This window comes from Coffea arabica, chromosome 1c, assembly GCF_036785885.1.
Source record: "Coffea arabica cultivar ET-39 chromosome 1c, Coffea Arabica ET-39 HiFi, whole genome shotgun sequence".
NCBI classification, from domain to species: Eukaryota; Viridiplantae; Streptophyta; class Magnoliopsida; order Gentianales; family Rubiaceae; genus Coffea; species Coffea arabica.
In genome coordinates, this window is record NC_092310.1 from 2,390,473 (window position 1) to 2,462,561 (window position 72,089).

General features: G+C 34.6%; 5 protein-coding genes, 1 long non-coding RNA gene and 1 pseudogene across 41 annotated transcripts in view; 5 read left to right on the forward strand and 2 right to left on the reverse strand.

Moving 5' to 3' along the window:
- Positions 1–7,750: 7,750 nt before the first annotated feature.
- Positions 7,751–9,198, reverse strand: LOC140038268 (protein FAR1-RELATED SEQUENCE 4-like). The gene is made up of 2 exons (XM_072083399.1): positions 8,759–9,198; positions 7,751–7,793 (listed from the first exon to the last, which is right to left on the reverse strand). Exons 1-2 carry the CDS (start codon positions 9,196–9,198, stop codon positions 7,751–7,753), a joined length of 483 nt encoding a protein of 160 aa, XP_071939500.1.
- A 4,982-nt stretch (positions 9,199–14,180) lies between these two features.
- LOC113694262 (7-deoxyloganetin glucosyltransferase-like) lies at positions 14,181–15,992 on the forward strand. The gene is made up of 2 exons (XM_027213198.2): positions 14,181–14,759; positions 14,980–15,992. Exons 1-2 carry the CDS (start codon positions 14,243–14,245, stop codon positions 15,906–15,908), a joined length of 1,446 nt encoding a protein of 481 aa, XP_027068999.2. The 5' UTR covers positions 14,181–14,242; the 3' UTR covers positions 15,909–15,992.
- Positions 15,993–24,175: 8,183 nt separating this feature from the next.
- LOC113694342 (uncharacterized) lies at positions 24,176–34,170 on the forward strand. 36 transcript variants are annotated; one of them, XM_072082261.1, is made up of 7 exons: positions 24,176–24,323; positions 24,431–25,446; positions 25,740–25,786; positions 25,919–26,008; positions 28,469–28,643; positions 28,756–28,961; positions 30,567–32,198. In XM_072082261.1, exons 2-6 carry the CDS (start codon positions 25,406–25,408, stop codon positions 28,820–28,822), a joined length of 420 nt encoding a protein of 139 aa, XP_071938362.1. In that variant the 5' UTR covers positions 24,176–24,323; positions 24,431–25,405; the 3' UTR covers positions 28,823–28,961; positions 30,567–32,198. The 36 variants fall into 36 exon arrangements, 14 of the variants coding, with proteins under 14 accessions (XP_071938362.1, XP_071938485.1, XP_071938643.1 ...); XM_072082384.1 differs by having other exon boundaries at positions 24,180–24,323; positions 24,599–25,446; XM_072082542.1 differs by having other exon boundaries at positions 24,183–24,323; positions 25,289–25,446.
- A 9,804-nt stretch (positions 34,171–43,974) lies between these two features.
- On the forward strand, positions 43,975–51,050 carry LOC113738023 (nuatigenin 3-beta-glucosyltransferase-like). The gene is made up of 2 exons (XM_027265210.2): positions 43,975–45,049; positions 50,661–51,050. The coding sequence occupies exons 1-2, from the start codon at positions 43,975–43,977 to the stop codon at positions 51,044–51,046; spliced, it is 1,461 nt and encodes a 486-aa protein (XP_027121011.2). The 3' UTR covers positions 51,047–51,050.
- Positions 51,051–60,467: 9,417 nt separating this feature from the next.
- Positions 60,468–62,334, reverse strand: LOC140006124 (uncharacterized). Its single transcript, XR_011813757.1, has 3 exons — positions 62,169–62,334; positions 61,101–61,254; positions 60,468–60,921 (listed from the first exon to the last, which is right to left on the reverse strand). It is a non-coding gene; the product is annotated as an uncharacterized lncRNA (long non-coding RNA).
- A 4,279-nt stretch (positions 62,335–66,613) lies between these two features.
- On the forward strand, positions 66,614–67,808 carry LOC113738099 (nuatigenin 3-beta-glucosyltransferase-like; annotated as a pseudogene).
- A 2,644-nt stretch (positions 67,809–70,452) lies between these two features.
- The window catches only part of LOC113738173 (putative pentatricopeptide repeat-containing protein At3g13770, mitochondrial), a 2,817-nt gene continuing 1,180 nt past the window's right edge, over positions 70,453–72,089 (forward strand). The window contains exon 1 of the mRNA XM_027265432.2: positions 70,453–72,089. This exon is cut by the window's right edge and continues 1,180 nt beyond it. Within this exon, the coding sequence (XP_027121233.2) occupies positions 70,453–72,089 (1,637 nt within the window).

Sequence of the window (72,089 nt, forward strand, 5' to 3'; positions counted from 1 at the left end):
ACATCAGCTAAAACAACTATGTGGCAGCCCAAGTTCCAAAGCTGGCACCCAATTAGCACTGTGAAAGTGGAACTTTACTTCAACCTGCTACTACATCTCGGACAGCAGAGAGAGTTGAACGCACAATAGCTACCGTAGTCATAGAGGTTTGGTGAAATGCAGCTTGGTTCCTAGCCCTCCATAGATGATAAGTTGCAACACTAAAAACCAGCCTCTTCACCTGATCACGGAATGAATTAGTTTGCCAATGAGTGTAGATCCAATCCAGTTCACTATGCCATGGTAGCACCCTGAATCATTTTCGGGACGGAAGAAAACATTCGAATGAGACTGTGGAGGTCATGGCTTAATAACCCACATTTTTGTGCACATGCAAGCCACAACTACGTAATCACTTATGCGGTTACAGACACTGGTTACAAAGTCACAAAGTTAGCCGGCAAATATACATATATATATATATATATATATATATATATATATATATATATATGTATGTATATATAAAAGGCAACCATCAAGTAAACCTTTCAAACTTAACATTAATAATGATAGATGTCTTTTTCCTAATTTTTATTTGGCCACATCCGCTCCTTATATTATAATAATTTTTACTTTAACAAATAATTTTTACTTTCAATTTTCGGAGTTATTATTGTTGGGAAATTACTTCCATGTAGTGCACTGTAGCATGAATTATTGGAAAAGACATAATTGGTATAACTTTTTAACTTGCTAAATCGGTAGTATCTCTGATTCTCTCTGTACATCTCCAAAAAAAAAAAAGGGGAGAGAGAGATAGTCTATTGATGTGATGAATTTTATGCTTGAAAATGCACAATTTGATTTGACATGATCTTTCGAAGGGGAAAAGAAATACCAGTCAGGGGCGGATTTAAGGTGGGGGCACTACGGGCCCTTAAATCCCTATAATATTTATACAATTTTAACGTAATTTTGAGTGTGCCCCCCACTCCCCAAATTCCCTTTCCTCCTCTGTCCCCAATCGAAGGTGAAAAGAAATACCGGTCAGGGGCAGATTTAAGGTGGGGGCATTGGGGGCCCTTAAATCCCTATAATATTTATACAATTTTAATGTAATTTTGAGTGTACTCCCCACTCCCCAAATTCCGTTTCCTCTTCTGTCCCCAATTCTCCCCCCCCCACAACTGACGGCCTCTCCTTCATCATTTATTTCTTTTGTCCCCACTTCCCAATTTCCCTTTTCTCCATCATTTATTGCTCCTTTGGTTTCCCATTTTCCCCCCAACAGAGCCACAATCGAGAGCCACTTTTTCTCCCACAGCCAAGCTTGTTACTCTTTCTCTTGATCACTTCATTAGTTCATCCAATTTAGAGATTGCACCATAATCAATTGATCTTCTGGGACCTGGGTCTGTAACTCTGCCACTAATTTTCAGCTCTTTCCACTAACTTTAGGAGACCATCTGACCATCAAAATCAGGTTCTAAACAATTACTTATTATTATTATTATTATTTTGAATTTGTTTGCAAATATATTTCTAGAGCGTGAGACTATTACTATTTTAAAGAAATTTGAAAACTGATTAGTTAATGTAATAACTAATAAATGGGTTATTTGATAAATATTTTAATTTGTGAAATGGTGCTTTTATGGATTTATAATTTATGTTTTATTTTCCTTGATTAGTTTCTTATATTGGAGTTAATGTAATGATGAATAGAGGGCCATTTGACATATATTTTAACTTTTAAATTATTCTAGTATGGATCCTTTTGTCTAATTAAGTTGATTAGGTTCATATGTTGTGACTAATGATTTGTTATAGTAATGAACAAATAAGTCATTTAATAAATAACTTTAACTTGTGAAATAGTTCTTGGATAGATTTTATTGTACATTTAATATTTTAATCGGATCAGTATCTTATATATTGATTTTAATTTCTTAGTTATGGAGAGATATTTCAAGAGGAAATCAATGGAAAAAGAGCCATCTAATAAGGAAAAAGCCAAGGATAATGAAAGTGCAAAAAATGACAATAAAAGAAGTTGCACGGGGATTAACTTAGATGAATTACCTGTTGATCCAGCCCAAAGAAAAAAAATTGGGGATTATCATCCAAACCTTCAAGATGAAATTCGGAGATATTACTTACAAAAGGGACCATGTCAACCTCGTGAGCATGTTTTTCCAAAAAGAAAGATAGGAAAAAAGATCCGTGATTTGTTCGGGGCTGGTTTGATGATTACAAGAATTGGTTAAAATATAGTATTGAAAAAAATGCCACTTATTGCTTATGCTATTATCTATATAGACCAGATGTGGGCGAACAATTTGGTGGTGATAGTTTCATTAAGGAAGGATTCACAAATTGGAAAAAAAAAAAAAAGGATAGATTTGAGGTTCATGTTGGTGGTCCTAATAGTGCACACAATCTGAGTTGGAGTAAACGTCAAAGTTTATTAAATCAAAATCAGCACATCCAAGTGGCATTTTTTAAGCAATCAGAGAAAATGAAGGCTAAGTATCGGACTCGTTTATTAGCCTCAATAGATTGTGCTAGATTTCTCCTACACCAAGGTTTGGCTTTTCGTGGTCATGATGAACCTGATATCTTTGAAAATCAAGGAAATTTTTTGAACTTTTGCACTTCCTTGCGGGTCATAATGATGATATAAAAAAGGTTGTTCTTGAAAATGCCCCTCAAAATCTCAAACTCAATGCTCCAGATATTCAAAAGGATATTTCAAATGCTTTGGCAAGTGAGACTGCAAGCATTATTGTAAATGACATTGGACATGGACTGTTTGTCATTTTATGTGATGAATCTCGTGATGCATCAACAAAGGAGCAATTAGCAGTTTTTATTCGTTACATGGATTCACATGGGTATGTGATTGAGCGCTTTCTTGGCATTCTACATGTAAGAGATACTACTGCTCTTTCACTTAAGAAAGCAATTGATGTTTTATTTTCAAAGCATGGTTTGAGCATATCACAAATCCGTGGTCAAGGTTATGATGGGGCTAGTAACATGCGAGGTGAATATAATGATTTAAAAACTTTGATCATGAAGGAAAATGGTTCTGCATATTATATTCATTGTTTTGCACATCAGCTGCAATTGTCACTTGTAGGGGTTGCAAAGAAACATGCCCAAATCTCTTCTATGTATAATACATTGTCTACCTTAGTGCATGTTCTTGAAGGTTCATCTAAAAGACAAGAAATTCTTAGAGAACAACACCTTAAGAAAGTCATTGATGATCTAATGACTGGAGAACTTGTGAGCGGTCGGGGCTCAAATTAAGAAACTAGCCTTCAAAGAGCTTATGATACACGTTGGGGTTCACATTTGGCTCGTTGTTAAAGTTGGTTCTTATGTATGATTCTGTAATAGATCTTCTTTTGATAATTGAAAATGATGGTCTGGTGGAGCAAAGAGGTCAAGCATATGCACTTCTTAATTCTTTGCAATCCTTTGAATTTGCATTTATTTTACACTTGATAAAGAAAATAATGGGAATAACAAATGCATTATCTGAAGCATTACAAAGGAAGGATCAAGATATTGTGAATGCTATGGGTCTGGTCAAAGTTTCCAAGCAACAATTACAAGCTACTAGGAAAGATGGATGGGATTTTTTTACTTGATGAAGTTTGTTTGTGTTGTGAAAAACATGAGATCATCATTCCAAAAATGGATGAAATATTCATTACTAGTGGGAGATCTCGAAGAAAAGTTCAGCAAATTACAAACCTTCACCACTATTGAGTTGAGCTATTTTGTGTTGTGATAGATTTACAACTCCAAGAACTCAACAATCGTTTCAATGAAGTCAATATGGAGTTGCTTCTTTGTATGGCATGCTTGAACCCAAGTGATTCCTTTGCAGCATTTGATAAGAAAAAGTTGATTCGTCTTGTAGAACATTATCCTTGTGAGTTTACTAAGTTGGATATTCTTGCACTTGACACTGAATTGGATACTTATATTAATGACTTGAAATCAGCTAAGGAATTTCTCGATTTAAGAAAAATTTCTGATCTAGCTCAAAGGTTGGTGGAGACTAAGAGAGATATTGTATATCCATTGGTTTATATGCTCTTAAAGTTGACTTTGATTTTGCCTGTTGCTACAGCTACAGTAGAAAGGGCTTTTTCAGCTATGAATATAGTGAAGAATCGGTTACCAAATAGAATGAGAGACACTTGGATGAATGATTGTTTAGTTACTTATATTGAGAAAAATATACTTCGTGAAGTTCAAAATGAGAAAGTCGTAAACCGTTACCAAAATATGAAAACTCGTCGTGAGCAATTGTAAATAATTTAGTTTGTTTTTTAAATAAAATTATTATTATATTAATAATTTTGAGTTTGTCATTTTATGTTTTTCATAGAATATACGTATCATTTGTACTTGTTAGTGAATATATATTTTTTGCTTAAAAAAGTAGAAAAAGAGTAGATAAAAAATTTTAGTGTTATTTTTTCCCCCACTAAGATTTTTTTTGGCTCCGCCACTGATACCGGTACAAACAATTCTTCATTTCTTGATCAATGGAAAACATAAAATGAAAACATAAAATTAATCTTTGAAAGCATAGAATTATATGCTTTATAAAATATAAAGGTCAATTTCTATTGATTAGGTTCAGCGGCTGCTGTGCTAAGTACAAATAATTAAACAAATCTTGAATGCAATCCTCAACATGATAGACTAATCTATTCTATACATCTTATTTAATTGGACGAATTAACGCATACAACGAATCCATTACTCAAACTTATTTTACTAGCTTCATGTTATATTCAATTATTATCTATAGTTTTTGATGAGCACAGCGTTGAACAAATCGTTGTCCTCATGGTTATAATGCTGAATTGCTGATCTGTTGAGTGCTTGAAGGCATTGTTCCAAAAAAAGAAAGAAAAAAGAAAAAAGGACCATCGGATTGTGTGTAACTTATTGACTCATTTGCACCCATTCACCGATCAATTCAACTCCTGCAGATTCTGCAGAATGGTTGATGGGGTTTAGAAATGTGTGGATATCAAATGGATTCGTGCGTTTCGAATAGGCAAGACCATCCTTCTGATCACAACCTGGTGATGGTCTTGCCTCGTCTTGGGACAGAAGCAAATATTGGAATGAGATTTTGGACATGGTGGCGGCATCCCACATGTTTGTGCACATGCGGTATCTATACGTTTTCTAACTTTCACTAGTTCTTAATAGTTATCAGCGTTAATGGGTATTTCAATTCCATCATGAAAATTTGGACGCTTCTACTATGCACAGATAGAATCTTCTGCTTATGATGCACAGAACCAATAGAAAGTTGACAACTTAACAGGGAACCAACTTAATTGATTTTGGCACATCAACGAGGACAGATAACCAGTGTATACAAAAGTGTATGGTAAAGTATCTACAATATATGAAGGATTGTCTTGTTAAATACAAGAATACAATGGACATCAATGTAATGCTAAATTCAAGGAACTAAAAACCAAGACACCTAATACAAGTTGTCAAACTTTGATTGATCTAGGGTTACAATGAAGATCCATGGTGGCGGTGGTAGAAGGAGAATGGAAAAAGAAAGCAATGGCACTGCAATGTTGACATATTTGTTAAAGGGAATCATCCATCAAATGCAGATCATGTGCAATGAAGAAAGCATGAACTCCTAGGAAAGCAAAGAAAAGAAGCAATCTCAGCAAAAGAGGAAACATTTGTAGATAAAATGTAAGTTTCGTAAAAATCGGTAAGGATAAAATAGTTGATATTTGATAGAATGGATGAAGTAGTTCATATCTGGTGATAGAATAAGGTATTTATCTCTAATTTTTTTGGGAGCTACGGTGAACAATAAATACCAAATGAAAATATACTTATAATTTTATCCCAAATTTTAGTTGTTATGGAGACTTAGGTCCATCTATCACCCACTTGTAGAAATGTTAATTAATGAGAGGATTAATGATTATCATTAATTTAGTACAGTTGTCTAGGCTATATATTAAAAATAGCAAGCTGTGATAGATTATATTTTTGAAATTTTAGGAAATTGAAAGATGAACCGAGCGATGATTGGATAAGTAGAGCAAGCTCAAGGCCAAGAATGTTCACTATTAATTCTTCTTGGTATAAGGGTGGTGAAACTGATGTTGTTGGAACCAACCCAGAACCTTTTTGTTATGGAAGTCACACCATAACAATGGACACAGAAGTCAAAGTCAAAGAATCACACAATGGCCCCTTGAGATTGCAAGTAAGTTACAGTACCAACACCTCAACACGTATGTCCAAGAATGTATTGGAAAATTTGAATGATGAACAAAGAAATGTTGTACGGAAAATTGGATTTGGTTCTTTGTTGAATCTTGAAGCTCTTGAAGTGGACATAGATCTATTATCGTGTCTGGTGGTTAATTTTGATTGTGAAAGGTGCACTCTAAATGTTCATGGATGAAACATCAGAGTAATGCCAGAGGATGTAGAACACGTGATGGGGCTGTCATCAAAAGGTGTCAACATCGCTGCATTGCAGAACGGCTGGTACATAGGCCCATTGCTTGAAGAGCAACTAGGTATCAAAGTAAAAGATGAAGAAATAATGTTTACTGAGCTTAAAATGAATTTGTTATTTTCACAAAGTCATAATGTTGATTTTAAGGTGAATTTTGCATTACTCGTAATTGAAAAAGTATTGGCTCCAAGCAAGGCATGCCCATTGAGCAGGACCTTGATACCATTTCTACACGAGGTAGAATTGTTGAACCAAATGAACTGGGCCAAGTATGTTTTAGATGAATTAGTAGCTGGGATTAGACGAAGCAAAATGAATAAAGCTATTTCTGTTGATGGATGTGTTCTTTTTTTAATGGCAAGAACTCGATTAAATGAAAATTACTCTTGCATGAAACAGCACAATAGCATTAGATGGAACACTAATATGATTTTTTTCATAACTATGTGCAGGTGTTCTATATAGAGCATTTTACAATATATGGCAATCCCCATATTCATATAAATATTCGAGCGATACCGAGACTGCATTTCTGGGGAGAAGATAAACTGAAGAGGAAGATCCATAAATTGAAACAGCCGGGGGTCTTTAATGGAGCCAATGTAAGTGTCAAGATAGTAGTTAATATAAAATTTTAATACCTATTTTTGATTGTCGTTATTGTTATATAGGTTGAAATGATTGTTGAAGATTCGGTTTTGATTTCCAAGGCGTCTATGGAGGATAAAAGAAACTCACTTATGGATAAGAGGATGACTGATTTAGAAGAATCCTATAAAAAGTTGAAAGATAGATGTAAAGTGGTCGGTGAGTCAGTGATTGCCTTGTCACGATTATTGGAGTATGTGCAAGGAGTAATTGTTAGTGAAATAAGAAGGCTAATAGAGAAATTTGATAATGAAAAGTCTTGTGATTATAGAAACAAGACGAAATTAAATATTCCGAATTGTCGAATACCCCCCACGATGATTGAACATTTTTCTGGTGATGCTCAAAGTAATAGGGTACCAATGCCATTATGTGAAGATGACAAGGAGGCATCAATAGATGTAACTTCTTTGATTAAGCAGGCAAGTGTTGAGATAATAGCTAATGAACTAGCTACAGATATGAAGAAGAGAAAGGATAGCTCATTCTCTACCAAAAAATGCATTAGAAAACCTTTTGGGACTTCTAAAAGCTAACTCAGAGGTATCATCTAATAGGTTGGCAAAACTTAGACTTTTATGTATTGCTCACCAATGTCTTGTATCCAAGCACAAAAGTCCTGGAGCAATGGACAAGAGAACATTAATGAAGAAGAATGTTGGTCAGAAGCAAAAACATTAGGTATTATCATTTGTTGGAGCATTATTTGCATTAATGAGTTGTGATTTTTCTAAATCATCATATTGACTAATAATTACATTTTTTATAATGACTTGAACATGAGGAAGCCCATTAATAGATGCCTAGGCCTCACTCTTGATCAGCCAATTGAAATTGTAAGTCAATATTTAAAGACGTTGACAACATGAGAGCTTTCTGCCTCACTAAACTAACCCAATTAGTTTAACCATGACCCTAAACATATGGCAACATGGTAATCCTAGTGTCTCCTTTTGTTCACACGAACACTGCATAACTTGTGACTCCCGATTGTATAGGACTCTCCATCGTCTATTTGAATAGGCATGAGCAATGAAGTGGATGCACTGGACTCCATCATCCATCACGTTGTACATAAAATACACATCTTGACTCTTCATCTCTTTCCTAACCTTTATAAATATGTGTCTTGTAGAGATTTTTGTAGCATGCCGCTTTAAGTAATGCATATTAGTAGTGGGTAAGAGGGAGGTGTGCTCTGTCTCCGCGTCCAACCTCGTCTCCTCACGTTAAAGCCATGCCATTGCTAGGTCAAATGCCCTAACTGACTCAAATAGTCTTTGCTCTTTGTGTAGGTATATCTTTAAAACATCGTTCATCTTCTCTGAATGTTGTGTGCTCCTCATGCTATCAAAAAAGTTTCCTCGAAGATATGCGAATACCCATCTTTCTCTTTTCCTGTAGATGTACTTAATCCAATCGTGATTCTGGAGGTTGCATAAGGTGACTAAAAACTGGTCAATGGAGCAATTTCTATACATGCAATTTTTGGACCCTTCCCTAAACTCCCCATTAGCAATATTTGAGATGAGATTTTACTGTATGTGCCATGAACAAAAGCGATACTTTGCATTCGGGAAGCACCTTTTGATTGCTTTCCTTATCTGAGGTGCCCCATCCAACACAATGGATAATGGTTGTTTGCTATCCATTGCCTCAAGAAAGTTGTTAAGGATCCATTCATAAGTTTTGACTTTCTCATCAGGAACAGTAGAGCATGCAAAAACAGACGTGCAAAAATGATTATTAATGCCACACATCACAACCACTGGATGCGTATATCTATTTGTGGTGAAGGTACTATAAAAAACTATGACATCACCATAATATTTGTAGTCTTCCCTAGATCGAGAATCTGACCAAAACAATCTCCCCAAACGGCCATCATAGGTAACAGTAAAGTTAAAGTACACTTCAGGGTCAACATCCTTCTTTACAAATAGATATGCAATTGCATCATCTGCATCCCTATTTGCAATTTCCTCCATTCGACCAGCATTTATTCTATTATATAGATCCTTCATAGTAAATGGGACGTTTTGATATCCACCACATTGTAGAACAAATAGTTTCATAATTTGGCTAGTCTTCATGCCCACACGATGTAGTATGTGTGCTAGCATCGGAGACGTTGCGGTGACATTTCAAGAATATCGTGGTACTTGGGCATGCTAATTTGTGGGTGTGGAGCCTCACAAATTCGCTAACAACATATTTATCTTCCTCGGGTGCGTATCTTTTCTTGAAAGTTGCTTGACAGTCAACTCTAGTATCTAGCCGAGGTTCCTTTCATCTGTCCTCTCTATTCATGCGTTTTGGATCTCTCTGACCCTCTCGACTGCATACCCATTGCCTATAACACACCCTTCTATTGTCATCTTCAAATTCATAGCCCTTTTGAACACTAAAACCCGTTGCCCTAGCAAATAATAGATAAAAAGTCTCTGCTTCTTCCATGGTGTCAAACGTCATGGACATCACATCATTATCATCCAGGGTTGCATGGTTGATGGATACATTGCCTCCTTGTTGATTGCCATTCTTACCCAGCTGCTCTCCTCAGATAGACAAGTCATTACCTTCAATGTGGTAGTATTCTGATGGTGGCACAAGGTTGGTATCCAATATCAAAAAATTTTGCTAATAATACTCAACGGGTCTCTTTCCTTTGGGATCATCCGCCTCCATTGCCTTTGGAACGTTGATCTCAAACCCTAAACTAGAATAAAAATAGCGATATTTTAGCCTGTGATGTCTTCTTCGTTGGAACACATGCATGCTCAATGTTAGTCAGAAAACAAATTTTCTGGTCATCCAAATAACCAATGGGCATTTTTTTTCCTTACTTTTTTGGCCCATTACCATATTGCTTCAACTCTCCAAAGCCCAAGTAAGCCCAATATTATTTTATATATCACAGAAAATAATTAAATAATATACCTACTACTAGAATTTATTCAATGTACTTAGTCAACTTCAAATTCTAAATTCTCTAGCTCATGTTACAAACAAGAACTAGAGAATGCACACAAAAAAAAATTAAAATAAACTAAGTATGCTACTATTTTATATATCGTGCAAAAGTGGACTTAACTTAACCCATTACTCCAGTTTTCAAAATATACTACTGACTTCTTGTAATTGGCTTCAAATACTAAATTAAAAAAAAAAACTCAACACTATGTTACATAAAACAAGGTATGGATGCACAAAAAAAAAAAAAGACATTTGCTTGTTACCTTTCTTTAGACTGTTCCACGGTACATCTGCTGATTCCTTTGCCAATCCTTCACTACAGGCGTTGATCTCACATTCATAGTCCCCTCCCCCCAACACTTGTCTTCTTCCTAGTAACAACTACAATTTATAACGGGGATTCAATGTCACTGCACCTAGTTGTTGGGCTTTTTTCACTCCCTTATTAACTCATGGTCTTTAAAAATTTATTTGCTACCAGCTTTAATATAGACAAGTAACCAATTCTAGCATGAAATCCCTACTTTTCCCATTTTGGGACAATCATTTATTTCGGACTTTCCTTTACACATAAATTTTCATCTTTTTGCCCTCTGACCGAATTTATTTATCATCCATTCACATTTACTTTATTCTGCATATTTTGGAATGGAGATAGGAAGACTTTAAACTTTTTGAACATTACACAGCACAATTTTATTTATTACACCATTTACTACCTGCTTTATAATCGGCTTAATTATCTCCATACCCACCCCTCATCCCTATTTGAGAAATTCATTCATAATGCCTTTTGAACTTGATATTACATTTCACCATTGTGCTTTTTGCCAAAATTTATTGCACTTCTAGCTTACATTTACTCATATTCATATATGCTTTTGGATTGTGCAAAGCTATATATTTCTAGAATTTTGTGCGATTACATTGATTTCAATTTTCAAAATTTGAATGATTAACACAAATATGAGCACCACCTCATAGTTTTCCAAGATGCTTAACATACAATGAAACCACGTTAATTTTTTTTTCTAGACATAATAAATTTTATTTCACATCTACTTCTACTCTATACTAAGAGAAAGGGGTGGATCCAAGAGAGTCAATGGGGAATTTGGAAGGGGGCTGAACGAACCACCACCGAACCAGACGAGTGCCTTTATACTCATTAGTGAAATTATAATTAGCATTATACTTCTATAAGTAGCAATATTAAATTGGACACCAAAAACTCTCTAATTATAATTGGCATTGTACTCCTATAATTATGGTTGTACAAGATATATGACAATCACAGTTCATCTCATAGCTTTGAAATCAGAATTCATATTGTAGATGAGTAATCACAAATATAATTGAAAATTTTATTTTAAAAACAAAACTAAATTTGTCGGTGCCTAATTATAAATATAATTGACATAAAGGACTTGAATATATGTTTGAGAGAGAACATAAATTGTCCTTTTCAATATGAGCAAAAATTGTAATTGACATAGTGAACTTGAAATTGAAAGAGAGATTGGATATGTTCAATACATGTGTTAAGATAAGATGTTGTCACTCAATCAGAAGTTGAGATTAAAATTGATGATAATTAATGAATATAAGTTTAATTTTGTTTACAATAAAGATCAAACAATTGTAATAGTCTTAATTAAATTAGAATCGAAAAACTGCTATTGCAAAGTGTAAATTAAACTCCAGATTGATTTTCAATACTGGCTTAAAAGTCATTATGTCAACTATATAATTATGTTTGTGAATCAAATTCACTATGTTAATTATGATTGTGATTAATTATCCACAACCACAAATTTTGATTTCTTCAAATAATGTGTTAATTATGTTTACAATTACTCATCTCAAATTTTGATTCCTATTGAAGCGAAAGGGGTCAATTATGTATATATTCACTCATTTGCATCAACTAACTAGAGGAAACTTTAAATTTAGAGGAAACTATTCACTCAATTCCTACTGACAACCAAATTTGATACAATTTAGAAGAAACTATTCACCGGACTCCTAAATTATTTTCTTTACACCCTTTTGTCTCCTTAATAATATATTGTTTTCAAGCAGTTAGTTGCCTGTTTTTCAACCTCATCAAATTTGCATTGTTATCAAGATATTTGGAAAAAAAAAAAAAGAGAAGATATCAAAGGTATAGTTTCAAAACAAAAAAATAAAATAAAAAGATATCAAGGGTTCATTCTTCAACTTTATGATGTAGAGTTTATCTGCCTTCATTGAGATAAATAAAAAATTGACCTGAAAAATAACATGCTCCAATGATATTGGAGGTGATAATCCTTTTAGTTGGTCCAAAACTTGAATTGTGTTGAATGCGTACAGTCAATATTAACAGGTATCAAAGTCTGAATACGCCACTTATTATATTTGTTTATATCAGAGTAGTTTTGTTTTATTATCCAACCCACATGTCCGGATCAGTGTCCAAAGCAGGTCCATTTTTCACTTCAACAAATCTTTTTAAATAATAAGGTTGAAGAGATGGTATCTTATTTTACAACTGCAAGAAACTTTCAGAGTCAATTGCCTTTTCCATGTAAGCCAATTGTAGCTTTCAAGATTCCACGTTATTTTGTTCCAATTCATATAAAATATGTATGAATTTTTACCATAATTTATTGTAAGACAATTTTAGCTTTCGAATTTCCAAGTTATTTTCTTCCAGTTCATATGATAAAGTAGTTATGATTTGATAATAGTATTTATAGATAATACACCCAAAAAAAAAGAAGATTGAGAGTAGAGATCTAATGGTCAATTCATGCAAACCCTCTATAGATATTTGCAAGTTAAGACAACGGATTGCGTGACAATTTCAATAAGAAGAGAGTAGATATTTGCAATTTCAACGGATTGCGTACGCTATAGCCACTTTGCGGGTCAATCCAAAATATGCTTATTTCTGTCTCTATTGAGAGCACCACTATCAAATTCAACTTTCTCGCCTTCAGAAATTCAAGCTCTGTAAAATTCTTCCTTTTCAGAAATGGACATTAGTCAGTTTATCAAAGACTTTGACAATTAACCCCTAATAGCTTTGCAATAACTCTGACAAAAATACATAAATAGGGCAGGCTGCTAAGAGTACGTAAATTAATTTAGAGTAATGATGTCTTTTTTTTTATAGAGTGAAAGATTTTGAATTCATTATCTTTTATAGATAATATTTTTCATCTTATCATCCAACTCGACTTTTCTTTGAAGTGACAAAATAACATTTTTTCTGTACAAAATACATATTAACCTAAGAGATTTTGTTTTAAGGATGAAGCTCGAACATTGATAAAGTAATAAAAGGTTTTCTCTGTCATGATCAATTAAACTATGTGTGACAAATCAACTTTTGGTTTTGAATTCTTAATTGTATTGGTCAACATGTATGCAAGTCACTTGGACTCAAATTCACGTTCACATCAATAACCCTTCTTGTCACGGATCAGATCTGCAATAATTCGAGGTCATTTACGTCTTCATCCTAAGATTTTTTTTTTTTTTGCCATTGTGTGATCCGTCCCTGCATAGGATATCCTAAGATTTCGTCCCTGCATAGGATGAAATTAATTTTCCAGCGGTTGAGAGATTGCACTTTACTGTGGGTAAATTACAGTCTACTCGTATAATATAATAGCTATATATTATCACATGATCTTCTGATGTTTCAAAATATATATACAAAATTTCTCTGTAATTTTATGTGGGGTGAAAAAATGAAAGCAACTCAAGCTATAGCAATTGACCTAGACCGTTTCAAAACCCCTTTTCCAAGATTACATTATCCACTTAACTGCTCTGTTGCTTTGGATATATTTACATAATATCCCTAAAAAATTATGTAAATTGGTTATCCCTAATTATGTTTAGTATCTACATAAAGACAATACCATTTTGTTTCCCAATGGTTTTGCTTCATTTCGTTGATTATTACGTATGCTAAATTTTGCTTTTTCAATTTTCACAAATTGCTCCGGCCGCTATAAATTTGGATAGATAGCCGCGGGCTTAAGCATCACAACTCATTCCAACAACAAAAGAAAGTGAGGGGGAAAAAAAACATAAGCAATGGTTTCCATTTCGCTGCCAGAAAAGCCTCATGCTGTTTGTATTCCATATCCAGCACAGGGTCACATAAACCCTATGCTGAAACTAGCCAAGCTCCTTCATCATAAAGGGTTTCATATAACCTTTGTTAACACAGAATTCAACCACAAACGTTTGCTGAAGTCTAGAGGTCCTGATGCCCTCAATGGCTTGCCTGATTTCCAATTTAAAGCCATTCCTGATGGGCTTCCTCCTTCTGATGTTGATGCCACCCAAGACGTCCCCTCCCTTTGTGAATCCACCACTACTCATTGCTTAGGTCCATTTAGAGATCTCCTTGCAGAACTTAATGATCCCTCTTCATCACAAGTGCCCCCTGTTTCTTGCATAGTTTCTGATGGAGCCATGAGCTTTACTCTTGAAGCTGCCGCAGAACTAGGCGTCCCAGAAATATTGTTTTGGACTCCTAGTGCATGTGGATTCTTGGGTTATATGCACTATGCTAAGCTCATAGAAAAGGGTCTCATACCACTCAAAGGTACTCTTCAGGCCCAAGAACTTTTTGTGGTATTTCTCCTTTGAGCTCTCGTGAGAGAGACTTTTAGCACTAGTTGGATTTCTGAACTTCTGCACTGCGAAATAGATATAATATAACCCCCTTGGCAACTAGCTTGATGGCATTTAAGATATTAATAATTACTGTATCTTCTTTTTTATTTTTTAATCGAGTTAAACTTGTGAATCCTTGTCAATTACAGATGCAAGTTATTTGTCAAATGGATACCTTGAGCAAGCTTTGGATTGGATTCCCGGGATGAAAGATATACGTCTGAGAGATCTTCCAAGTTTCTTAAGAACTACAAATCCGGATGACTACATGGTAAAATTCGTCCTGCAAGAGACTGAGAGAGCCAAGAAGGCTTTAGCTATTATTTTGAACACATTTGAGGAGCTGGAAGAGGATGTTATAAATGCTCTGTCTGCCATCCTTCCTCCCATCTACGCCATTGGGCCTCTACAGCTTCTCCAGAAAGAGGTAAAAGATGAGAGGTTATCAGTTGTGGGGTCAAATCTTTGGAAAGAAGAGCCCGAGTGCCTAGAATGGCTTGATCCAAAGGATCCCAATTCTGTTGTCTATGTAAACTTTGGAAGCGTCACTGTTATGACTCCTGACCAGCTCGTGGAGTTTGCATGGGGACTTGCAAATAGTAAACAAACATTTTTGTGGATCATCAGGCCTGATCTTGTCTCTGGCGCCTCTGCAATTCTTCCTCCTGAATTTTTGGAGGAAACTAAAGATAGAGGCCTACTAGCAAGCTGGTGCACTCAGGAACAAGTTCTCAGCCATCCTGCCATTGGAGGATTCTTAACTCATAGCGGATGGAATTCAACTCTCGAGAGTATCTGTAGTGGGGTGCCCATGATTTGTTGGCCGTTTTTCGCCGACCAACAAACCAATTGCTGGTTCTGCTGCACCAAATGGGGCAATGGATTGGAGATAGACAATAATGTTAAGAGGGACGAAGTTGAGAGCCTTGTGACTGAGTTGATGGTTAGAGAAAAGGGAAAGGACATGAAGAAAAAAGCCTTGGAGTGGAAGAACAAGGCTGAAGAAGCAGCTAAAAGTTCGGGTGGTTCTTCTTACTCGAATCTGGATAAGGTGGTTCAAGTGCTTCTCACCAAGTAAAATCAGAATAGCATATTTATGTAATGAATTTCTTTCAATTCTATAAATAAATTATCTCTATTTACGGAGGTTACAATCCTTCAATGTTCTTTTGTGCTTATCTTTTCCTAGAAAGTTAATCGTGATTACGAAGTCCCATCTAGCCAGCTACGCAAACCTTTGGAATATATTGAGGTCCCTGTCTGCATTACTAAATGCAAAATACTGCAAATTGGCATGGCATACCGTGATAGCAAAAATTTGATCAGGTCCTCGAGTCCAAGAACTACGCTCAGATTATGTGAAGTTAAAGATTTTTTTTTATTATTGAATACATGAATTCATTAACATTTTTTTATTGGATATATGAATTCATAAAAAATAAAGGGCAAACTCCACTTTACCCCCCTGTGGTTTAGCGTTTTTTCACATAACCCCCCTGTGGTTTCAAAAGCTATACATAACCCCCTCATGGTTTGGATTAAAGTGTCAAAGTAACGGAAATGGTCACTCGTAACGGCGTCACCTAAAATGTCAAAAATACCCTTATGTAAGGTTGAAATTTATGTATTAACCAAGGGGGGTTATGTGTATATTTTGAAAAGCATAAGGGGGTTATATGATAAAGTATTAAACCATAAGGGGGTTATATGGTAAAATATAAAAATCATAGGGGGTTAATGTGTCATGTATTTATAAGGGTAATTTCGACATTTTTAGAAGTTCCGTTACGAGTGACTATTTCTGTTACTTTGACACTTTAATCCAAACCATGAGGGGGTTATGTATAGCTTTTGAAACTATAGGGGGGTTATGTGAAAAAACGCTAAACCACAGGGGGGTAAAGTGGAATTTACCCAAAAATAAAAAAGAGTTGCAATATCAAGTTATACACTAGTTACAGACCAAAAAATCATGAACCTAACTTATTTCGGATATGGTGCTCTTCAATATTGAATTCATTTATAAAGTGCAGAGAGTTTAATTATAGCAAATTCCCACTACTCTCAGCATTTTTTTTTATTGTGAAAATGGAAGAGTTTGAATTCAAAATCTTTCATTTACATTCTCTCATTTGAACCATCTAACATATTCCTACCTCGGTTACTAGCTCTTAACTTATTAATAAAACTGCAGGTTGTAATGTTGAACGTCAAATTCTAACCCTTTTTTTAATTTTTTTTTCTTTTTTTTATTTGAGAAAAAGGAAGGCCTCGTTCTCATGAATTTTTTTTAATAAGTGAAAGGTTTTAAATTCAAAATCTCCTAATTTTACCAGCCAGCCAATCCAACATTTTCCTAACATTAATGAGTGTGTTTGGATCGTTAATTATTCTGCTTTATTTACACCTTATTTACACACTAATTTGCTTGCATTATCAACACATTTTTCAATCATCTTTTCATCTCACATATATCATATAAAAAAAGTGCTACAATATTTTTTTATAAAATTATTTCAAATAATTTACAATCCAAAATAGGTGATGGCAATGATTGAATGCAGAAATTACAGGAGTGGTCTTGAATATATAGTCAACATCGAACAATTAAATGTTCGCATCCATGCTTACTTCTTGCAGGCATTTTATAGTTTATTACACGACCACAGTACTAAGGTCAACAATCAACGCCCCCGCCCAAGCCTCCCATAAGCCCGCAACCCTATCACTCCGTGCTTACATCTGCGTTTTTTAATCTGTTGTTTTCTCCTCCATTATTAAGGAAGTGATTATGCTCACCTTTTTTGTCATACATTATGTGGGACCCTTTATTGGAAAAAAAAAAAGAAAAAACAATACAGTCTTCTGGGCCTACAAATGTTTTTACGCAATAATCGCTCTAATATTAAATTACAATTTGAATAAAATAATTTAGTTCATAATGCGTTACATGATGGTGTAATGTAATCTTAAACCTATTTGTCAATAACTGACAGAAGATATTTATGTCATAGCCATATACAGAATTTATAATATAAAAAGACATGCAATTCATTTTCGATAAAAATGTTAAAAATAGAATATTTGAGTTCCAGCTATTATTGACTATGAAGTCATCCAATTTTTTATCTTTAAAAAAAAAAAAAGAAACTCTTTCACTAGTTTGAGTGCACATCTCTTTATGGTAATACATTTAAAATATAGTAAATTTTTATACATTGTCAATATAAAATTTTTTTACACTAACAGATTTAGATCATTCCATATAATATGAATTTAAATTTGAAATTTAAATAATATGTATATGTGGCATATATTAATGGCTGCTAGTGTGAAAAGGTTACCACACTGTTAGTGCATAAAGAGTTACTTCTTCAAAATAACAGATGAGAATGTTTTCTATATGTTGAAATTTTTTTACAACTGTTTTCTATATTCTGATTTTATGAATATTTTGAACATAAGAAAGCTGAAAATCTGAAGTATCTAAAATCATCTTTTACATAATGAGAATTAGCACATTATTTGAAAGCTAATATTTGCAATTACACTGCTGTTTATAATCATAAGAAGACACAAAAAAATAAAAAGAGAACAAAGAAAAACAAGTTGGTGCGAAGAAAAAAGCTAACTAAACCCAAAATTTTCATGATTCATAATCTTGAAGGCCAAGTCTACTTATCTATTGAGTGTTTAATCAAGGGATAATTAGAAGAAAAATAAAATAGAAAAAAATTTTGAGAAAAAAAATAAAAAGAAGTACCACTTTTTTTCCAGAGACAAATTCCGTACACGGGGTCGCAATGTTAGCCCGTTATTTTATTAAAACAATAAATGAATTACAAAAATTTCATTTTTTTAAAAAAAAATTTAGTGTAATAGAGAATATTTAAATTCGGGATTTCTCACTTACACTTCCATCTCTACCTTTCCAACCACTCAATCCATTCCTTCCCAAAATGAAATACAAAAATTTCGAGGGGGCCAAACTTAACCTCGAGAAAAAACAAGAAAAAGGTACACTTGAGAACGAGAGGTTAGCAAAATTATAACCTTGCAAAAATGTCCAAGTGGCAAGCCAATCTTTTGATAAAAACTAATGAAGCTTCTCGAGAAAAGGAAAAAAAACACTTTTCAAACTCTAAAGTTTGAAGAGATATAATTCAATTAGAGTATCATTTACATGATTATTTCAACTTATATTTGACAATTTAACTTAAGCTTTAATCAGATTACAATGTTATTATCATAATTATTCTTTGAATTTATATTTATATTTATTTCAATATGAATTATAAATTATATTTGACAAATTAAGCTGCATTTGTTAAAAATCGTCAAATTGCATGGATTTTTTCAAATTGTTATTTTGACATTTTCTTATAGTCTTTGACATTTTATTATTTTGTTAATGTAACGAAAAAGATTATTTAAAACTAATTTCATCTTATTATAAAGAAAAAGATTATTACTGCTACTTAATGTAGTGTGCATTTTTATGTTTTGAATTTATTTTAATTTGTTGATATTAAAATATTTGGTAACATTTGACTTTATGTTCATATATTTTTGTTATCAATTCTATTTTAATTCATTTATACCTTAATAAGTGTTTTTTATTGCAATTAATTTTTTCTTTTCTTAATCAAACGAATGCATTAACGTCTAAATGACAAAAATAAGTGTATCTCTATTATATTTCATTCAAATGCTCTTTGTTGTTGTTTTCATGGTAACCGTTAGATTTGCATTTTTTTTCTTATTTTCTACATTGTCAAATTATAAATTATTCAATACAGCTTATATATTATGAGTTCTAATTTGGAGAGAAAAACATTTTTCCAAACTTATTGCATTATTAGATTATTCAACAAGTCAGCTTACAGATTGCTTGGTTCTCCTATTTTTCCTCTGCTTTACTTATAATAAGCCATAAGTTAAATAATGCAATCATTCTTCAACTACTCATCTTTTTTCTCAATTATCTAACCATATTAGATACTTACATTTTTCTTCATAGTTAGGTTGTTCTTCACAAGAAAATCAATTTTTTGATGAATTATCAACTGTATTTCATATGTGTATAACTATTAGATTGAAAGACAAAGCACTAGTTTAGTTTAGTTTTCATAGACTACCTTTTCAGATGAAATTATTATCAACAAACTGCCCTTAAATAGTATAGTACACGACCTTACACACACTACCAACCTTTGTTATGCTTCATTTTTTTCTTGTTTTATTTCCTTCCCATTCCCATGTAGTAGAGTGAAAGCTTCCTTCACTTTCTTGTTTTCTCACATTTGGTAATACAATTTTTCTTACTTTTTACTTCAACAAATCTATGCATCTATAGTAACATATACTTTTTTTTGCATGTTTTGTGTTTTCCTTTTGCAGCATTACTTTCAGTACTCAAAATTTTTGCTTAGCTTGTCACTTTACTCCAGATTAGTCATTTCACTTATTTATTTAGCACCAGTTAAACCTGTATAAACTAGCTGGAATTACCACCAAACATAATATACACTTTTCCTTTCAAATTTATTTTATTTTATTTATGCGTTAATACTTGCTTTTTATTAGAACGAATTTTTTCCCTTTAATAACCAACAATGCATTAAGATGCTCTTTATAATATATCTACACATAACACTCAACTCATAAACCATCTTTCAAATTTTGTTATTCTTAAACACTTTAGTGTGGGCATTTGCCATGCGGCCTTACTAGTATAAGAAGCAAGGGGTTTAGTTCTTTGCTTCCTTTCTTGCCACTTGGCTTCTTAATAGGTTGACAAGTGGAATATTTATTATCCCTTGCATAACTTTTTTTTTGTCCCTTTGTTCATGCCAAATCAACAAGTGGCCCTTATGTTGTCCTTTCTGAATCCAATGGGTTTTTTTATCTCTATTATCTCTATTATATAAGAAGATATGGAAGTTTACTATATCACCCTAATTTTTGAACACGTGGCATAGTTCTCCTTTAAGGAAGTTGTGATTTTTTCCCATTGTTTATTTTTATGCTCTTAAATGCTTCTTTCCGTGAAGGATTTAAATTTATAGAGCAATCAACAATTTCTTCTGAAGGCAGAGATCAGAGTTACTGGCAACAAAGGCAAACTGTAAAGTATGTAAGGGGTACTTCTGTTTTTCCTTTATGACTTTGCCTGTATTTAGTAAGGAAATAAATGTGCAAGGCAAACAATAAAGTATGTAAGGGTACTTTTGTTTTTCCTTTATGACTTTGCCTGTATTTAGTAAGGAAATAAATGAGTATGCACAGTTTTTCCTTTCCTAGAAATACTTAACTAATCTCACATGTCTTTAGTCAAGAGGTACATCAATCAAATTGCATCATATATGAATCTAGGTCCATTTTCCGTTGAAAAATCTTATTCTCACACATCTTTGGCCATGGGATTGGATCAACTTTCACAATATATAAATCCTAATCACAATTTCCTTAGTCCTATGGGGAACTTTGTACACACACACACACACATATATATATATATATATATATATATATATATATATATATATATATATATATATATATATATACGAATTGGCTTCGCATGCACTTGTAACTTACTAGTACTTTTGGAAAGTGCCCATGATCTCATTCTTTAAGTTGTGATATCAAAGCCTAATATATAATATGAGAAGGCCACTTGTGGGCCGAAATACGAGCTTAGAGGAAGGAATCTCCATGCTCGTCCCATAAGTGTAACTCAACTATAGGTACGAGTGGTTAAAGGTTCGAATCATCATGAAAATAAGTGAGAAATCAATATTGATCTTTTTTGTGAAAAAAAAAACTAAGTAATTAGGAATTTTGAGATCTCTCATTCAATTCATAAATAATTTTCTTTCTCCTTCCTTTTATAAAGCCCAAAAAAAAAGGAAGACTTAGCTCCATGCTCTAGCTCAAGGTAAACGTCAAGTTGTTCTTTTTCGTGTCTTTTCGAAGGGTCTGGAGAAAGTTTCAATTAATAGGATTTTCCTAATCCTTCCTTTCCATAAGGAAGAGCGTGACTTTTTTTTTTTTCAGAATGAACTCCTTTCTTTATTTTCTTTATTTGGTGTACCAACTTCAGCCGGATAAAAAGAAATTTTCATGTTCGATTTTGAAGGGGGAGATCCTATAGGATCATGTCTTCAATTTCCTTTTGCTAGACCCATAACTTAAAAACCCACTTTCTTGCTATCACGAGATTCATCCGAATATTAGATCCAATTTTGAAAATACAACATTCCACCTTTTTTTTTTCACTGCCCAAGGCTTTGATTTTCGAACATATACAAAAATGCTTTAGTTGGGCCTCGACTTTGCCACCGTGGTCCAAATGCATGATGTTAACACAAAATAATTAGTCTCAAATTTACCACTGTTTGTTGTCCAAATATACTGATCTTGTTCTCAATTGATTTTTAATACCCGATTTTTAGATTTTGATTAAAAAAATTAGTTTATCGTGTTTACAACCTTTTTTCATATTCTGATTTTATGAATAAGAAAGCTGAAAATCTAAAGTATTAAATCATCTTTTACATAATGATAATTAGCAAAGAACACGGCCATTATTTGAAAGCTAATACTTGCAATTACATTGCTGTTTATAATCATAAGAATACACAAAACATTAACAAGAGAAAAAAAAAAACAAGTTGGTTGGAAGAAAAGCTAACTAAACCAATATTTTCATGATTCATAATGTTGAAGAGTCCAAGTCTACTTGTGTATTGAGTGCTCAATCAAGGGATAATTAAAAGGAAAATAAAATAGAAAAAATTTTGAGAACAAAAACAATAAAAAGAAGTACCATTTTTTTTAGAGGCAAATTTCATACACGGAGTCAGAATGCTAGTCCGTTATATTATTAAAACAATAAATAAATTATAAAATTTTTTTTAAAAAAATTTAATATATGTGGGAGAATTCAAATTTGGAACCTTTCGAAGCATTCAATCTATCTCTCTCCAAAATGAAATACAAAAATTTTGAGGGGCCAAACCTGACATCGAGAACAAACAAGAAAAAGGGGCACTTGAGAATAGAGGTGGCAAAATGGGCGGGATGGGCGGGATTTGCTTGGGTTTGAGATGGAACCGAGTCATATGGGTTTGGGTCCAACCATACCCATATGTGTTTTGGGACTAACTTGGGCGGGATCATTTTGGGATGGGTTTAGATTCATCCCGCCCAATACCCAAATTCATTTTCTACATATTTTTTTTCCTTTAATTCATTTTTTATTTTTTTATATAATTTTAATATTTTTGATTTATTAAATTTCTTTTAGTTTTATTAAATAAACATGCAAGTGCTTTATACTCAAGATTCCCACCAAAAATTGGATTAACAAATAAAGGAAAAGATAGATATACAGCCATATTCCAACATATATCAAGATGGCCAAGGTCCTTAGGACGTTGAATATTTATCCTCATCATTGTCCAAGGATGACAGGTCTAAACTAACTGAAATGCTAGAAATTCTTGTGGATAATGACTAAGAAGACTACTAGATTATATTCGCTGGTATGACTATAAAAATTGTTAAAGATAATTTTTGAATCTAAGACTCCGTTTGGATTGACTATTTTTTCAAAAAATAAGTTTTTCAAATACAATGTTACAGTAATATACAATAACTCAAGAAACATCCCATCCATATTAGTATATCAAATATTTCAAAAAAATTTTATAGTAAAAATTTTTCATATACACGGCTACAATAAAATATTTCAAAAACACCTACCAAAAACAACTAATCCAAACGGAGCCCTTGCCATTTGAGCCCAATGGGTACCCAAGTATTTCCCATCCTTTCCCATTCATTAATGGGTATAGTTGGGATGTGTCCCAACTTAAACCCAATACCAAATTATAATACCCATCCCGCCCAAAGTTCCTTTGGGCATGGGTAGCCCATTGGGACTTGGGACAAATTGCCAGCTCTACTTGAAAACAAGAGGTTAGCTTACTTATATTGCTGCAAAAATGTCCAAGTGTCAAGCGAATCCCCATAACTATTTTGAAAAAACTGATGAAGCCTCTAGAGAAAAAAGGGGAGAAAAAAACACTTTTGTAGTGTAACATGAGGACGTCTTCGTGAAGGTTCTATCCAGGAAAGAACCAAAAAAAAAAAAGTGAAGCATACCAGCTTTGACCATGCCATATATTCTTTTTTTTTTTTCGAGGGTTTTTTTTTCTTCTAAAAAAGAAACAAAAGCAGAATATGTCCAGCTTGGTGGCAATTTTCTAAATTTAACAACCGCCTTTTCCTACCTAAAAATAAAAAAATAAAACCGACCTGATCACATCGAATCTTAGCTCAATTCCAACTTGGAAAAAGACCTCCACATAGCCGTCCAGATCATCAACAACCGCTTAATCCTAACCGTCCATTCTTCAACAACCACCTATAAATAACCCCAACCATCCCCCGGACTTTTGTTAACCCTCGGCGGTTTGGTTGTTAGGTAAGAATCGTCTAACTCGGTTTTCTGCATCGGTTTAGGGCTGTGAAATTAGTTAAATTGGAATTGTCAATTGACGGTAGGCTCTGATTTATTCATGATTGCTTTAGGTGGTAGCTCTGGTATTCGGCGTTTTCGCGATCATCAGATAGTTCGAGTTTTTTTGCAATAGTTTGGTTTGTTGATATGATGATAATTTGTCCATCGTTCCAATTTATCGGACAATATTGGTGTCGGTTTTCCTTCTTGTTAATGTTTCGAAATTCACCTTGTTGTAGAATTGGCAGAATGGAGGAGAGAAGCGCTCTGTTGGATGGATTTGAATGTGGTCCGAAAATTTGGGAGTTCTTCTCTAATCCCCTCTTGGTCTTGGGTTGTTCTTATCTTTGCTTGATAAAGTCACCGCCTTTATTTTATGGGGTCATTGCTGACGAGCTCTAGGTGTTGTCTTGATCTTAGGGGAGCTTGGATTCAAGGGTTTGGTCGTGATTATTATCCTGTTCTCCTGTTTTACAAAATTTTGGGGGAGTTTTTCTTTCCCTACTTGTGGCTTTGTGCTGTTTTCCTGAACAACGATTGGGAGTTTTTTTTTGGATAATAATGATTGAAAAACCATAGGAGTTATCCAACATACATGACTTTGTTTGGTATTCCAGTTTATCTGACAATTTGGCATCACATTACCGTATTGTTGTTGTTGCTTAGAGATTGGCCTTGCTTTTAGAACGGTGGAATTCTGGCCTTACGAGGAGAGGAGATGTTTTGACTGGTGCTCTAAAATTGGGAAATTTACCACCTTTTAGGGAGTTATTATTATCTGGCTCTACATGTTGTCTTGATCGTAGGGGAGCTTGGAGTTTTGGTCATTGTAGTTACCCTGCTATATTGGTTTACGAGATTTCATAAAAGTTTGCTCTTTTCCTACTTTTTAAAAAAAATTTTTTTTTTTTAAAGCTGTTTTTCCTTAGGACTGATGGGGACCTTCTGGATATGGTGATTGATTTGCTCTGCATCTACCTCGTTAGGATTGAAGGATTGAACAACTCAAGTTGTCTGTTTCAAAGGAACTATTTAACTTCCTTGACATGACTTTGGTTGCTGGAATCTGGGTACAGATGACTCGGAGGTTTGATGACAACTTACGTCTCTTGTCCGAAATCAAAGACTTTTTGCATTGTTAACAAAGGGAGTTCGCACTATTTTTTCCTTTTTGCTTGAGCCAACTTAGTGGTTTTGACACCTGTAAATATCTCATGTCCCCCCCCTTAATGTTAGGATCTTGGAATTGAGACCTGTATCTTCTAATGCATCCAAAGGCATTTCCTCTTCATATTTTTAAGTAACTTTTTTTGCTCATGTATTTCTTGTTTTTTGCTGACACTTTGTTTAAAATTGTACTGATTATTGGTCTTGTTCCAGGGGGTTCCCCTTCATCCCAACCTTTTTAGTTGTGGTTGCTCTAAGAGGTAACTGGCATCATCAATTATGCTGTGTTGTTCAAATAGGAAGTGTGAATTTGATTGTTTTCATCATTGTGCATTACATGATTTTGGAGATTTTCTCGTCATATGCGTAATGGTTAGGGCTTCTTTTGGCAGCTTCTAAATGGTTGTTCGGGTTATATGTCCTCAGCTGTGTAGTAGGCGTTTTTTGGAAGGAGTTATGTTTCCCCACCTGTATACTTGAAGGTCGTCTCTTTAGGCGGATGTGGAATTTCAAGTTTTGCAATACTGGGTTTGTCGTCATTATGTTTTTCTCATACATGACAATTTATTATTGGAAGATTTTGACATCAGTTAACTTTATTGATATGTTATCTCTATAAAATGAGTTGGGGGCACAACTATCAGCATTTAAACAGTACGTGAAGGAGAGCTGTCCTATCCAAGGGATGTGACAGTTTAAAGTGTTTGAAAGTATTTTTCAACATTTCTATGCTGATTACTGTTTATAACAATCTATATTTGAAAGCCAACAGTTTGCGGGTCATTTGACTTTGTATACTCATGGATTTTTGGTGATTTTGAGCTGTTGTTGTGGTATCTCGGGGCTTCCTTCTTCCAATCAAAGCTTATCTTCCTTGTCTTGGAGGAGTCCTCTTCTACCTTGAGCTAATTGCACCTAGTTGTTTTTGAACTTGGTGGTTTTGGGAATATTTTTAATGTCCATCTCTCATCTGTACTATAGTGGCTTGGATTCAAGATTGATCGTTTAGTACTGTAGCTGTGAATTATCTTCAACATGATTCTTGAGCCAAAAAGTTGAGCAGTTCTTCTCTTTGATACTTGGTGTGACTGGTTTTCTTAACCAACAGTGGACAGCTTTTGGTTAGTCATAAACCCATTCTGTCCTCTAATTTGATGAAGAAGTTTGTGTGGCTAAAATGTCTGAAAAGAGCTATCAACACCCTTGTGCTTATTACTTCCAAGTCTGTTTGTCTATCTTCATTTTAGGAAGAAGCTTGGAATTAAAGAACTCACTGGGGTAAAGTGATTGAATGGCGTTCTCTGCTTCTTTGGAGCATTACATTTTTTTTTTGGAATCATCTGTAAGGACTTTCTGTGTTTGTTGTGTATGATCTTGGGTTTGTGTCTCCCTGTTTTCATCGAGATCTTTGCTTTCTTCTTCTGAGCCTAACACCATTTACATTGTTTTGGAGGAACTCTTTTCTGCCTCTGACTAATTGATCCTCTGTGCATGATCAATTTTCAGTTTTCTATTGATGTTGATGTCTCCTCTCTATTGTTGGAACTGGGGTGCAAGATGGGTGTTGTGCTTGAAGATTTCCTAGGCTCTTTTATCTGCTTCTTGATAATTTGGCGAATTCATTCTGCTGTTTGGCGCGGCATTACAATTTATCCATCTGCATGATGTTGTGAGAGAAAATGGGAGTCTCTTTGTCCCTACTTTCCTTCTGAGCTTTTCTTGATGAAATAGTGGATAACATGTCATCTTCATTTTGGAAGGAGCTTGGATTTGGTGAGCTCAGTGATGTCATTAAAATAATTGAAAGGAGTTCTCTGCTTCCTCGTGTATTACTTTGTTTGAAGATTGACAGTTCTGGGATTATCTGTAACAACTATATATCTACATCTTAGGATCTTGGGTTTCAACCATGCTGTTGTCATTTAGATCTTAGGCTTTCTTTTGTCAAAGGATATTTACATCATTGAAGGTCAAACTAATTGTTTGTTTGTGGTTGATCAGTTATTGGTTTTGGGGATGTTATTGACGAATATGTTTCCTTTACTCCAGCAGCTTGCATTCAAGTGACATCCCAGGCTCTTTTATCTGCTTTTGATTTTTTGTTGGATTCATTCTTTCATTGGAGCAATAATTATTTTTAATTATTTGGGGTGGCAGTGAATTCTACTGTGCTGTAATGCGGAGAGAATTGCAAGTCCTGTGTTGTGGTTTACATGATTTTGCGGGAGAGCCGGAGTTTTTTGCTTTCCCTGCTTTTGCTGTTAGGTTTCTCTGAACAATAATGGACAGTTTCTGGTTAAATTTTGAGAGGCTTCATCATCATCATTTTAGGAATTGAAGAAAGTCAGTGTGCAGTTATAAAGTGATTGAAAGGTGTGTGTGTATTACTTTGTTTTGGGTTATCTGTAACGCCTTCGCATATTTGTTTTAGGAGTTTAAATTGGTCTGAGCTGTTGTAGTGACATCTTCGGTCTCCTTTAGATTAAAGGCTATCCACGTTGGTTTGAAAGGAATTCTATTCTGCCTAAACTAATTGTTTGTCAGTGGTTGACAATTGACGATTTTTGGGATGTGGTAGCATCTGTGTCTTGTTTGTATTCTAGGAGCTCAGGTTCAAGATTGCTTTTTTGGTAACATCTCTGGCTGTTTTATCTGCTTTTGAAGCTCGTACTGGTCGGCATAGTTTCACGAATAACGCCCATTCCTGGTTATTTGGTGTGGTTATGAAATAATTATTCGTTCTGATGCAATTACTAATTGCAGTTCACCAGCTTAAGTAATAAATATATGTTTTTTCCTGGTCTATGAGTTGATTTCAGAGGTTGAGGACTAGTTATTTTAGTTTCTATGGTGTATTTACAGCAGCTGGTCCTTTTTTTGTTGCTGCAGAGAATACAGTGACTGGATGCTACTTGCTTTGCTAACACCTTTGATATATGCAGTCTTAGTGTTGATAATAAATGCTTTGGACTGTCGGACCCTGGAGATTGCCGGGTTGATTGATGAACTGTCAATTCTACTCTTTCAAGTACTTGCTACAATTCTTGTTCTGCAACTTTCACAGTGGTTTTCAAAATTTTCAAATGGTCTTCTGGAGGGTTTTCCTTGGGTTTGGAGGTATGGGTACCTGCTTTGGCTTTTTGCAAATTTGCGAGCAAAACTTTTGAGGTCCGTCTAATGCCCTGTTTCTCTTTCTTTGCACCACATATCTTCAGAATTGTGGGTTCAGCTATACAAAATGGTGGTCATCTATTATATTTGTGGAACTGCTAAGAGGTGGTTGTGTTAGTATTTGATAATCTACACTTCTGTTGGTGGTCTATCATGTCATGTTGCTTTGCACACATTTGTGGTTCTCCTCCTGCTTGTTTGGCTGGATATGCGTATTTAAAAGAGCTTCTAAAGTTAAAGAAGTGAAGGTTTCCTCTTACTCAGGTTAATTTTTACTGTTCTCTTTTTCCACATTCAAATTTTCTGCTTGCTTAACATTTGGAGATACTGATTCAAAGGTCATTTCATTTAATTTTTTTCTTCCTTTTCTGGAAGCTATATGGGCTATATGTTGCTCAATATTTGCGTGAACTGTTTCATCTTCAGATGTCTGAACCTGCTCTACACCATGTAGTTCTTTATGCTTGCATCCCCTCGTTCACTTCACGGTTTGTAAAGGTTTTTGAGAGTTTCATGCGGTAATGCTTAATTCATAACCATGGTCATTCAGATGCTACTTGAGCACAGTTTTCAATACATATGCATCTGGTTTTTCCATATTTAACCTGTGAAGATATATGGGTAGAGTGACTGCTAGCTGCATTGTCTCTGGGGGCATCTGGACAGATGTCACAGAAAATAAAAATACATAAAGCAGAAAGTGACAGCGTCAAATTTGTTCAAGAAAATAATAAAGGATTCATTAAGCGTGCAATACAGTTAAGATTTCAAATTTGTTCAAATAATGAGTAAAAGATTCATAAAGATTCATAAAGGGTGTTTTGCTAGGTAGCACTACTGGTCTGCTAGTTAATCTGCTCAATTTTTAACATTCTAGCCAGAATTCTGTGCAGGGACAGCTTTTGGTTTAGTTACAAAAATTTGGGGGAGTTTTTCTTCCTCTACTTTTGGTTTTGTGCTGCTTTCCTGAACAATGATTGGGAGTTTTTTTTTTTTTTTTTTTTTTTAATGATATTGATTGAAAAACCATAGATGTTATCCAACGTATATGACTTTGTTTGGTATTCCAGTGTATCAGGCAATTTTGGCATCATATTACCGTATTGTTATTGTTGCTTTAGAGATTGGCCTTGTTTTTAGAATGGGGAAATTCTGGCCTTCCAAGGAGAGGAGATGTTTCTTGGATGTGAATGTGCTCTAAATTTGGAGTTTTTTTTTTTCCTTTCCCATACCCTCCGTGTTGTAATCTTTGCTTAAAAAATTTGCCGCCTTGTAGTGAGTCATTATTAACTGGCTCTACATGTCTGATTGTAGGGGATCTTGGAGTTTTGGTCATTGTCATTACCCTGCTATATTGGTCCATGAGATTTCATACACATTTGCCCTTTCCTACTTTTTATTATTTTTAAATTGTTTTTCCTGAGGACTGATTTGAACCTTCTGGATTTGATGATTGATTTGCCCTCTGTCTACCTTGTTAGTACGAAGGATTGAACAACTTGTGTTCAAAGGAACTATTTAACTTCGTTAACGTGACTATGGTTGCTGGAATCTGGGTCTAGATGATTTGGAGCTTTGGTGACAACTTTATGTCTCCTGCCTAAGATCAGAGGCTTTTTGCATTGTTAATGAAGGGAGTTCACATTATCTCTGCTTTTGTGCTTGAGCCAACTTAGTGGTTTTGACACCTGTAAATGTCTCTGTGTTCCCCCCTTTGTGTCATGAGCTCGGAATTGAGACCTGTATCTTCTAATGCATCCAAAGGCCTTTCTAACTCTTTAAAAAAAAAAAAAAAAAACTTGTGTATTTTCTTTCTTGTGTTCTGACAATACGTAACAAAGTTGTACTGATTATATGGTCTCGTTCCAGGAGCTGACCTTCATGCCAAACTCAGTTCTGTTTGCTCTGAGGAGGTAACTGGCATCATCAATTACGCTGTCTTGCTCAATTAGGGTGTGAATTCGCTTGTTTTTGTCCTGTTGTTACCAGCATTTACATGATTTCGGAGAGCTTCTCGTCATATGCATCGTGATGGTTGGGTTGGCTTCTGAATGGTTGTTCAGGTTGTATGTCCTCCTCTTCATGTTAGGAGCTTAGGTTGAAGAACTCATCCGTGTAGTGGGCATTGTTTGGAAGTGGTTCTGGTTCTTTATCTTTATTACTTGAATGTTGTCTCTTTAGGCAGCTGTGGAATTTCAAGTTTCGCAATGTTTGGTATGTAATCATTTTTTATGGTTCTCTCTTAGATGACAATTTGTTATTCAAGGATTTGAGATCAGTTAACTCTATTTATATGTTATTTCTATAAAATGGGAGTTGGTGGCTTAACTATCAGCATTTAGAGAATATGTGAAGGAGAGCTATCCAAGGGATGTGACAGTTTAAGAGTGTTTGAATGTAGTTCTCTGTGTCTCCACACTGATCACTGTGTATAACTGTTTGAAAACCAACAGGTTCTGTGCCATTTGACTTTGTATACTTGTGGATTATTGACAATACCAGGCTGTTGTAGTGATACCTAAGGGCTTCCTTCTTCCAATCAAAGCTGTATACCTTGTTTTGGAGCAGTCTTCTTCTACCCTGAGCTAATTGTTGCTAGTTGTTGCTGAAGTTGGTGGTTTTGGGAATGTTTTTAATGACCATCTCTCATCTGTGCTGTAGGGGCTTGGATTCAAGGTTGATCTTGTGTCTTAACACTTTTAAGGATCTTTTAGTTGCTTTTGATTGATTTTGTGTGTGTGTGTGTGTGTGTGTTTTTAAGTACCAAGGTGTGGCAGTCAATTTGATTGTTCAGTACTGTAGCCGTGAATTGTGGTCAACATTATTCTTGAGCAGTTCTTCTCTTCAAATACTTGGTGTACAGGCTTTCTTGAGCAACAGTGGGCAGTTTTTGGTTAGTTATAAACCCTTTGGTTTATCCGTAAGGACTTTTTTGTATTTGTTTTAGGATCTTGGGTTCGATTCTTCATCGAGATCTTTGCTTCGTTCTTGTAAGCCTAAGACTATTTACTTGGACCCCGTACCAGTTGATCTCTGTGCTTGATCAATTATTGGTTTTCTGGAAATTGTTGATGTTGATGTCTCCTTTCTATTGTAGGAACTGTGGTACAAGATGGGTGTTGTGCTTGAAGAGACTCTAAGCCCTTTTATTGCTTCTTGATTATTTGTCGAATTCATTCTGTTGTTTGGTGTGGCAGTAAAATCTACCTCTCCGTAATGTGGGTGAGAAGTGCAAGTCTATGTTCTCTTGTTCATGATTTTGCAAGAGAAAATGGGAGTTTTCTCCTTCCCTGTTTTTCTCCTGAGGTTTTCTTTGACCAAATAGTTGACATGTCAGGTTGACTAAGATCTATGTCATCTTTAATTTGGAAGGATCTTGAATTCGAGGAGCTCAGTCATGTCGCTAAAGTAACTGAAAGGAGTTCTTTGCTGCCCTTCATGTATTACTTTGTTTGAAGATTGACAGTTTCTGGATTATCTATAAAATTCATTCTTTCTTCACTGGTTTAATGAATAATCTTTCTTAATCATTTGGTGTGGCAGTAAATTCCATGTTCTGTAATGTGATGAGAATTGCAAGGGCTGTGTTGTGGTCTAAATGATTTTGAAGGAGAACCAGAGGAGTAATTTCCTTTCCCTATTTTTCATATTGGGTTTCTGTGAACAATAATGAACTGTTTCTGGTTATCTATTGAAATGCTCCTGTTCATCATCATTTTAGGAAGGAGGTTGGAATTGAAGAAGTCAGTTGTGTGGTTAAAGTGATTGAAAGGACTGTGTATTAGTATGTCTTTGGCTATCTGTTATGCCTTTGCATATTTGTTTTACGAGTTTCAATTGGTTGGAGCGGTTGTAGTGACATCTGTGGCCTCCTTCAGATTAGAGGCTATCCATATTGGTTTGAAGGAATCCTATTCTATCTAAATCAATTGTTTGTTAGTGCTTGACAAAATCCCTGGCTGTTTCATCTGCTTTTTATGAGTTTCATGGATAATATCCATTACTGATTATGTGGTGCAGTTGCTAAATAATTGGATGCAAATACTAATTTCTGTTCATCAGCTTAATCTGGAAATAATTTTTTTTCATGGTTTATGAGTTGGATTTTTTCTTATTCTGGAGGTCTGGGACTTTTTTATCTTAATTTCTGTGGTGTATTTATAGCAGATTGAGCATGTATTGGAGGTTTTGGCTATTTTCTGATGAAGTTTGCTAAGTCTTTAGCAAAGTTGATTAAAGTGCTGCTGTTGTATGCCGGTGATTCAACTTTTTTTACTCCAACCTGCTTATGATCCTGCAGTCAGAAAATGGGGCTTCTTTTCCTACTGTTCTCCACTGTTGATATAAAAGAAGCTGAGGCACCAGTTTCAAGGGGATAAAAATGAGATAGAAAATGTTTTCATATTTTTGAGGCCTTGTCTGACGCTTGTAGGGCTCCAATCCTATTGTTTTTGCTGCAACTTAAAGGTGCCTCGTGTTTCTCCCAAGTTTGATTCAAGCTTTCACCCGAGCGTATCCATTTACTTGTGAGTTAAGTTATGCATCCTCAGCTTTTTGTTGTGGCATGAATCTGAGTGTAGAATTGTGTGTGGAAGACGTTTATTTCTTTATTTTCTTGATGAATTTTACAATTAGGTTAGATTGTTACAAATTGGTGGGAAAAAACAGATAAAGAAGATTAAATAAGGTAATTACATTTATGTAGGCGTTGATTATATGATATAGATGCATGCAGACAAGATTTTTCTATAATCTTAAATGAGAGAGCAGATCATTCAGGTGTATTAGAGTTGTGGGTTATTTCTTTTTCCAGAACATACATTTTGGCAGACATCCTTACTCCCAGTTCTAGTGAAAGCTACCCGGGAAATTGATAAATCTTGTTTTTATGTTGGTTCATCATGTTTTTTGTTGAGATTGCTCTGTGAGGTTTGTTGCATGTCTATTCATGAATATGTGCGGGAATGGAATTTTCTCTGCGTATGCTCTTTTTTTAGGCCCTTGGAAACGGATTGCATTCTCTTGTGCTGGAGTCTCCTTGCATCTGCACCAACTTTTGATAGTGTGTAATTTCCTACAAGAGTACATCTTCTCTTTCTTCATTTTTTTTTTCTTAATTGTCTTTGCCAATGCAAGTTGCTTATTTGTTTCTGCTGTTTGTATGATGCTTGTAACTCCGCCTCTGTGATATCGCCAGAGCCGGTCCCAAGCCCGGAAATAAGGAGGAGGGAAAGCTGCTCTTTTGTTGGTTACTACACTATAATGGCTGATGTAGTAGAGCTTTTCTTAGATGTTGAATACATGTGAATAGCCTAAGAAGGCTATAATCTAAGTGCAGTATGATGTGGAAGTAATGGCTGATGTTCTTATGTATGCTGTCTTGTGATTCCTCCTACTTTTAAGTATAGCTCGCGAAAATCTTCAATGTCCTCTGGACTTTGAAATAGATCTAATTGAGAAACTTATTGCAATATGGTTTGGTGGTTTCTCCAAGTCCCTTCTTTTATTGGACTTTTTGACAAGATTCTAATATGCATCAAATTTTAATAAAATTTAAATATTTTATTTTCTGCAAGTATACAGATCGTGAATATTAAATATCGATTTTACAAGGAAGATTTTCAATTAATAATGATTTGCGAATTTCTTTATTATTTAGACTATTACAAGTGTAATAAATTAAATTTACATTATAAATATGAGATAAAAGTAATACAAATAATAATAGAAAAGCTCCTAAGGTTAAAGAATTTCTCACTATTCTTATAAGTGAAATTACCGATTAATTGATTATTATTATTTTGATTAGTTATGACGTAATTTCTTAATGTATGTAAAACTTACTCTCGTAGTGAATTAATTATACTTATAAATAAGTTATATTTACTCTCGTGGATATGAAATTAATTACAAGTTTATTTTTTCTTTGAAATTATATAAAATAAATTACTAAATCCATAAAGATGCTTCTTTACACTAGTGAGTAAATTTCCTAAATTTAGCACATTTTTGAACTGGTGTTAAATTTTAATTTTCATTACAAACTTAATATCCTAAAATTATCACAATTAATGGCCGATTAATCATAATTAGATAAGTAAAAAGTGATAAATAATTTGTTCAAAATAATATTATCAAATAATCAAGTAAATATCACTAACAAAACATGAAAAATTCATCCATAATTCTAAGCATAAACTTTAACAAAATATGAAAATAAACACCAAACTTGTATTATAGGTAAATGTGAAATCAAATACAAAAGAGAGAGTAATAGAAGAGAGGTTACCGTTATCATATGAGCTCCAACTTTTCATCTTTATTCTTTAATTCTTCATCCAAATCTAGTTACAAGTACAAGATGGATAAACCAAACTAACTATACTTTACTAATGAACTAAGAAAAATTAATTAAAACTACATTTTGGTAGTGTTTCTAATCCTCCAAAGTTATTTCAAACAAACTCTCCATAGGCCTCTATTTATAGAGAATTCAAATTCAAAGTGAGTTGTTTCTAGTGGGCAAAGTTGTCCCTTAAAATCACAAAAAGATGCTTCTTGAAGTTTTTATGCTTGCTTGCTCATATCCACGTGGAATTCTTGTAGAAAAATTGGTCAAAAAATTTATGTGAATAGAGCACAAATTACAGAACAAGTTGAAGCCACAATTAAAGAAAGCCTGACCTCAGAAAACATGGGTTGACATCGCGTATTTACCTCATGTTTTGCCTCTTTTGGAGGTTTTCTCATTTATGGTTGGTCTTCAATTTTGCTCTGTTTTTGCACTAATTTTCATTGATATTTTCTCAATAACGGAGGCCAAACTAACTCTTGTACAAAACATGAAAATTGTAACCTTTGAATTAGCTTTTCAATGCCTCAGAAATCATCCAATTTAGAGTTCTGTAGATTGAAAAATGACCAAAATACTATTGACTGGTCAATCCCCTATTTCTGCTTTTGACAAGAAAAATGATTGACTGCATTTTGACTTTTTTACTTGGAAAGCTCATTAAATGGATTTCGATGTCTTCACAAAAAATGTAGAGATATGTGTTAGCTTCAAAATAGTTCAAGAATTACCTAAATATGATAGTTATAATTCAAGACATAGTCAAAATACCAACAGGTATCAAAGCTGTCAAACTCCCTTTCTTTTACACTAGATTGTATTTCATCTTTGCACTTCATATCCTTTTTAAATCACTTCAAATCATCAACAATCATCCAAATATCTTATCAATTCACTTCATTTGATGATTGAATCATTAAACCTTACAAAATATGAAACTTTCACCACTTTATTCCATAAAAATGCAATTTTTGACACTTAAACCACAAAATGTCAATCTTCACTAGAAACCCAGTTCATTAGGTATAAAAATAAATAAAACACACCAAAATTAATTAATAAAAATTACTTGAAACTCACAAAATGCGTGCTTATCAAAGAGCTTAGAACTTTGCAAACAAATCAAGTTCACTCACGAGCGCTTATGACTTTGCTCGATTAATATTGAGTTCAAGTTGAGCTCGGGCCGATTTTTTCAACTTGTTAGTTCTCGAGTTGGCTCGAATATATATATATATATATATATATTATGTAATATTATATGTACATGTCTAATATGTTTATTATTTATCAAGAAAAATAATTATTTTATTCATTTTTAAAAAACAAATTAATTAATTTTTTATTTTTTTAAGTTCGAGTAGGCTCGAGTTTAAGTTCAACTAGTCTCGAATTTGAGATTAAGTTCAAGTTCGAGTTTTATATTGAAAACTCATCAACCTCAATTTTGAGTTAAATTTTGATAAAATCAAGTTGAGATTCGGTTTAATTAGACTAAAATTCGACTCAATTCGTCTGATTTGCAGCGCTAAGGTGGTGGCAGTTCCTTGTCCTTGTGGGCAGTAAAGTAATTGGCAATCTAATGTTGAAAATCATGTGAAGTCGCCACCCAGTATCAGGGGATTTTTTTTAAAAAAAAAAATGTGGCAGTTCCCGCATTGTATTAGTAATATTTCCTTGAGATTCACAACTGGGTGGACAAAATACATTAAGGAGGTTACTGATACAATCAAACCGATACAATCAACTTGCAAGATGCAGGGATGGTTGGGTTGGATGGTAAAAAAAGAAGAATTATAAGTAGAATGTTTCGGTTCAAGAATTGCCACTTAAAAAAATCAATTTGCAAGATATAAATTTCTGTATTTGCTCAAAGAATCAAATGATAGAATTAACGTGCCATGTTGTCTTCTTTAATATGTGTGTATATTCAAGATTCACAACAAACTGAGAAAATTTTAGTGGTGGGGTCCCTGATAATCAACCCGCATTATACTTTGAAAGGTTTTTTTTTTTTGGTTGGTCGGACCAAAGCTTTTGATAATGTATAGAAGACTGCATCCGCAAAAAATTAGTCTAACCCACTCTAATTGTAATTTTAGGCACTTCACATTCATTACGTCCTAACCAATTTGGCAAAACTTTCCTAGAGCCAAAGCGTCTAATGGTTTAGATTCTACAATTACTTCAGTTGTATTTTGTGGATAAATCTAATGGATATTTTAATTTACACACTCACACTTACTATTCCCTTGCATTTTCTAATAAGTTACTAATTCTTAAATAATAAAACTATCATAATTGACTCAAATAGAATTACTAAAACTCTAACTTGACTAAAACGCTACTAAATAATAATATGAAAATTTCTAATTTGGAGTCTTGATTTAATATGCCAACATTGCCTTCTTTAAGTCAAACTCAACATGAGTTTGTATTGGTTCTTCATTTTCAAAGACTTTTTTCGTTGCAATAATCCACGCATATGGATAGATTGTTTTTTTCATACAATTTGATGTCAATTCATTGACAATTCACCACTTTGTAATTTTCATAATTACAATTCAATTGACAGGATTCTTCTTTGATCTCTGTCTTTACACCCACAATTAATCTGACAATTCTTCCGAACCAATTTTATGGTCCAATCTTTACCAATTGAATACTTCATGATCAATCTTGTGGGCTAAATCAATCAATTAATTTCTTCGCAGCAATCTCTTATGATCATAAGTCTCACAACACGAAAACAGCCATGACTATCCTCGTAGCTGGTCAATTTTTCAATATTCATAGGCATCCCAAGATTAATTTCTTGAACTTAGGGCTCTGTTACCAGATGTAGAACAAAAAAATTAACTAAAAATATATTGGAGATATATTTGACAAAACCAAAATGAGGGGGAGGCAATTTACACACATATAAGTGGAAATTTTCTAATAAAATACTAATTTCTAAACAATAAAACTACGATGACTTGACTCTAATAGAATTACTAAAACTCTAACTTGACTAAAACACTATTAAATAATAATATGAAAAATTCTTATTTTGAATTTTGATTTTATATGCCGACATGTAAGTAGGTTACTAGTACAAGCAACTTGCAAGATGTGGGGAGGTTTGGGTTTGGGTAAGAGCGAGGGATTACAAGTAGAAAATCCCATTCAAGACCTCTCATTAAAAAAAAAAAAAATCAGCTTGCAAGATATAAATCTCTGTATTTGCTGATAGAATCAAAAAACTGATGGAGTTAACGTGCCATGTCGTCTTCTTTACTCTCTTCGTCCCATTAAAAGTGTTATATTTTCCTTTTTTGGCTGTTCCAAAATATTTGTCATGTTTAATATTTTTAACTACTTTATACTCTGAAATTTTCCTTATATCCTTCATTAATGATGCATAAAAACAAATATGTTGGAATTGTTTTCTATTTTTTTCCTTTGACCAACACATGATTAAGGGCAAAAGTAAAACAAAAGGAAAAATATTTTAGTGGAGTGTACTATGCATAACAAACACGTATCCCCAAATATGACTAAATATATGGAACGGAAAGAGTAATATGTATGTACATTCAAGATCCACAACTAACGGACAAAATATAGGTGGTGTGGTCACTGATAATCAGCATGCATTATGCGTCTAGCCCAAAGCTTTTGATAATGTATAGAACACTGCATGCGCAAAAATTTGGTCTAATCCCACACTCTAATTGTAATTTTAGGCACTCCACATTCATTGCATGCTAACCAATTTGGCAAAACTTTCCTAGAGCCAAAATGTCTAATGGTTTAGATTCTACAATTACTTGAGTTGTTTTTTGTGGATAAATCTAATGGATATTTTAATTTACAAACTCACACTTACTATTCCCTTGCATTTAGATACTTTCTCAAATTAGTTACAATCTTGTCAAAAAATTTGTATTCCCTGGGCGCTCTCCAGGGCACCTGTTAGCACCCATCAAGAAAAGGATACTTCAAATATGTTTTATAATCAATGAAAAAAATTTAACAACAAAATACAAGACCATTAGATTCTTATTAATCGAGTCAAGAGTCATAAAAAAAAAGTTTGGAATGTAATCCTGTAAGTCTGTTACTAAAATTAAATCCAGTTTTACCGCAAAATTCTATCTATCAGAATAATTAAATGTAAAAAAAGAGAGAGACAAGGTAAGCCTTTTGATTTGAAGAAGTTGAGTACTTGAGCATATACTTAATGGAAGAACATGTAATCAACAACTAAGGGGATATATGGAAAAAATAATATTAAGTAAAAGTAAAAATAATCTTTTTGTGAATTTTATCAAAATTGAAAATATATTAAAAATAGATTATAATTGTTTGACTTCATGTAATTTGTATTTTACATTGCTAATTATATTGCTAGTAAATGAAAATTTTAACTAAAAATCTATGTATTAAAATGAATCAAGTATTGCAATTGAAAAATTTTTGATATCAATCCTCATTTATTTTTGACGTAAAAATATCAAAATTTTACATAAATAGACAAATACAAATATAGAAGTAATAGAACATATTATGTCCTATAAGTTAATCCATAGCAATTGAGTCAAATTTGTATTTAGTATGTATTTAGTATATTTCATTCTAATATCTGAATATTGATTATACCAAATATTAGAAATTAAGTAAATATTCCATTTTCACTACTCTACCAAACTTGAATAATAATTTTTTCCCCACAATTTTGGCTGGAAATGTATTCTGAGTGGAAAGCCCTTTTCATTCTAAGCATTTTCGCGTACCAAACAAGGGATAATTAAGTTTTGTTATTAAAGCTGATCGTATAGAGCCACAAGGAAAGCGATCTTCGGACGCGGTTAAATTCAATCTCTCCTCTCTAGTCCAGTTTACTTTTTAAATTTTTCTTGGGCATCCATATTCTATTAAAATGTTACAACTTACAACCATTTCTTCGTTGGCCTTAGCCCCGTTTGGATTGCATTTTTCGTCATTTTTCATAGAAAAAATACTGTAGCGATTTGATGTATATGAAAAAAAAAGATAATAAAGAAATATAATCACAGAAAACGACGCAATTTTCTGACAAAAAATGGCAATTCAAACAGGGCCTTATTTTGGCCAACATGAACAACCTATCATAAAAGATAATAGTCAAATCAACATCAACCTACTTTAATTTAAGTAATGATAGAATCTTGTATACGGGATCCGGGGCTGGAACGGTTGTCAGAGCAACCGTTCCGGAAGGTGTAACATCATTTGTGTACGGTGTAACATCATCTGTATAAGGTGTAACAAAAGAACAACAGCGAGTAACACTAGAACAACATTTTTGTGGGTTCCACACGGCATGAAAATTGAGTTATAAGGAGTGATCTGAGCCGCACAAATTTTTTTGGCCTAATCATGACCGTGAACTTTCCGGAACGGTTGTTTCTGACAACCGTGCGAGCCCCTCCTCCTTATATACGTTATAGATGATGGAGACTGCGCACCAAAGCCCCAAATTTATTACAAAAAAATATGGGATAATTTCAAAAACCACCCTTGAGGTTTTTAATAATTTTACCTAATTTCCTTGAGGTTTGAAAAATTATATATACCTCCCCCAAGTTTACCATTTCTGTAACAAAAACTATTTAATGGTCAAATTTTTGATTGAATAATTCAAAATGCCCTCATGAAATTGCAAAGTTCACTTTACTTTCTTATAAAACTAGTTTTGTACCCGTTCGTTGAACAGGGATCATCGAAAAATAATAAACTATTTAGTTAATTTTATAAAAATGTCGATATAAAATATAAATTTAATATATAATTTATTATAACTTGTCTTAAGTATATTACTATATGCGCATTGTAATATAAAGTATTCTTATAATATAAAATATATTACTATGTGCGCATGAATCTGAGTAACAATTTATTGTGAAATCCATTAAGAATGCTACTAAAAAGAAATAACAATATGTTTATTAAGAGAAATTCACTGATGTTTATGTCATTACCTCTGAATTGTTTAACTGTCAATGAAGAGATCACCAACACTAATGGTTGATCAGACACAAAAATAATCCCATCATCGAACTGGTTCGATGTTGTTCCCCATAACGTGACATTAATGCTTTCACCACATCAATATAAAGTACTCAAAATTAATACTTGAATAGAAATTACTCAAAATTAATTGTTCAAATAAGAATATGAGCTGATCTTCATATTATAACTAATTTATTTAGCAGACTAAATTTAAAAAAATGCAGCAAGTACCTTTTATTAGTAATTGCAATATCTCGTTTTTTTTTTACAGTTCCATTACTTTTTGAAACTTCATAAATTGGTCCCACTTTAGAAAGTCTTCCCAACACATCTATATTACACACAAATGAATAAGTATAACACATATAGTTATCTAGGAATCACTACTTTCAAATTAATAAAATTAAAAGTAGTATTTATAAAAGTAGTATTTACCCTATTAACTTATTACATCATACCTGATAAGAATGTAAAAACTTGACATCGTGAAGAGAGGTCATTGAAATCGATGAATTCAAATTTATGAAATTTTATTGGATTCAATTAACTTTTTCTTTTCCATAAATTTCGTGCTATGCACTATGTCATGATGACACACTTAATAATAAAATTTATTAAGAATCCTATTAAGCAACTACTTGCCGTCTCGTTAAGCCACGTAGGTAAGAGAAAATATGAAGAGATAAGAATGAGGATATGACTTTATTATATATATATATATGATTATTCAAAAACTATGAAACATGCACAAAATTTCAAACTCACTTTTAATCCTCATCTCTACTATTTTAACTCTTTTCATATTACCACATTTCAAATTAGTACTATTATCACCATGATCATTACTACCATCAATCCTTAAATTCTAAAACCTCAATCGAGATTCAAAAAATTTGTATTGTTAAACTTAAAAAATTTTAATAAAAGCATCAATATAACATCCTATCTGTCAACTATTGGAGTATCAATATCAGCTCTATTCTTTTTAAACCCAATTTACATATTCTTCTAATCATCTTTAGATCCTCCAAACAAAGCTAAAATTAATTTTGAATATATTATTATTGTGTTTAAGACAAGGTCGAATATTCCACTAGTGAATTTTTTGTTTCCATTAAATTTCTAATTTTGTGATGCATTCATATGAGCAAGATTAGGAGTAAATTGTTTAATTGCATGAAAAAATATTAATATGTTAAGACTATTATGGTTATTTTGTAAAGCCAAGGGAGGCATGTATAATATTAAAAACCTTAAATGGTACCATGTGAAATTGTCAGAAATCTCGAGGGAGGTTTATGAAATTATCCCAAAAACAACAAAATGATTGAATATAATGTCAGAAACCTCCCCTGAGATTTTTGACAATTTCATTGAGCTCCCCTGAAGTTTGAAAAATTATACATATCTTCCTTGTCATTTAAAATGACAATACTACCTTTAAATATTTTAATAAAATTCCTATTGTTTGGTATGCTTATACTTAGAATGACTTTAAAATTATTTTTTCATTCTTTTTCCTTCTTATTCCTTTTTATTTAATTTTTTGCCAATAGAATTGTAAAATTACCACTATTATCTCTAGTTTCTATTGTTATCAAATGTTGAATTAATAGTTTTTTTGATGAGTTAACTTTATATATAATCCGATTTTTTTTTGCTAATCTTTGTTTTCTATTTTTTGGTATTAAAATTAACAATAAATCAAAAATTTTTTTTGTCCAAAGTCACTACTAGATTATGATTATTCCACAACTCAAAAAATTCATAAACTCTGAATCAATTATTTCAACATTTTATTTTCTATCTTATAAATCTAAATTTATAATAAAATACCATAAAAAATATCCTATCATAGTGATAAAATTATTATTGTAATTATTTATCAAATAGTAGGTATAGACACGAAAAATTCGGTACCTTTTCCTTATAATTACATTAGATAATCTTATAATTCTATAGGGAAGTAATTTAAAACTCATTACACAAGGGCATTTTTGGGTATTCATTTAAAAATTTGATCAAGTCAATATTATTTTAAGGTTTTGTTACTAAATCTATCAAATCAAAGAAGTATGTGTAATTTTTTAAACTTCAGGGGAGTTTAGTGAAATTGTCAGAAACCTCAGGGGGTTTCTGAAATTATCCCTTGAATTAAACCAATCCAAGGAATACAGCATTCAACCAACAATGAATTAACAAATGATAGGAGGGAGGGATAGGTTGGATGGTATGGGAGGAGGGAGTGTAATTGAAAAGCTCGGGTTCGAGCAAAGCTGTTTAGTACTTTATCAATAAATATAGTGCATCCTCAATACAATTTAGAAATAAAAATATCTTTTGAATCTAGAATAATAAATATAGACATTATGTTAGCCAACCCAAACTTAAATTTTGATGAATTAAATTTCTGTAAGAGAATAGAGTGCCAATGATACACTAAAAAAAAAAATGATAAAGTCGATGTTCAGTCTCTATATATCAACATCAGAGCCTGGAAAGAAGAAATAGTGTAGAAGTAAATGTTACCTAAAGATATCACCTATCTTGACAATTGTCGCTGTGCATTAAACAATGAAAGGACAGGGAGTGAAGTAATTGCTGAATTCTCTCGGTACACCTACCTTCTTTCCTTCATGCATTTCACTAACTTAAGCATCGAAGCTTATTCCGAGGGAGATAGCCCCGCCTTTTTCAGGTTTTCTTGACTAGACAAGGAGTGAAGTAATCAAGGTACTATAAGTAGGTGCAAGATTTTGCCTCTGCATAGCCCTTTTGTCCTACCCAAATTTGGATTGTAGAACTTTTCAACATTCTGCACATAAAGATTCTGCAATAGAGCTTTGTCAAAGCTTGCAAAATTTATATTTTTGAAGTAGTAATTTGACTATGGAATTTGTGGACAATGATAAACTTCATGTCCTATTTCTTCCATACTTGAGCCCAAGCCACATGATCCCTCTTGTTAATGCTGCCAGGCTATTTGCTGCTCAGGGCGTTAAGGTAACTATTCTCTCCACCAAATACAACACTGTCCTGTTTCAATCCTCCATTGATCATGCCATCGAATTAGGCCACGATATTACAATTCACAACTTGAAATTCCCATCAGCTGAAGTGGGACTACCAGAAGGAATCGAGTATTTCACCGCGGCTACTACAAAAGAAATGCTTCCCAAGGTACACATGGCTGTGTTGCTGCTCCAAAAACCAATGGAAGAACTTGTTCAGCATCTTAATCCTCACTGTATTATATCGGACAAGCACTTTTTTTGGACATGTGATTTAGCGCAGAAGCTGAACATACCAAGAATCTTGTTCTATCCAGAAAGCTTCATTTCTCATTGTTTGCGCCATAACCTTCGGCAATATGAGCCTCATAAGTCAGTCAGCTCAGATTCTGAGAGTTTCTTGATCCCTGGTTTACCAAACAAGATTGAAATGAAGAAGTCCCAATTGGAGGATCACATGAAGGAAACAACACCGTACTTTGAAATGATAGTAAAGCCAATCAAAGAATCAGAGCTTAGGAGCTTCGGCTTGCTTTTTGACACTTTTTATGAGTTGGATTCTCAATATGCTGATTACTTTGAAAAGGTAAGACGGATAAAGTTTTGGACCATTGGACCTCTTTTCTACTTCTCCAACAAGGAGAAAACTGACATTACTGCCGATGGGAAGGAGAGTTGCTTAAACTGGCTTGATAGTCAGGGGGCCAACCAAGTCCTCTACGTTTCTTTTGGAAGTGTTGTAAGATTCTCAACCGCCCAACTCAAGGAAATTGCATTAGCTCTTGAGGCTTCGAACCAACCGTTCATTTGGGTTGTCAAGAAGAGAGAAAATGACCAAGATAATCAACAAGAGAGCTGGCTGCCAGATGGTTTTGAAGAAAGAATGACTGAAGGAAACAAAGGTCTGATCATTAGAGGTTGGGCTCCGCAGCTAAAGACCTTGAACCTGTTGAGTTTCAACAAATGTTGGCTGCCTCAATTCTTGAATTTGGAAGCCAACATTGTTGACTTCTCTTTGGCACAATTTAATCCCACATCGGTTGGGTTATTGGAAGAAGCTTAGCTTGAGAACTATAAATAGCTCTCAAGTCTTTCCAATTAAAATGTACCAAGAACAACAAAGAATTACCCCTAAGGATTTTGTAATTCTTTGTATTCTTTCTTCTCTAAAAATTTATAAAAGCGGGCTGCTTGAGTGGTGCTCGGAGAGTAGGCAAAATTGGCCGAACTCCGTTATCAATTTTTCGGGTGCGTTCTTTCCATATCTCTTTTATTTGTTCCGCATTTATTTATTAGTTTCTTTTCTGTTGTAGTATAGTATTCAATATATTTGTTTATATTTGTCGGGTTTATTTGTAGTGTTTTATACGATTCATTTGGGTGTATTTTTCTTATTCGTGTGTACGTATTATTTATGTATACACGGGTATAGTTGTGATAATACACCGTGCACGTAAGTTCTGTCTAGGAGACTGGGTTTTAAGTGGGACCGCTTGTGACCCCTCCAGCCTTTCCTGGGAATTTACTTGGAATGGTAATTCTGTCTAAGGAGATTGTTTTGACGATCTTTCCTGAGAATTACTGAATCGGTTTAATCACTAGTTGTAATCTTGAGTGGGAAAATACTCGATTTCCCCAACAAGTGGTATCAGAGCCGAAAGTTCGTCCTTTGGCTTGTTTGTAGTTTGTTATATTGAATACTATCATTTGAGTCTGTAATGGCATCTGACAATTCCACGTCAAGAATTATATCTGGGGCATCGGCTTCCTCGTCCACATGGTCGAGGATTCCAATGTCAAGTTTGAAGGTGGCGGTGGACACATTTGACGGTACTGGCCATTTCGGCATGTGGCAAGGCGAAGTCATGGACTCCTTTTTCCAACAGGGTCTTGACATTGCCATTGAAGAAAAGAAACCAGATGACATAGAAGAGAAGGAGTGGAGTACCATAAATCGGTTGGCATGCGGAACTATTCGATCGTGTTTGTCCAAAGAGCAAAAATATGCTTTCAAGAACGAGACTTCTGCATGGAAATTGTGGAGGGCATTGGAGAAGAAATTTCTGAAGAAAAGTGGTCAGAATAAACTCCTAATGAAGAAAAGATTGTTCCGTTTCGATTACCAACCAGGTACTACTATGAATGAACACATCACTATGTTTAATCAATTAGTAGCAGACCTGTTTAATTTAGATGTAAATTTTGAAGATGAAGATTTGGCTTTGATGTTGTTATCATCCCTTCCTGATGAATTTGAACATTTGGAAACTACGTTACTTCATGGGAAGGAAAATGTGTCTTTAGATGCTGTATGTTCTGCTTTGTATAGTCGTGAATTGAGAAAGCAGGATAAAATGAAAAAGAAAGTAGCTGCAGCAGATGAAGCGTTAGTGGCAAGAGGTCGTCAACAAAGCCAATCAAAGGGGAGAAGAGGAAGGTCCAAATCGAAAAGCAGAGTTGCCAAAGATGAGTGTGCTTTCTGTCGTGAGAAAGGGCACTGGAAGAAAGACTGTCCAAAGTTAAAGAAGAAAGGGAAAGCTCCACAAGACGTAAATGTTGCAGAATGCAAAAGTGATGCGGAATCAGATTTCTCCTTGGCTGTATCACCTTTAACATCCCATCCAAATGAATGGATTTTGGATTCATCTTGTACCTACCATATGTCTCCCATACGGGAATGGTTCTTTGAATTTGAAGAACTTGATGGTGGAGTTGTGTACATGGGAAATGACAATCCATGTAAAACAGTTGGGATAGGTTCAATCAAGCTGCGTAATCATGATGGATCCACCAGAATCCTGAAGGATGTTCGGTTCGTGCCGAATTTGAAGAGGAATCTCATCTCCTTGGAACTCTTGGAGTCAAAAGGCCTGGAAGTGAAGATGCGAGATGGAATTCTTAAAGTAACTTCGGGAGCACTTGTGATGTTGAAAGGTGTGAGGAAGAATAACCTGTATTACTACCAAGATAATACAGTTGTTGGGACAGCAGCAGCAGCAACATCTTCCAGTAGCAAGAAAGATGCAGAGGTAACAAAGTTGTGGCACATGCGATTGGGACATGCTGGTGAAAAATCCTTGCAAAATCTTGCCAAACAAGGATTATTGAAAGGTACGAAAGTTTGCAAATTAGAATTTTGTGAGCATTGTGTTCTGGGAAAACAAAGAAAAGTGAAATTTGGCACTGGTATCCATAATACCGAGGGTATTTTGGATTATGTGCACTCAGATGTGTGGGGACCTGCCAAGACTCCATCCCTTGGTGGCAGGTATTATTTTGTCACTTTTATTGATGATTTTTCCAGAAAACTTTGGGTGTTTACTATGAAGAGCAAGGATGAGGTGCTAGAGATTTTCCTTAAATGGAAAGCTCAGGTTGAAAACCAGACGGGAAGAAAGATCAAGATTCTCCGAACAGACAACGGTGGAGAATACAAGAGTGATCCCTTCCAGAAGATATGCCAAGAATGTGGCATAGTTCGGCACTTCACAGTTAGAAAAACACCACAGCAGAATGGGGTGTCAGAGCGTATGAACAAGACACTAGTGGAGAAAGTACGTTGCATGCTGTCTAATGCTGGATTAGGCAGAAAGTTTTGGGCTGAGGCTGTGACATACGCTCAACATATCGTCAATCGCTTGCCATCATCTGCAATCGGTGGCAAGACTCCATTAGAGGTATGGTCTGGAAAACTTGGAACAGATTATGATTCTTTGCGTATTTTTGGTTCTACTGCATATTATCATGTAAATGAATCAAAATTAGATCCACGTGCAAAGAAGGCTCTCTTTATGGGTTTTAGTGCTGGAGTTAAGGGATACCGGTTGTGGTGTCTAGAAGCAAAGAAAACCATTATCAGCAGGGATGTTACCTTTGATGAATCTGTCATGTTGAATAAGGTAACACAAGATGGAACCAGTGGTACTCCGCAACAGGTGGAGTGTACGCCGAAACAGGTGGAGTTTGAGCAAATAATGGTGAGTCCAGCAAATAGCACCATCAGTGACTCTCCCGTGGCAGAAGATGAGTCAGATGAGGAAGAGGTTTCAACCCAAGAACCTCAACAGCAGCAAGAGTCAATTGCCATCAATAGGGCAAGACGAGAAATTCATAAACTTGCTCGTTTTATTGACATGGTGGCTTATGCACTTCCAGTTATTGATGATGTTCCATCCACATTTTCTGAAGCAGTTCGAAGTACAGAAAATGATAGATGGAAAGATGCTATGGAAGAAGAAATGCAATCTCTTCATAAGAACAAGACGTGGAAGTTGACACAACTACCGAAGGGCAAGAAGGCAATTGGATGCAAATGGATATTTGCAAAGAAAGAAGGATTTCCTGACAAGATTGATGTTCGCTACAAGGCAAGATTGGTGGCTAAAGGCTACGCTCAGAAGGAGGGAGTTGATTATAATGAGGTATTTTCTCCAGTTGTTAAATATTCCTCTATTAGAATTTTGTTGGCCTTGGTAGCGCAGTTGAATTTGAAGCTAGCTCAACTTGATGTGAAAACTGCGTTCCTTCATGGTGACTTGAAGGAGGAAATCTATATGTCTCAACCAGATGGATTTAAAGTTGCTGGTAAAGAAAATTGGGTTTGTAAACTGAGCAAATCGTTGTACGGATTGAAACAATCACCGACACAATGATACAAACGATTTGACCAGTTCATGATGGACCAGAAGTACACAAGAAGCAAATACGATCACTGTGTGTATTTGCGCAAGCTACGAGACGATTCCTACATCTACTTACTCTTGTATGTTGATGACATGCTGATAGCATCAATGAGTCAAGTTGAAATTGACAAATTGAAGGATCAGTTGAGTAAAGAGTTCGAGATGAAGGATTTGGGAGAAGCCAAGAAGATTCTCGGCATGGAGATAAGTAGGGATAGAACGAGCGGCAAGCTTTGTCTGACACAGAAGCAGTATTTGAAAAAGGTACTACAACGTTTTGGCATGAATGAAGATTCAAAACCTGTAAGAACTCCGCTTGCTCCTCATTTGAAACTTAGTAGCCTATTATCTCCAAAGACGGATGAAGAGCGAGCATACATGGCAAAAGTCCCGTATGCTAATGCAGTTGGTAGCTTGATGTATGCAATGGTGTGTACGAGACCTGACATTTCACAAGCAGTTAGTGTGGTAAGCAGGTTTATGCATGATCCAGGCAAGGGTCATTGGCAAGCTGTGAAATGGATTCTACGGTATATCCAAAATACCGTAGATGTTGGATTAGTATTTGAGCAGAATAAATCACTTGGTCAATGTGTAGTTGGATATTGTGATTCTGACTATGCAGGTGATTTGGATAAGCGACGTTCTACAACTGGCTACTTGTTCACATTTGCCAAGGCGCCAGTTAGTTGGAAGTCTACTTTGCAGTCAACGGTGGCTTTGTCAACAACGGAGGCAGAGTACATGGCGATCACAGAAGCTGTGAAGGAGGCAATTTGGCTTCAAGGATTGCTTGAAGACTTGGAAGTTGGTCAAAAACACATTGACGTGTTTTGTGACAGTCAGAGTGCTATTCACTTAGCAAAGAACCAGGTCTTGCACGCAAGAACGAAGCACATTGATGTTCGCTATCACTTTGTGCGGGAAATTCTCGAAGAAGAGGAGATTTTTCTTCAGAAGATTTGGACTACGGAGAATCCTGCAGATATGCTGACCAAGGTGGTTACAAGGTCCAAGTTTGAACATTGTTTAGACTTGGTCAATATCCTGCATATTTGAGTTGGCGCCTGAAGGCGCAAATTTGGAAGCACCGTAAGAACCGTTTATTTTTTTTTTGTTTGAGGGAGAAGGTTTGTATTTTTGTGGTGGGATTAGAAATTATGTCAAGGTGGAGATTTGTTGAGTTTCAACAAATGTTGGCTGCCTCAATTCTTGAATTTGGAAGCCAACATTGTTGACTTCTCTTTGGCACAATTTAATCCCACATCGGTTGGGTTATTGGAAGAAGCTTAGCTTGAGAACTATAAATAGCTCTCAAGTCTTTCCAATTAAAATGTACCAAGAACAACAAAGAATTACCCCTAAGGATTTTGTAATTCTTTGTATTCTTTCTTCTCCAAAAATTTATAAAAGCGGGCTGCTTGAGTGGTGCTCGGAGAGTAGGCAAAATTGGCCGAACTCCGTTATCAATTTTTCGGGTGCGTTCTTTCCATATCTCTTTTATTTGTTCCGCATTTATTTATTAGTTTCTTTTCTGTTGTCGTATAGTATTCAATATATTTGTCTATATTTGTCGGGTTTATTTGTAGTGTTTTATACGATTCATTTGGGTGTATTTTTCTTATTCGTGTGTACGTATTATTTATGTATACACGGGTATAGTTGTGATAATACACCGTGCACGTAAGTTCTGTCTAGGAGACTGGGTTTTAAGTGGGACCGCTTGTGACCCCTCCAGCCTTTCCTGGGAATTTACTTGGAATGGTAATTCTGTCTAAGGAAATTGTTTTGACGATCTTTCCTGAGAATTACTGAATCGGTTTAATCACTAGTTGTAATCTTGAGTGGAAAAATACCCGATTTCCCCAACAGAACCATCCAGCAGTTGGAGGGTTTATGACTCACTGTGGTTGGAATTCAACGATGGAAGCTATGACTGCTGGGGTGCCATTGATTACTTGGCCAGTGTTTTCTGAGCAGTTTTACAATGAGAAACTTGTTCAGGTTTTGAAAGTTGGAGTCGGTGTTGGGGCAGATCATTGGAACTTATCTCCAATTAACGAGGGTCCTGTAGTGGAAAGCAAACAGATAGAGGAAGCAATAAGCCTATTGATGAGCAACTCTGAAGAAAGTCAGAAAATCAGAAAGAGGGCAAAGAAGATGGCAGCATTGGCAAAGGGGGCCGTGGAAGAAAGTGGATCATCCTATCAAAATCTGCTTGATTTAATTGGTGCATTAAAAAAATGTGCTTTTGGTGTCAAGAGTTAGTTGTCTAAGGAGTACTACTAGTATGATTGCAAAATGAAATGTTTTGAGATTGGAAAATGTCTCTAGATACTTTTTCTAAGTTTGTTCAGTCTATTGTCTAAGTAAGAATGAAGGGATGCTGCAATGATAATAAAGAGAGTTGAATCCGGACACATTGCTCAGTTGGTTTTATGTTTCATGGCAATCTAAAAATGCCTGTGATTCTTCATCTACACAATACAAGACAAACTTCATGCACTTTTATTTCTAACTCTAACCTAATGTGAAATAACATGATTCATTTCGGTTGGTGGAAGAATTAAGAAGGAAAATAAGGAAAGATGGAGAAAAGAGGTGGTCAAATGGTTTGAAGAAACATAGGTAATTACGAAAGACATAAGAGTAGCAAGGGTCTCCCAAGAGGGAAGGAATGGATATGGATATGGCCATCTGGAACTGGAAGAAGGTTGTATGTTGAAGGCGAGAAGTTGATTAGCGATACTCCTGCAATTTTTCTGTGTAGTAGCCAGATTGATATATGTTTTTAGGTACCTGCTCCTTCTGGTGTCTTTTTAGTTAAGTCTGCTTTACAAGAAGTGAGAAATAAGTCATCTATTGTTGATGGAAGCATCTGGTGTGGTGTAGCTCCACAGTCCCTCTGTTCTCACTTGTATTATGGCTTTTATGCAAAGGAAGGCTCGGTACTGTAGACAGGCGTCTTAATTGGGGAATGGTGCATTTTGACCCTTTTATTTCTGCTACGCAAGCAGAAAGATGAATCTCAAAGTTACCTTTTCTTTTTGCAGTCTAATTACTTAACAGCCGTGTGGAGTAGAATTATAAAGCTTTGTTTGATCTTTAGAATTCCTCAGAGATGCCAAGATGAACTACTGTGGTTGTCAACTTATCTCCATTTCTGGTTGAAGACCTTTGGCAGTAAGGTGAAGGAACTGGCTTGTAACTGTTACACTGTACCAGATCTCGAAGGAAAGGAAGCAGATGCTATTCTCTTCCCAGTCTGAAAATAATGTTGGAGTTGTGCCATGTACAGTGGCATCATGGAAAAAGCACAAACAGAATGGGGATTCTTCCTCCAAAATATTGTTTAGACAGGATGAATAGCTTGTTTAGCTTTAGTATTATTGAGTTTAATCTACAAGTTACACATGATTTTCTGCAATGATCCGTTTGGATTGCATTTTTCTGGATTTTTTGTAGAAAAATTATTATAACGATTTGATGTGTGTGAGATAAAAAAAATGATAGGAAAATGTGTTCACGAAAAACGTAGCAAGTTTTCTGAAAAAATCGCAATCCAAACTGGTTGTTTGCCTTTAAATAATGAGTAAGAGAGTAGAAAGGGCTTGGTGATCATCAGAGTGGTACCCCATGAATTTAAGATCCTTGACCATGCATCTGGCAATAGTTAGGGGTCATGCCTTTGTATTTACTTCCCCTGCAGCTTGCTGGAGAGTTCTACAATGAGAAGCTTGTTGAGTGTGCATGTGCCAATGTGAGTTCTACAATCTGAGTTTGAAAGTTTACCGAGCACAATATATTATCTAATTTTGGTTTGATTAGTTGATGAATCATGTTTGAACGGGCTCTAGTTAAGTCGAAATCGATTTTATTATTGAGTAATTTGATTCGTCTTTTAATTCTACGCTATTCTAACTCTTTTTTTTTTTTTTTAAATCTTAGATGGATAGAACTTTTAGCCCATTACTCAAATTACCGCTAAAAAATCTAAATGCATGATTACTTGAAAAGCCTACTCTCGTACTGCCAAAAAAAAAGGTTTAAGACCAATACTGAGATTACTTAAAAGCTTTGACTCCAAAACCACATAGCTTCCCTCAATCACATTGTCTTTTAATAATAGTAATCCAGTTCTAACTTTGGCACAAAGAATCTTGGGAGGCAGCTGTGTCCCCCTGCCCCTTAACTTCTGCCAGTGGAGTTACTACATCCGCTCATATGGCAGCTTTTTGTTTTTTGCATTGGCAGTTCTCATTTTTGTCTTCTTTTTTATGTTTTCTTGAAGATTAACTAGTAATTAGTGAAGAAAATAAAGCTCTCTCCATCCCACTTTGATAGTTTTATTTTCTTTTTTCATCCATCTCAAATTATAGTCCATTTTTTAATTGAAAAATATTGTTAACTTTTAACTTCTTTAAAATGCTCTTATTTAAAGTATTTTGTTACTTCCTCTGTCCCACTTTGATAGTCTTATTTTCTTTTTTCACCAATCCCAAATTATAGTCCGTATTCCAATTAAAAAAAATACTTAATTTTTAATTTCTCTAAAATGTCCTTATTTAATGTACTTTCCAATTAAAAATACTTAATTTTAAATTTCTCTAAAATGTTCTTATTTAATGTACTTTGTTATCAATGAATATAACATACCTGATAAATTAATTGCTTTGATTCATACTTTGAATAGTGCAACTTTTCATTAATATTATTGTTACAATTAATGTAAAGGCGTAATGGTTAGCTATAATACTAATATTAATGTAAGGCTATTTAAAAAAAATAGTATGCTAGATTTATTCTTCCAATAAAGTTAACTAAATTTCCTAAATTATATGAAAAAAACCATGACTACCAAATGAGACAGAAGGAGTATCAGTGAATATAACGTGCCTTATACATTAATTGCTTTAATTCATGCCTTGAATGGTGTAAGTTTTCATCAATATTGTTTTTGTAATTAATGTAAAGGTACAATGGTTAGTTATACTACTAATATTAATATAAGGGTATTTTAAGAAAATAGTAGGCTAGATTTATCCTTCTAATAAAATTAACTAATTTTTTCTTAAATTATGTGAAAAAAATTAAAATTATCAAAATAAAACGGAAGGAGCAGTAATGGGATAAAATTAACTTGCATTATATCTTTGTGTGTATATGTGTATGCAGAAAGTCAGGTGCAACGCTGCAACCTTTAATTATAGTTTTGCATCATTGATTGAAGGGACCAACAAGAATGAATTTGATTTATGGCATGAGGTAAATGTTGGCTAGTTTTGAGTATGTCAGAATTAGTCACGTGAGGAGGACCAATAATGTTCCTGCCTACGTAATATCATTGATGCTGTAACTAGGGATGTAATCGAACCGATTACTCACGAGCAGTTCGGTCAAAAACTTGACTCGAATTCGGGTTGATCAAGTTCGAGCGTCTCGATAAACTAAACGAGTCGAATTCGAACATCTAGAAATAATGCTCGAAAGCTCGTCGAGCTTTATCAGGCTTTTTAATTTTAATTTTTTAATATATTATTATTATAAAATTATCCTTATACCCAAAAGAGTTGTTGAATTTACGAAATGTTTCAAGTCATATAAAAATTTTTAAAGGACAATAATATCATTTCACTAAAAAATTGTCAAGAAAATAAAAATTTTTAACTCGAGCTCGATCGAGCTTGATAAGGCTCGTATTGACTCGAACTCATGCGAGCTCAAGTTTGAGTTCTGTGAGCAACCATCGAGCTCGAGCAGGATACGGGGCAGGGACGGTCCTCAGAAGGACCGTCTGAGGACCGTCCCTGAGCGGTCCTCTCACAAAAAAAAATGAGAGGACTGCAATAGGCCACGTATAATGGGAGCAACAGCAAAGGAAAACGACGTTGTTTTAGTAAGTGAGTAGGAAAAAAAATAAAAAAACATCTGAGGGGCTAACGGGCTCCGTTAAAATACCTCAGCTGTCCGTTCCAAAAAATCCCGCTCAAATTAATGAGGCACGACTCTTTATCTGAACTCTTCAAATGAAATAAAATTTTGGTCTCCCTCCAAAACCATATCTTGTGAACATTCATTCACAATTCCAGAGTATCAGCAAAATAATATCCCTACCCCAAATTGGGAGTTTCAGATGAGAGGTTTTTGGAGAAAGTGTATAGTGTTGCAGAAGTAACTGTTGCGGAACAAAAATTTTCATGAAGGCTGCAACAAGACGGAAGTTGGTGAGATCTAAAGCAGATATAGACTCAATCGAATTGGACTAAACCCCAAAGGTAAGAATATTGCAAACTCATTGCACTATTTGGCTTGTTTTACGACAGAAGGGGGATGAATTTACTTGCATGATTTTGTTTGTACAACTCGTTTTAAGACAATGTGACATGAATAATGAAATTGAAATTCTGGCGAAAACTCCTAAACAAGGAAATCATATGGGTAGCATAAATTAGATACGTTGAGAGCCAACTTAAAGAATGTATGCACAGGGAACTTATGCATGCCAAGTGTTTGTAAATTTGACTCAATTGATGAATTAAAGTTCTCACCTTTTAAAATCTGGTTGCATAGTATACATATATCTTGGCTAAAAGAGGTTGAGTGGGGTGGCTTGCGTAGCAAAAACTATCAGGGTAGTTGATAAGTACATTTGTACACGTTGTAACACTAGAATAACATTTGTAACACTAGAATAACACGTTGTAACATTTGTACACGTTGTAACACTAGAATAACACTAGAGTAACACTAGAAAACTATCACGGTGTAATATCATTTGTACACGTTGTAACACTAGAATAACAGCGAGTAATTATACTACCTTTAACAGCAGTAACCGTCCCTGCCCCTTCTCCACTAATTACATAGTCCATGATACTACATTGGATCAGTCTAGTAACATGATACGTAAGCCTTATATTGCAATCCAATTCTGAACAAAAACACCATCTACAACTAGTTGTTTAGATGGTGAGAATTGCAATGCACAAAACTATACACAAGTAGTTCTAAGATTAGTCAAACAGCACCATAAGTGGCAGGGAATATAAATCAGATGCACATTGCACCACTTATCAAAAAATTGTCCACAAAAGCTAACATTGCTTCAGTATTGCTGGGAGCTAAGAAGACTAGTACCTAAACTACTTCAGATACCACAAGCAAGGATTGCGGGGAACCTTTAGCACTCTCAAAACATCATAGAGAAACTGCTGGTTATAGTGTTAAGAGGCCACTATTGCAGCAGTATTAATGCTAACAGAAGTTTCGGCTTGAGATCCACCATTTAGAGTACCTTGAGCATTTGGTACAAAGGGAATTATACCTTGCTTGTTTACAGCAGCATTGGTTTTCATTGAAGACCTTCCTCTCTGCATCAGAAAAGAACAAATTTAAACTTTTTTGCTGCAAAACTTTAAATTACTCCAGTAGTGCACTAGTTCTGAATTTTGCAGCAGCAATGTATGACATTATAATGCTTACCCTCTTAGTAGAAATGCTTGTGCTAGCCTGCAAATTAACTTGCACATTGACAGCTGCATCTTGTTGGCGAAAACTTGGATTACTCCCCTGACTTGAAACAACCACTGGCACATTTCCTTGTACCTGATCCTAGATCACAGAAGACATGATAAACAAGTTAATAATATGTGCAACGTATATACTTTGGTACATGATCAGATGATCAGATTGAACTTAGTTACCCAAAGCACAACCCCTGCCAATCCCGTGTTAGCTATGTTTCTACCAGGCTTTCCTCTCCTTAGAGCACCCTGCAATGTAACAACTTCAAAATTGAGCATATAATTATCTAGCTCCCACAAGTTAGCTAATATTTTGTGATTATCAGGACAAATTTGGTCCCTTTTACATGTATACATAGTCAAGTAACTAACACCTAACGTGATGTATATTTTTGTAAACTGATTGTACCTCATAAATCACCCTGTGTAAAGTACTCACAGATAAGCAAGAACTACTCATACAAGTAAAATTACATATCTACTATAGGGAGATGCACAAATTGATCAAAGGGCTAAATAACCCATTCGAAATTTATGCGTATACATGCACTACCTTTTATAGATATACACAGTCAAGTAACTAACATCTAACATAATGTACATTTTTGTAAACTGATCGTACATCATACATCACCCCTTGTAAAGTACTCATAAATAAGCAAGGACTACTCATACAAGCAAAATTACACATCTACTATAGGGAGATGCATAAATTGATCAAAGGGCTAAATAACCATTCCAAATTATGCGTACCATTACACTACCTTTTATAGATATACATAATCAAGTAACTAAGATCTAACATAGTGTACATATTTGTAAACTGATTGTACCTCATAAATCACCCCGTGTAAGGTGTTTATAGGCAAATTGTGCGCCAAAACAATGGCATTTTTGTTATTTTCTGGTTTCCAATAATTTTTCTTATTCATTATTTTTTTCCAGCATTTCCCCGCTTAAAACTTTGCCTGGTGTTGGTGGTTTTTGGGTAATTTCTCACCTTTTGATTAGGACAACCTGTCACATCCTATTGCCAGGGGTGCTAAGTGTGATTTCAAAAATATGGGGGGTACTAGATGTGATTAGAAGAAACCTCAGGGGAGGTTTCTGATATTAACCCAATGAATTTACTATATAGTTGTTCGCTGGTTATATAGAATCGATATAAGCGTACAAATTGGGATCTAATATGTTATACCCCGCATGCAATTGTTAATACATTATATCTTGTTCAATTTATTTTACAGCATACCAAGGATAAATACAGCTTCTTTTCACAAATTAATGGATATCAATCAAAGGTGGTAGAGCAAAGAAGTTAGATTGGATAATTAGATAGTTTTTTTTTATTTTGCCAAACTCATAACACTCATTAGAATATATTTACACTTAGTTCTTAGTGCATTACCACATGTTCAATCTATTTTATAATGTACTAGGGGAAAGAAAGGTTAAATTGCTAATTTTAGATTTTGTTTATTGATATTGCTAATTTGCAGTTATTTGTCCACATGTATATCGCAACGACATGCATAGTGCAATGGTATGCATACATTTGGAATGATTATTGGTGCTTTAATCCACCTATGCATCTCTTTGCAGGCTACAGTGGGTGTGTAATTATATTTGTATGACTAATACTAATTTGTCTATAAGCAAATTACATGGGATGATCTATCAGTACAATCAGTTTACAAAAATGTACATCATATTAGATGTTAGTTACTTGACTGTGTATATCTATGAAAGGTAGTGCAATGGTATGCATAACTTTGGAATGGTTATTAGCCATTTGATCAACTTGTGCATCTCTCTACAATTGATGCATAATTTTACTTGTATGAGTAATACTAGTTTGTCTGTGAGTATCTTACACGGGGTGATCTATGAGGTACAATCAGTTTATAAAAATGTACATCATGTTAGGTGTTTGTTACTTGACTATGTATATCTGTAACAGTGAGATTAGATATAGTGCAATAAAAAGTAGTCACCTGAGTTGGAATGTATTTTAGAAACTTTGGTATAATGCTATTAGTATTTTTTTGTGAAGTGTACACGTTGTTAGTAGGTACGGAGTAGTGCTATATGTTATGTATGCTTACATGGTCATAAATTTATAAAAAGTTAGTCTATTATTTAAATTTGTAATTGGTTGTTAACTCTTACACATTGTCACGTATATATACATAATGTAAGAATGAATTTACCATATAATTGTTTGCTGGTTACATAGAGTTCATATAAGCATACAAATTGGGGTTTGATTAGCTATACCGTGTATGTAATTGTTAACACATTATATCTTTTTCTCCTTATTTTGTAGCATGTGAAGGGCAAAGATAGCTTCTTTGACAAATCAATGGATTTCAATCAATGCTGGTGGAGCAAAGAAATTATATTGGATAATTAGATAGTTTCATTATGCTAGACTCATAACACTCACTAGAATGTACTTACATTTAGTTCTTAATGCATTATCACATGTTCAATCTATTTTACAATGTACTAGAGGAAAAAAAGTTAAATTGCTAATTTTAGATTCTATTTATCAGTATTGTACATCTAGTTAGTATTTAAGTAGTATTTGTTGTTAATTTTTTTTATTGTTAGCTCGATTTGTTTTACAATATATCCAAAGTAGTAACTTCGATTCTATGAATTGGTAAAACAAAATTTCTATTGCTAATTAGTAACATCCCGATGTTGTACCCCATGTTAGTATTTATTGACTTTTTGTTGCTATCATCTTACAAACGGTTTAGTCCATTTTATGATATGTTTTAGGAAATAAAAATTTTTGTTTTACAAATTGGTGAAAACTAGTTACATTTAGTTATTTATAAGTTACATACATGTTGATTAAACACAAATTTAACTAGTCATATACCACTATTATGGAAATAGTAGCTTTAGGTAAAATTTTAGTTGTCAATATATTATAATCTCAAAAAGTAGTAATTGCCCATCAGTAAATTTGTTACACTCAATCATAGTGTCACTCGTTTCTGTTTTTATCAAACCCCAAACTAAAAACCTTAAAAACGTGGTTGGAATATCAATTTTGGCATACTTCTATCATTTAATTGATCTTTGAACAAATATCCTTAAGTTTATTAACTGTGATGCATATAAAAATAAACCAAATGAATACTCTAGTTATAACATTATGGACAACAATTCTAATGGATATATACAATGCTTCAAACAAATCTACAAATTGAACAAAAATCTACGATGATTACAATGATATCTACAAGGATTCTTACCTATCACTACATAACATTTTGTATAAATCGAAATTGAAAATTTACAAATATTGTGCTAACAAAAATCTATAAAAATAAATTAAAAGAGTTATACAATGCTGTTAACTGAGTTTCACTTGCTCCATTTCTTCTTCTCAAGTTGATTTCTTCTTTTTCTTTCTAATTATAAATGGTGGGATTGGTTCTGCAAGGTCAATAGTTCCCACTTTTTATATTTCTTCCTTTTCATTTGGATTCTTTTTTATCCTTTTCCGTGCCATCTTGCCACTGCTCATGCAAATTGTAAAGGCTATTTACTTTGTTCAATACATATCAGTTTGACTATTAGTGATAGATGACTAATTAAATTTTTATTCAATCAGCGTGTATGTAACTTATAAGTAACTAAGGGTCCGTTTGGTTGGATCAAAATGGAAAATATTTTCCTAGGGACAAGGGAAAATATTTTCCATTGAAGTCATTTTCCTGAAAAATCACTTCTTTCTCCATAATTTTCCAGTGTTTGGTTATTAAGTGAAAATATTTTCCAAATTCCTTTTTTCATAATTTTCCAATGTTTGGTTTATCAATGAAAATATTTTCTAATATGTTTGTTGATATGTTGCAAATATTTTTCTACTCTTAAAACATTCATTTCGTTAGAAGTTAATTTTAGTTTCTATCCATTATAATCATATTATCATTTCTATAAAATATTTATTCATATTACACCATGAATTCTTAAATGGAATTATTAATGATACTAATGAATTGGTTGGGAAAGAAGAGTTAAAAACCAAACAAAAACCTAGCTGAACACTATTCTTTATTGGTATAGTATCATGTCATTATGTTGTTCCTTTGAAAAGGGAGAAGAACCTAAATGCAGAGAATCCTATATTGGAATATAAACCAAGATTTCAGCTCCAGAATCAAAAATCTTATTCATGGTACAGAGTTAGAACCATTGGTACATACAAGCACCCTAATCAAGCCTAGAGTGATTCAAATCCCTGCTTTAAATGTTGTTGGCCTCAGTTGGATCAAAAATCTGGAACAATTCAATACATACAAAGGCAAATATAAGCCAAAATATAAAATATTGCTCAACAAAAAGGAAAATCACATCTCCAAATGGAAAATGGTCCCAAAAATATCAGTTGCCTAGGTAGTAAATCATGGATACAAAAGGAAACATCTATACAACACGTCACCAATGTTCATGTGAACGTTTTACAGGAAAAAATTTAGTGACCAGAGCTTTGAACAAATCCAGTTGGCCTGCACCTACAAATTCCCAAGGCCAAGGCAAGTGGCAAGGTACTCAGTCAGCCCTCCTTTTTTCCACTTGTAGATCACCTCCAAGGTGATGCTGAAACACAACAGGAAAAATAAATATCTTAATACGTGATAGGATCTAGTTCTTTCTTAACTAACTGATGCTTTCTTTTTATTTTAACCTGCCACATGCGTTGATAACTTAGCAATGACACAATGGACATTGTGAATAGCCAGTAAATAAACCCTCAACAAGGATTTATAATGACTTACCTTACTATCTATGTGACATACATATGGGCATGTTGGACAAAAGAATCTGGCAGGGCGGTCCATATGCGGCAATTCATACTGCAATAACATCCCACAAGTCCGGCAAAATTCCATTGCAGTCTCTTTTAGGATAATCCACTATTTATGTATGTCTCTACAAAATTAAAACAAGGGGAAAAAAGCATCAGAGTAACATAATATTAGCACACAAACTTAATCTTCACTTGATTGTTTCATTCACAATTTAAAATAAATAAGTAATACATATGCAAGATGCGCAAAAATGAAGCACTAACACAGTGGCCATAAAGAAAGGAAAACAGAAGTATCTAGATGATTAGAAAAGAAAACAAACTCTTTGATTTGACTCAAAATGATGAGCATTTCATTCCTTTCTATTGTTTACCTTTCGACACACACGCTCTCTCCTTTCTCTTCTTTCTTCTCCCTAATCCCAGAAGAGTATATGCGCAACTGAATGAATATTTAAGATACTAGAGAACCTCACCTTGCGAACGTCTTAACAACTTAACCTTTACCCCAATCCCAAAACATAAATCCTAAAATTTAAATTCTCTAGACAAGAAATTCCAACATTCAGTATTCATATCGCTCAGAGAAATCAATAACAGCCATATACATTTAACAACAAATTTCTCAATAGAAAGACAAAATCAAACTCTAAGGACACCAATTGATTGATAATTTACAAAAAAACTACTGAAGTTTCTTAATCTATCAATCAATTGATACAAAAACAATCATGCAAGCTCAAGCCCTTACCTCAATAAGAATCGTCAGAAAATGGGAGTGGAGCAATAAATTTTACCAGAATTCCTAGAGCTTCATATAATTATAGAAAAAGAAAACTGAAAACTAAAGATAAAAGAAACATCTTTAAATAAAAATCCAAATTCCTCTGTGAAACTAGTGCCACAATTCTCAAGAATTATAGCAACAAAATTAAAAAAAATCGATAGAATCCTAGATTGGAACAACCGATTTTATCAGATTTTTTTGGAAAAAATAAAAAGATATTCAAGACAAAGCCCTAAATAAGAATCTCACCCAAGGCACCTTGCCAGAGTTGGAGATGGCTGCCATCAGAAATGATCATATTGTTGGTGATTTCTGAGTCTCTCCAATCTTCATTGCCCACTCTCTGTATCTTTAGCCGCAAAGTCTTTGTTTGTTTTTGTTAGAATGTGGGTAGGGAGCTCTATTGTGAAGTGCAAGAGCCGCTCGTTTTAATGAAGGAAAATAACTTTAGTAAGTCAAAAGATGAAGTTATTTTCCACCAAGTGAAGTAAAATATATTCCCCGCATAAATCTTTTTCCAAGATAAAATGATTACCAAATACAGGAAAATTTGGAAAACATTTTCAGGAAAACATTTTACATTCAAACAAACACACCCCAAATGTAACTAATTTTCACCAATTTGTGAAATAAAAATCTTTATTTCCTTAAACATATCGTAAAATAGGCTAAACATACCTAATGTCTTTGCTTCACCAGTATTGATTGATATCCATTAATTTGTCAAAAGACGCTATCTTTGCCCATGACATGCTGCAAAATAAGGTGAATACGATATAATGTGTTAACAATTATATACAGAGTATAGCTAATCAAACCCCAATTTGTATGCCTATATGAACTCTATGTAACCAATTAACAACTATATATTAAATTCATTCTTACATTATGTGTATGCATGTGACAGTGTGTAAGGGCTAACAACCAATTACAAATTTAAACGATGGACTAACTTCTGTAAATTTATGACCATGTAAGCGTACATAACATATAGCACTACTCCATATCCACTAACAACGTGTACCCTCAACAGAGAAATTTTAATATCAACTATACCAAAGTTTGTATAATACATTCCAACTCATGTAATTACTTTTTTCTGCGTTATATCTAATCTCTCTTTTATATATATACATAGTCAAGTAACTAACACCTAACATGATGTACATTTTTGTAAACTGATTGTATCTCGTAGATCACCTTGTGTAAGATACTCACCTTGTCCAATTCGATTGTGTAAGATACTCACCTTGTCCAATTCGATTTAATGTAAGATACTCACCTTGTATCTCGTAGATCACCTTGTCCAATTCGATTGTGTAAGAGGGTAAGCATTATAATGTCATACATTGCTGCTGCAAAATTCAGAACTAGTGCACTACTGGAGTAATTTAAAGTTTTGCAGCAAAAAAGTTTAAATTTGTTCTTTTCTGATGCAGAGAGGAAGGTCTTCAATGAAAACCAATGCTGCTGTAAACAAGCAAGGTATAATTCCCTTTGTACCAAATGCTCAAGCTACTCTAAATGGTGGATCTCAAGCCGAAACTTCTGTTAGCATTAATACTGCTGCAATAGTGGCCTCTAACACTATAACCAGCAGTTTCTCTATGATGTTTTGAGAGTGCTAAAGGTTCCCCGCAATCCTTGCTTGTGGTATCTGAAGTAGTTTAGGCACTAGTCTTCTTAGCTCCCAGCAATACTGAAGCAATGTTAGCTTTTGTGGACAATTTTTTGATAAGTGGTGCAATGTGCATCTGATTTATATTCCCTGCCACTTATGGTGCTGTTTGACTAATCTTAGAACTACTTGTGTATAGTTTTGTGCATTGCAATTCTCACCATCTAAACAACTAGTTGTAGATGGTGTTTTTGTTCAGAATTGGATTGCAATATAAGGCTTACGTATCATGTTACTAGACTGATCCAATGTAGTATCATGGACTATGTAATTAGTGGAGAAGGGGCAGGGACGGTTACTGCTGTTAAAGGTAGTATAATTACTCGCTGTTATTCTAGTGTTACAACGTGTACAAATGATATTACACCGTGATAGTTTTCTAGTGTTACTCTAGTGTTATTCTAGTGTTACAACGTGTACAAATGTTACAACGTGTTATTCTAGTGTTACAAATGTTATTCTAGTGTTACAACGTGTACAAATGTACTTATCAACTACCCTGATAGTTTTTGCTACGCAAGCCACCCCACTCAACCTCTTTTAGCCAAGATATATGTATACTATGCAACCAGATTTTAAAAGGTGAGAACTTTAATTCATCAATTGAGTCAAATTTACAAACACTTGGCATGCATAAGTTCCCTGTGCATACATTCTTTAAGTTGGCTCTCAACGTATCTAATTTATGCTACCCATATGATTTCCTTGTTTAGGAGTTTTCGCCAGAATTTCAATTTCATTATTCATGTCACATTGTCTTAAAACGAGTTGTACAAACAAAATCATGCAAGTAAATTCATCCCCCTTCTGTCGTAAAACAAGCCAAATAGTGCAATGAGTTTGCAATATTCTTACCTTTGGGGTTTAGTCCAATTCGATTGAGTCTATATCTGCTTTAGATCTCACCAACTTCCGTCTTGTTGCAGCCTTCATGAAAATTTTTGTTCCGCAACAGTTACTTCTGCAACACTATACACTTTCTCCAAAAACCTCTCATCTGAAACTCCCAATTTGGGGTAGGGATATTATTTTGCTGATACTCTGGAATTGTGAATGAATGTTCACAAGATATGGTTTTGGAGGGAGACCAAAATTTTATTTCATTTGAAGAGTTCAGATGAAGAGTCGTGCCTCATTAATTTGAGCGGGATTTTTTGGAACGGACAGCTGAGGTATTTTAACGGAGCCCGTTAGCCCCTCAGATGTTTTTTTATTTTTTTTCCTACTCACTTACTAAAACAACGTCGTTTTCCTTTGCTGTTGCTCCCATTATACGTGGCCTATTGCAGTCCTCTCATTTTTTTTTGTGAGAGGACCGCTCAGAGGACCGTCCCTGCCCCGTATCCAGCTCGAGCATCCTTCTTCATGTCATACTCGAGTTCGACTCGACTCGATTACATCCCTAGCTGTAACCACATATTCATCATGAATGAAAGCCTCCAATTCGTTTATCAAAAAAAAAAAAAAAAAAGAAGAATGAATTTAACCTAGGGTCGCTTGCTGGAGGCAGGAGTATTGTGGAAACCAATTATTCACATTGATAATCGATTGCCAACTACTTTCCACCTCCTATGAAAGTGATAGGGCAGCCAACACCCTTTTAAGCATTGAATTCGACCGCACCTTTTGCCCTGAACATAATAATTGATAGATCTACAACGTTGTATTAGGGGATCAAAATCAAAATCATCCTTCCATCGATAAGGTAACCTCAAATAATGAATGAGGATGTTTGGTTTCTGCTTTGTTTTGGAAAGTTGTTCTTTCTAAATATAATGAAAAGTATAACTATATAAACGAATAAAAAGAGAAATACAGCCCAAAAAAAGGACTCGTTTTTAAATTGTGTATGTGTTTTGTATCAATTCAGCATTAGTGTTCAAGTTTACATTTTAAGTAAATTACTGCATACTCAGTTGTAATTTCGTCTATTATCACATGATTTTTCTAACGTTTATCCGCATAAAATCACTGTGGCTTTATATAAAATGAAAATATGATGAAAAGCAACCTCCATAATATCATCGGTTGAAGTGCAACTATTTGCCTTACTTAAGTATTAAAGACAATAACTGACCAAATACTTTACTTGAAATTATAGGAGAATTATTTGCATTTGCATGAAACAACACGGATTTTGAATAGATTAAGTCTAAGCACATCCATTTTTGTTGGAAGGCATCTAGTTCAAACATCATGGAGTTGCTTTCATCCATTCTCCACTTTATGTAAAAACTATTAAACCACATGGAGTTATATAAATATTTTGAAAACTTGAGGAAGTTGCGTATCTGCTTTAATAGTAACTTAGCCTTATATTTGAGAAAACTTCCAGCATAATCGAGCGTTAAAATGAACATCATCTGTTCTACAGGTGCAAACACCAAATGGTTTTTAAAACAGATGGAGGCACATAAATTTCTAAACCTCAAAACTCCATTCCCAAAAAGAAAGAAAAAACCTACAGTACTGTCTTTGTGAAAAATGTGAAAAGACCCCATCACTGGACCACCAGTGCAGTGTCTTGGTGAAAAATCACAAAATCTGAAGATTTTCTCAACCATACATTTATTTCTTTCCCAAAGAAAAAGTACCTTGAGAAGGTGTGGTTATGGCAGCGACAGGTGCCTGTTTCCAAGCAAATTATTGTACCAAGTTTCCTAGTTCATACAGGACACTCTCTGTGATTGTGAGAAGTCACATTACTGGATCATCTGTGAACTTTGGAAGACCTTTGCAAAAATTCAGTATGGCCTTGAGGAACAGCACTGCTAAACTTCATCTTTTATTTCTCCCGTTCTTCACACCAAGCCACATAATCCCACTAGTTAATGCTGCCAGGCGATTTGCTGCTCAGGGCGTTAAGGTTACCGTTCTCTCCACCAAACACAACACAGTCCTGTTTCAATCCTCCATTGATCGTGCCATCGAATTAGGCCATGATATCTCCGTTCACAACTTGAAGTTTCCATCAGCTGAAGTGGGACTACCTGAAGGAATTGAAAATTTCAGCGTGGCAACCACACAAGAAATGCTTGCCAAAGTATTCAAGGGTTTGATGCTTCTCCAAAATGAAATGGAAGAACTTATTCAATGTCTTAGTCCTCACTGTATTATCTCGGACAAGCACTTTTTTTGGACGTGTGATTTAGCCAAGAAGCTGAAGATACCGAGAATCATGTTCTATCCAGAAAGCTTCATTTCTCATTGTTTGTGCCACAACCTTCGGCAATATGAGCCTCATAAGTCAGTCAACTCAGATTCTGAGAGTCTTGATCCCTGGTTTACCAAACAAGATTGAAATGAAGAAGTCCCAATTGGAGGATCACATGAAGGAAAAAACACCGTACTTTGAAATGATAGTAAAGCCAATCAAAGAGTCAGAGCCTAGGAGCTTCGGCTTGCTTTTTGACACTTTTTATGAGTTGGATTCTCAATATGCTGATTACTTTGAAAGGGTAAGAGGGATAAAGTTTTGGACCATTGGACCTCTTTTCTACTTCTCTAACAAGGAGAAAACTGACACTACTGCCGATGGGAAGGATAGTTGCTTAAACTGGCTTGATACTCAGGGGGCCAACCAAGTCCTCTACGTTTCTTTTGGAAGTATTACAAGATTCTCAACCGCCCAACTCAGGGAAATTGCATTAGCTCTTGAGGCTTCGAACCAACCGTTCATTTGGGTTGTCAGGAAGGGAGAAAATGACCAAGATAATCAACAAGAGAGCTGGCTGCCAGATGGTTTTGAAGAAAGAATAACTGAAGGAAACAAAGGTCTGATCATTAGAGATTGGGCTCCACAGCTAAAGATCTTGAACCATCCAGCAGTTGGAGGGTTTATGACTCACTGTGGTTGGAATTCGACGATGGAAGCTATGACTGCTGGGGTGCCATTGATTACTTGGCCAGTGTTTTCTGAACAGTTTTACAATGAGAAACTTGTTCAGGTTTTGAAAGTTGGAGTCAGTGTTGGGGCAGATCATTGGAACTTATCTCCAACTAACGAGGGTCCTGTAGTGGAATGCAAACAGATAGAGGAAGCAATAAGCCTATTGATGAGCAACTCCGAAGAAAGTCAGGAAATCAGAAAGAGGGCAAAGAAGATGACAGCATTGGCAAAGAGGGCTGTGGAAGAAGGTGGCTCTTCCTATCAAAATCTGCTTGATTTAATTGATGCATTAAAAGCATGTGCTTTTGGTATCAAGAGTTAGTTGTCCAAGGAATAGTGCTATTATGTTCTTCAAATAAAATGTTACGTGTCAGAATACTACTATGTTTCAGCAATGCGAATAATTAGAGACGCTTAATCTATGGATCAACTTGTAAAGCATGTGATATATTTTACAATCACTTGGTATAATGATGTATGATTATATACGAAACGAAAAACAATAGAGAGTAGTGCATAACCGCGTAAAAAAAAATTCATGCATGGTATTCCTAGATTATGAATTTATGATGGCGGTATCTAAAAAGTAAAAATGTTCAATGTTTCAAGTTTACACGTCACACACCGTTGTAATTTGTTACTATATCTTAGATGCATAAAATTTTAAAATAAATTTTACATACACTGATAATATATACACTTTTACGGTTGGATGCATGATACATGAACAAAATTTGGAATTTAAATTTAAATTCAGATAAATTGTCATGCGTCTAATGATAATGGTGTCTACACTGATATTGTATAAAAGATTAAACCATAACTTTAAGCCCAATGGTGAAATGTTAAATCGGCAACATTTTAAATGTCTACTTTCATACTATCAAACAATCTCTTTAACGAATAATAAAAACAAAACCTACCATTACAGAGATTACTTAAAAATTTCACTCTAAAAGCACATAAATTTCCCTAACCACTTGTTTCCTCGATAATTTGATCCAGTACTAACATGTGCCTAGGCATAAAGTGTCTATTAGGTCTTTAATATAACATTCTTAAGGAAAATACAATGATAAAAAAATAGGAAAATTTGTCAAATTGGTCCCTAACATTTACCAAAAACACTTTTTTAGTCCTTAACATATAAAATCAACCAAAATGATCCTTCACATTTAAATTATGAGCCAATTTGGTCCTATTGCTCGTTTTTGCTCATTTCTCCTGCTAAAAATAGTATGCTCCCCTCACGTGGTCATATTTTTAGGGGCAAAACCGAAAAACACATTTCATTACCGGTCGAAAGAAGCCATCTTTCCTTCATCTAATCACCTCACTAACCCATGAAATTGAAGAGGGAAAATACAGTAGCAAGAAATTGGGAAGAAGAAGCTGACCTTTGAAGAGTAAAATGGATCCAAACGGGTGATGTCTTTGTGGAAAGGAATCCATCATTGTGACTTCTTGGAAACCTGCAATCAGATACTTACAAAATAGTTGTAATACTTGGGGAGGGGGGTGGGAGGGTGAGGCATCTGATTTTTCGTTGGTTGGGGGAAGGGGAAGGGGAAGAAGAGATAGAGAGAGGTAGTTAATCTTGGCGCTGGAGGGATTTGAGGATGGAAGCTTTGGAAGACTCGATCTCCCATCCATGTATCCGAAGTCCAACCCGCCCGTCCGGCAGCAACTCCGCTCCGGCTTCTTTCAGTTCTTTCTGATCTGCCTCCCACTCCATGCCCCCTACCTCACAAAACAAGCACCGTCACGATTTATGTCTAGTCCTGTTCCAGATTCCGCAACCCCCCTTCTGCTGGGCTGGCGACTGGAGCTGGTTTTCTACTTCCACAGGGATGGTTTCCGAACGGCGATGGATTCCAGCTACCGTTTTTTGTGAAAGGTCAGAATCGTCATTGCATCTTGTTTGTGTCTCTGTGTGTGTGTGTACATGCCCTCTTAATTTTCTTCACAATTTTCTAGCCAAACCTTCAATCTTTTCTCAATCACACCCTACAGGTTTGTCGTCATCATCATCGACAGTACATTTCCAAGTTATGCTTGTTAATTTGGGGATGCAATTAGGGTTTCTTCAAACTGTAATTTGAGGGCCAAAGGTGAAATGTGTATTTTGGTGCTGGTCCCTTATCCTTTTACCTTCAACCGGTAATGAAATGTGTTTTCCGGTTTTGCCCCTAAAAATATGATCACGTGAGGGGGGCGTGCTATTTTTAGTCGGAGAAATGAGTAAAAACGAGCAATAGGACCAAATTGGCTCATAATTTAAATGTGAAGGATCATTTTGGCTGATTTTATATGTTAAGGACTAAAAAAGTGTTTTTGGTAAATGTTAGGGACCAATTTGGCAAATTTCCCAAAAAAAAATAAGATCACAAATTGATGTGGTACCTTTTCTTCAATTGGCTTAGCTAATATAGAGTATCCTAACATTGAGGAAAGCTACAAGGACTTAGACCCTGTTTGATAACGCAATCTAGCACTTAAACTTAATGTATTTAGATCTTAATATATATTCAGACGCGTTTGATAATAAAAAATTGAACATCTGAATTAATTAAGTGCCACTGAATTTCTTAGGCAAAACTTGTTTCCAACAATAAGTGATAAGCTATTTACTTATCATTGAATGTGATATACACTCAAATATATTTGATTTAATATTTAACAATTTAATAATTTAATAAATTCAGATTTCAGTTTTATCAAACACACCCTTAATTTAGTTGAAATGGTGTAGATAACTTTATGTGCTGATTGATTGAATGATATTGTATATTTTCTGTTTCTATAATTAACCTTCTATAAACATTGGGGCAGTGCAGGCATTTCCTCATTCTTAAAGGATTGTATTTCTTCCCATATAATTTTTTTTTCAAAATTACCTCATAAAACTCGACCGTTAGCATCATTTGTTATAGTAGGCGCCAAAACGCCAACGGTTTTTCAAACGGATGGAGGCACCTATACTACTTAACCTCGAAAAAGTCCCATTTTTGCCTAAACAAGTCCCAGCCCACGATTCAATACGCTGGAATTCAGTGATAAAACATCAAGCAAAGCTGAAAAATGACAAAGCAATACTTACTACATACGCCCATATGGAAGCTTTGGGCATCTTGCCTAATAGTACAACATTGCCTCTGATTTTCAAGGCTTGTGCGAATTTGCAAACCCTTGAGAGAGGCAAGAAGATACAAAAGGATATGATGGGTTCCCCTTTGATCAATGACATCCGGGTTGGGACTAGTCTTGTTGATTTTTATAGCAAATGTGGCTGTCTGGAAGATGCTTATTACGTATTCGATGAAATGCCAAAAAGGGATGTCATAGCCTGGAATGCGATGATTTTGGGGTGCGTGCAGTGCATGGAGTATGAGGCAGCGTTATTTCTGTTCATGGAGATGCAAGAGGAGAATTTGAGGCCTAATTCTAGGACGGTTGTTTCATTGCTTAAGGCATGTGGTGAGCTTTCAGAGCTGGGCCTTGGGAAAGGGATCCACGGGTATTCTTTGAGGAATGGACTTATGGAAATGAGCAGTCATGTGGGTAGTGCTTTAATTAGTTTCTATTCAAGATTTGACATGACAACTGCTAATCATGTTTTCAGATCGTTGGGTTCAAGGAGCACTGTTAGTTGGAATTCGATGCTTTGTGGGTATTTTGATGCCGGTCATTACTTGAAAACTGTAGATCTTTTCCTCTGGATGCTCAAGGGGGGGAAAGAATATGATCATGTTACTGTTCTAGTTATTATTCAGGCCTGTGCGGAACTGGGACTTATTGAGTTGGGAATCCAAGTCCATCAACTTGTAATAAAACATGGCTTCAGTAAAGATCTGCACACACTAAATGCATTGATGAGGTTCTACAGCAGCATGGGGTGCTTGAAATGTTCATTTGATTTATTTATCTCTGTTCCTAACAAAGATGTTGTGCTGTGGAATTCTATGATTTCAGCATGCATTGATAACAGCTTGAATGATGAAGCAATTAAAATGTTCACTGAGATGCAAATAGAAGGCATTAGACCAAATGACAGTTCTATTGTTAGCATGATAAACTTATTTGCAGGTTTGGAAAAAGGATTCACAAATGGAAAAAGCTTGCATGCTTATGCAATTAAGTATGGAATGGAGGCCTTTACACTCTGTCGAATTGCTTTGTTGAATATGTATGGAGTTTTAAATTGTGCTGAAGATGCCTTGAACATTTTCTCCGAGACAAATGATTCAGATGTAGTTTCTTGGAACACTTTAATTGCTGCATTGGCTCATAATGGATTAAGAAGCCAAGTATTCTTATTCTTTAGGCAGATGCAGGAATCAGATGTCAAACCAAATGGTCACACAGTAATTTCCATTCTTGCTGCTTGTGATGATGATAGCTTTCTGAACACTGGAAGATCTTTCCATGGTTATGTAGTAAAAAATGGTCTGGAAGTAGATGCAGCACTGAATGCCGCACTGACTGAAATGTACATGAATTGTGGTGATGAGGCAAACTCTAAGTATCTGTTTGAGGGCTTCAGAAACAAAGATTTGATCTCTTGGAATGCCATGATTTCCAATTACGTGAACAACAACCGACC

Coding starts and splice junctions, on each gene's coding strand:
- LOC140038268 (XM_072083399.1), bottom strand. CDS start 9,198: ATGAAGGATCTATATAATAGAATAAATGCTGGTCGAATGGAGGAAATT. Junction 7,794..8,758: donor ATAAGGAAAGCAATCAAAAG/GTGCTTCCCGAA, acceptor CCATTGCTCCAG/GACTTTTGTGCTTGGATACA.
- LOC113694262 (XM_027213198.2), top strand. CDS start 14,243: ATGGTTTCCATTTCGCTGCCAGAAAAGCCTCATGCTGTTTGTATTCCA. Junction 14,760..14,979: donor GGGTCTCATACCACTCAAAG/GTACTCTTCAGG, acceptor TGTCAATTACAG/ATGCAAGTTATTTGTCAAAT.
- LOC113694342 (XM_072082261.1), top strand. CDS start 25,406: ATGACTTTGGTTGCTGGAATCTGGGTACAGATGACTCGGAG. Junction 25,787..25,918: donor AGTTGTGGTTGCTCTAAGAG/GTAACTGGCATC, acceptor TTCTTTTGGCAG/CTTCTAAATGGTTGTTCGGG. Junction 26,009..28,468: donor CCCCACCTGTATACTTGAAG/GTCGTCTCTTTA, acceptor TGATATATGCAG/TCTTAGTGTTGATAATAAAT.
- LOC113738023 (XM_027265210.2), top strand. CDS start 43,975: ATGGAATTTGTGGACAATGATAAACTTCATGTCCTATTTCTTCCATAC. Junction 45,050..50,660: donor AAAGACCTTGAACCTGTTGA/GTTTCAACAAAT, acceptor AGAACCATCCAG/CAGTTGGAGGGTTTATGACT.